The sequence below is a fragment of the Camellia sinensis genome, chromosome 4 (genome assembly GCF_055761805.1).
Source record: "Camellia sinensis isolate YWXY chromosome 4, ASM5576180v1, whole genome shotgun sequence".
Lineage (NCBI taxonomy): Eukaryota > Viridiplantae > Streptophyta > Magnoliopsida > Ericales > Theaceae > Camellia > Camellia sinensis.
This window is the reverse complement of record NC_138964.1, coordinates 59,804,408-59,876,496: the sequence shown is the minus strand read 5'-3', so window position 1 is coordinate 59,876,496 and position 72,089 is coordinate 59,804,408. Positions and strand designations below refer to the sequence as shown.

Below are 72,089 nucleotides of genomic sequence, written 5' to 3'. Positions count from 1 at the left end.
TATATATTATGGGTTTATTTTGAGGGCGTTACGCTTGAACACATTAGTCGGCCTCGGCCAATTCACAACGGCTTCAATTTTACTAGGATCGACCGAAATACCCTCTTCATCAATCACATAGCCCAAAAATGAAATAGTGGAAAGCCAAAACTCACACCTGTTAAACTTAGCATACAATTTCCGATCTCTCAAAGTTTGTAAGGTAAGTCTCAAATGATCCTCATGCTCAGCTTTACTCTTAGAGTAGATCAATATATCATCAATGAAGACAACCACACATTCATCTAGATATGGCTTAAAGACTCTGTTCATCAAATCCATAAATACTGCAGAGGCATTGGTCACTCCAAAAGGCATTACTAAAAATTCGTAGTGGCCATACCTCGTCCGAAAAGCGGTCTTCTCAACATCCTCGGCTTTAACCTTAAGCTGATGGTAACCCGACCTAAGGTCAATTTTGGAAAAGACTCGTGCTCCTTGCAACTGATCAAACAAATCATCTATCCTCGGTAACGGGTACTTATTCTTAATGGTTACCTTGTTTAGTTCCCGGTAATCAATACAAAGATAGAGTGTACCATCCTTCTTCTTAACAAACAAGACGGGTGCTCCCCAAGGTGAAATGTTCAGCCTAACAAAACCCTTATCTAGCAACTCTTGTAGTTGGAGTTTCAATTCCTTAAGCTCGGCAGGGGCCATCCTATAGGGTGTTTTAGAGATAGGCTGGGTTCCCGACATGACGTCAACAGACCCCTCTATCAACTAAGTGACCAGGCAAATCATTAGGAAAGACGTCGGGGAATTTATTAACAACCGGAACATCCGCTAACTCAACACTTCCATTCAGATTACTTAGTACACTACACAAATAACCTTGACACCCTTTTTGGATCAACTTATAGGCTTTCATGGATGAGATTAAGTAAGGTGGGGATACCACTCCTTTACCCTGAAATGTAACCTCGGCTAAGTTTGGGGGTTTTAACGTGACACTTTTAGAAGCACAATTTATGGATGCGTGGTTTGCCACTAACCAATCCATCCCCAATATAACATCAAAATGGGTTATGTCCAATGGCATTAAATCAACTAACAATTCAACATTCCTAATCACAACAACACAAGCTCTATAGATGGATGCAACAATCATAGATCTCCCAGATGGAGTAGACACAGATAACACATAATTAAGGGGTTCTAGTTTCCTATTAATCTTCTCAGCAAACTTAGTAGAAACGAATGAATGCGTAGAACCCGAATCAATCAATACATATGCATCTTGAGAGAAAATTAGGAGTGTACCTGACACCACATCTCAGCATTTTGAGTGTCCCCTGGTACTAGTGCAAAAACTATGCCCTGCCTCATCTGTCCTTTCCCGACGTTACCTTTCTGTACGGAACCCGAGGTGTTCTCATCTTTCTTACTATCATCGGCCTTTGTCTTAGGATAGTCTCTCACAAAATGACCTATTTCACCACATTCATAAAAAGCTCTAGACGCCCGACAACAGACCCCGAAATGCGGCTTCCCACAACTCGAACATGTCGACATGGTACCACCCTCTTGCCTTGGGTTGCTTGAACCACCAACACTCGCTTTCTTCTTGGTACCGAACTGTGCTCGACGATTGTCATAGCCCTGTCTCTTTCTCTGGCTTTCTCCTGAACTCTGGTATCTGTTCAAGTTAGCTTCGTCCAGGATGGCTTTGTCCAATACTCCGGTGTAAGTCGGCATGTTGAGCATGTTAACTCGGTCTTGTATCGGTCCACGAAGCCCACTTTCAAACTTTCTAGCCTTCATATATTCATCGTTAACCATGTGGGGTGCGTACCTCGCCAACTCGGTAAAGGCACGGTCGTACTCAGCTACTGTTCTACTGCCTTACGTCAAAGTCTGAAATTCGGTAGTCTTGCGATCTCAAACACTTAGGGGAAAATGCTTGTTGTAGAACAACTCCAAAAATTGGGTCCAGGTCAAGTCTGGATTGCCTTCTCGAACCATCATCCACTATCTGCGAGTGTAGTCATCTAATGTAAAGGCTGCCAATGACACCTTCTGAGCGTCGGTGCTGGGGAAGATCTCGAACAGCTTTTCCATTTCCAAAACCCACGCTTCGGCTTTTATTGGCTTTATACCCCCTTGGAATCTCGGTGGCTTCATTTTCTTGAACTCTCTGATCAAAGCTATCGTGCCGTCTCCATATACAGCTGGCTGTGGGAGCACTTGTGGTACTGGAGGAGGTGGAGGTGGAACTATATTTCGGCCGTTTGTCTGTTCGGCCTGAGTCGAAGTAGCACTAGCGTACTGCTGTCTTGTTTGCCTCAACTCGCGGGCCAAACCTTCAACTAACCTTTCCAGTCTGTCTAATCTGTCCTCGAACTGATCTCGGCCAACTGGAGGTCTACCTCTCCTCATGATGCTATGAGTATGCAAAGTGTGACTTTTAAACAAAATAAGCAAATAAAAACATAGACAAGTAACAATTAAGCATGCCGAGACAATGTACACCTTGTTCAAATAGCAAGCAATATGATGCAATCCTAACATCCTTCTAAGGGAAATCCTATGCTCTTTAGGACCCAAAGTGTGTGATTAACGTATACTAAGGAACTTGTGCTCTGATACCATTCTGTCACGACCCCAACCCGCCCCTAGTAGGATGGTGCCATGATGGCCAGTAATCCGAGATTACCCAAGGACTCTTTCAAAGATTCACACACAACAGAGTATACATAGGGGGCTTACAAATGCGGAAGAAATAAATTAAAGTACAAGTGGTCCATAAGAGCCGTGCATAGATCAAATGAAATGGCATACATCTTAACATAGGTTACAACTTGGATACAAATAAAGTAAAATACATATTACATCTTGATTAAAAGGCTTCTCAAGCCGACGTGTGCAAAATACAAGTATTACAAGTCGAGAAGCATAATCTTCAAGATTACTGACATAAAAACTAGTCAAGCCGACATAACAGGAATCCAAAACAAGCTTGTAAAACACATCCCGGCGTCACCGCCGTCCTGCTCATCACCTACATATATATAGAGAGGGTGAGCTTGGATACTCAGTGAATGGTACAAGTAATAAAGGTTTGCATGAATAATAGCCGAGGTCATTCAAAACAATACATAACAAACTTTACAAATCAAGGGATGAACCACGTTCATCTAGCAAATCTTCAAGCTCCAAAGGATGCTTACTGGCATCAACATATTACAAAATGATGACATACCAAACAACAAACCCACGCGGTAAACCGTCAATGGCAAAACAAGGAAATAATCGACCCGGAATCGATTAAATGAACCCACCCGCACAAGGCCATCAGTGGTAAGGGAGATATCTCAAACAAGAGTGCTACAAAAGTTTAGAGTCCTCTAGCACAAAAGGACCTATGTTACAAAGGCTTAAAGTCCTCTAACACGAAAAGGACTTGTACTGTGAAAGTTTAGAGTCCTCCAGCACAAGAGACTTTCCAAGAATGTCATCCAAAACAAAGCTAATAATTGGTACACAAAATAGGGATAATCATTCATGCTTGACAAATACTTTTATCAAAACAAAGCAAAGCAAGCTTTATCAAAACGTTATAACATTGCTTTATTAAAAATATCACTCGCATAGTTCTTCGGGTGTAGGCTCAAGGCAAAGATCAAGGACCTACAATCACATGGAAAATACTACTGAAGGAACTTCAAGTAGACAAGAAGAGATGCTCAAAGATGGATGTGAAATGCATTCTCAAAACAAGCTTTACATGAATGCAATGATCCCGGCACTCTTCAAAACTAAGTCGAACCACAACAAACACTGTTTCTCATCACGGGAAAACATGTTGCGCACTAACCAGGTCTTGGCTGAGGTCCCACACCTTCTCGCTGAGGTGTGGTCTCGACGGCCTCATTCAAAAGCGAAGTCGGGAAAATCTGGGTTTCCCTTTGAAGAACATGAAGAAGACGAAAAACATGTATGCTTAAATCATAACTTGTTATTACAAAATCTGAGATTTCATTCTATGAGTTTGAAAACATGGACCTGGGTACCTATACCTGAAGATCTTAAGAAAACAAACACAAAAACATGGTTCTTGATACAAACTCTCGGATCAAAACAAGACTTTTCTTCAATAACACGTGAACACCATTTTCTCTTTCTAAAACCAACTTTAAATCAATGCACGGCATGCAGAACAGATTCGATCATGCAATGCAGCTAGATGATCAATAAGAACAACAAGAGTAGATTAAAATTCTAACCTCAAAACTCGAATCTAATGGCTCAAACTCCAACGATCAAGCTTGGAAGTCTACTCTCTCACTCAAAACTTCTCCTCCTCACCCTAGAGCTTCTCTCTCTAAAAGACAAGATTTGATACAAAATGATATGTTTTCACGGCAGTCGCTGATTTAACCCTTTGCTGGGACACGTGACATCGGCTGATTGGCTCTACTCAAAAAGGTGACTGACTGACAAGACAAGACCATGACAAAGTGTGTTCAACAAGCCAGACGGCAAGAGTACTCCGGCAAGTGATGATCTCGGCTAAGGGCAACGCTTCGGCAAGTAGGGTAACAATGACATCGGCTTGGAAGGACAACACTTGACTAAGCTGTGGCACACCTTGGCCTAGATGTGCCACACCTCGGTCTAGGTCATACCAATCCAGGAACAAGATCAGTTAGGTGCGAGGACAACATCTCGGCCTAGATAATACACATCTCGGCCTTGGTGCTGCACACCTCGGCCTTGGTGCTGCACACCTCGGCCTAGATAGTGACATCTCGGCCAATATGCCAGGGCGAAGTTGGAGGTCAACCAAAGTGATTCCAAGATAATCCTAAGTGCAAAAAGGGTTCAAAGGTGACTAGGCTTAAGATGACCTTGGCAACACACCAGGCAAGAACAAAGTATGCAAGCAACACTCAAGCAAAGCAAGGCAAGATTTGCAAATGCAACACAACAAAACAAGATCATACATAAATGTATGCAAGTATGACTAAGTTGAAGTGAGGGTTGTTACATTAACCTTAGTGCCTTCTTTAATTTTGGAGAGCTCGTCGCGGGCTACGTTATGTACGGTGGAGATCAGATTTTAACACTGTTGATTTCAGAGTTTTTCATCTTTTCTTCTCAAGGTCTTAAGGTAGGATATTTTTTGAGTTACGTATATGATTTTTAGCATATCTTGTTCTTTTCACTATGATTTCTAGTGTGTGTTTGGTTTTTAGATGTTGAATCAAGAAAAAAAAATTCTAGAGAAATGGTTTCTTTCTCATGATTTGGTCCAATTAAGATAAATTATTTTGGGTATACTATGAACCATTTGGGGATGTATGCTTGTAGTTATTTTGAAAATGAAGGTGAAAATGAAGGAAAAACTCTCTTTTGATCAAACCCCAGGTGTTTTGGGAAATTTGGGAAAAAGTGAAATTGATGTAATATTTATGAGATTGATGATAAATCTCTTGAGAAATTGAAGAAAACTTTCTACGTTGTTATATTGTTGAGGCACTCATGAAAGGAAATGATAATTTTGGTTGAACAATTATGGAAATATGGGATGTGCATGTTGGCATTTTGGAAAATTGAATAATGGGTGTTGATTGTAAATATGTGGTAATCTCATATGTCACATGGATTTGTACCATGTTATGATTTTGAGAATTATTGAATCATGAAAGTTTTACTTGAACAACTGTGAGAACGTTGGCAATATTGTATAAAGAATATATTTATATGTAGTCAATTCTCATTTGATTCATTTGCATTATCTTGAATTTTGTTCACTTACGATCTTGACTCGAAAATAAATTATGTGCTTGAGAAAACAATTGTTGTTAATGAAAACATTTCAGGGTAAATACGTTTGGTAAGTTCGGTTAGGGGTGTAGCTAAGAAATTAAGTTGGCCTGAGTGTCCTTGGTGTAAGATCAGAAACACGCGTGTGTGGGTGCCTAAGCTGTCCGGTTAGTAACCGATAAGGTAGGATTTTGGTAGTGCTTGATACACCTACTTGCAGACACTAGCTCTGGGAAATTACCTGAGTCTTATTTACTATCCCATTGTTTAAATCTTGGCTTTCATGAAGATAATGAACCTTGAATGAAATATTGCTAGATTCCAAAAGAAATGGAAAACTTTGACATTCGATCATGACATGCCATTGTGTTCCTATAACTATGAGATTGCTCAAAACATATATGCTTTATTAAGATATCTCTACTGGGTTCTGTGTTCACCCCTAGTGGAATTGTGCAGGAAATGATGCAGTGATCCCACCTAGTTGAAGGTGTGGAATGTGTTGAGAGCAAGAGACTCTCCCTTTTTGTATGATGTTAACGCAAGCCAAGGGCTTAATATGTTTGGGTTTGATAACCTTTTTGTAAAGAGTAGATCAAATTGAATTTTGCCCTTATTATTATTGTTGTGATGTCGTGAAATTCTATTTAAATTGGTGAAAACAAATTATATTATATGTTGATTTCGACTTCGTAAGGCTCGTTTGGAATATTTATTTATTTATTTAGTTTTAGTTATAGAAATTCTTGGGTCTTGAGTAATAAATGAGACATAAATTTAATTTTTGGGATCCATTTGATTAGCCCATACTTAATCATTTAGGTTCATATTTAATTATGTGAATGGTGGGGATCATTTTAAGTCTTTTAAAATTGATTTATACTTTAATCTTAGTTCGAGATTTATTTTAAATTATTAAACTCCATTCATTTTTTGACCCAATTGATTGAATCATGATCCATTTGTGATCAGGTATTATTGTTGTTGTTGCTATTATTATTATTATTATTATTATTATTATTATTTATTTTATAATCTTGAGAGAATTACAAATATTTATGGTGTGTATTATCAAACGCAATATATTTTGTGGTGATAAAATATTATATCATTGTTGTCATTTATATTATAAAATATTATAATAATTTTAAAATGTATTTTTTTTATTGATATATATATATATGTATAGATGTGTATCTATAGATAGAAATGTATTGATTTAAAAAAAGAAGAAAAAAAGAAAAGTGGAGCAGCCACGTGGAGGGGGAGCTTCCCCTTCCCTTTTATTTGATTATTTTTGTTCTTGGCAGAGAGCATCTCTCTCTCTCCCTCTTTCTACTCCCTCATTTCTCTCATCTTTCTCTAAACACCACCACAAACCCTTAATTATTTTCTTGATCTAGCAAGATTCATTGAGTTTTTGACCATAGTTCTTAAGGTCAAATTGAAGAACACATCAAGGATTTCATTTTGATTGGTGGAAATCGAATTTCGGCAACGTTGAATTTTGGGGTTGTCATTCATTTTCTCTCCTAAGCTTTGAGGTAGGGATTTTCTAAACATTGTGTATGTGCTTTAGCTTTATTATGTGTTATTTTGATAAGAGATTAAGGTTTTTATTAAAAACATATTTAATGTACAAAAAAGGGGAAGATTCTCAAATATATATATATATATATATTTTTGTTTTAAGCTTTTAACTTGTTAAATGTGGTTGTTATGGGATTCAAGAATTTGATAAATTTATTTTTAAAATAAGAAATCCCCAAATTTTGATAAAACCCTAGGAACTTGAAATGTCAAAAATTTAGATGTTTGGCTAAACTTACAAGAAATTTATAAGTGTTGAAAGTATGTGTTTATTGAGCAAATGAGAATGTGAAAGTGGATGTTCAAAGGAAGTGAGATTGATAAGAATGTTGTTGAGAATATTGGAAATTATTGAGATTCCTTTTAGAAATTGTTTAATTTAAAAGTATTGAACTCTTGAGAAGGATGAAAAATATATATCATGTTGTGGTATTGAAAAATGTTGAAAGAAACCTACGTTATTTATTTATTTATTTATTTATTTATTTGCATTATGAAAATTCTTGGTGAATTCTTGAGTTTGAATAAAATGGATAATTGACGAAATTTTTGGAAGAATATTATAATTCTTGATTGAGTTGGAAAAGAAGAGATTGAATATGTGATTGTTACCCCTATGTTGAAATGATTGAAAACATGAGATGATGAGTCATATTTGTCTCTTAAAATTTATATTTTGTATAGAGATAATTGTTTGGGCAACCATGGAGAGTTGTATTGATTATTGTAGAAGTTGCATTTGAAATAGGTAAGTTGAAATATTTGCAAATTCATGCATGACATTGAACATTGCATAATTGCATGATTTAATTCTTGCATTGGATTTGAGAAATTGATTTCTTTTTAAATTGATTCATTGATAATATTTGAAATGTGTTGAGTTATGGGGTAAATACGTTTGGTAAGTCCGGATAGGGGGTGCAGATTGGAATTGATTAAGTTGGCCTAAGTGTCCGGGTTGAAAGACCAAAAACACGCGCGGAGGAGGTGCCACGTCCCTTCTGGTTAGTCACCGGTAAAGTGGGGTTTTGGTAGCGCTAGTTATGCCTATTTGCAGACACCAGCCTAGGGATTACCAGTGTCATATTTACCGCCCCTTGTTCCATGAAATGGATGATTGAATTGGTTATGCTTTTAAACAAATGCATGGCATGAGGATTTCGAAATGAGAAAACCTATGATTTTTCGCATTGGTATCTCATATGCATTGCACCTCATGATATTGTTAAACTGCGTGTACTTTATTTAGATTATCTCTGCTGGGCTTTATGCTCATCCTTTAGTGGAAATCATTTTTCTGGTGATTGTGGTGTGCCTCCGCCAAAGTGAAGGCGTGGAGGATCTTTTGGAGCATAAGGCTCAATTATTTATTTGTTTTGTTTTCTTTGCAAGCCAAGGACTATTTATGTATGGGTTTGAAAGCCATTTTGTTGTAATTGGGCAAAGCCTTGGAACTTGTAGCCGTTAAGGCATAAATTGTATTTTGTTGCTTTAATTTGTTATTATCACATGCTATAAACTCATATCTTGAAGATGATGAATGTATGAATGCATGTGATTTCTTTTATGATTCTTACTAGAAAGTCATGAATAGAAAAGAAGGGTGTTTTTAGTCCATACATTAATGAATGTAGTATTTATTATTCTCTCTCTCATTTTGATGATGGAATAATTGAGAATTATTGGATTTAACGAATGTATATATTTTTGGGGCGTTACACTTTTTGTGTAGCCAGGCTTTCTTGAAACTTGTAGCCTCAAGGCATTTACTTTATTGTTCATTTCTTTACTTCCATATTGTTACACATGCTATGGGTTCATCTTTTTAGGAGGGTGAATATGTTTTGCATGTGAACACTTCTTTTGAATACTTCTTCCCTGAAATGAAATACTAATCCAAGGAGTTGGGTTGATCAAGGTAGGATTGTATGTTGGGCATGTCTATTTCATCTAATTTATTGTTATAATTTTGGGGGCGTTACATTCTGGTGATTTGCAAGAGAGACAGAGATGGAGATAAAGATAAAAAAAGAGGGGCGTGGTTGTAATGATGAAGATCTAGTGGTTGTGGGGGGAAAGAGATGAGGGAGAATGATGTAAGGAGAGAGAGGAGAGAGAGAGACGCCTTCATCAGGGTAGAGTGAATGAGAAGGTGCCAAAGAGCATTTGGTGTTCCTAAGAGTTCTCTCTCAAAAAGAAGTTTTTAACTTGTCTAGTTGGGCTAGAATATAAATATTTAATTTAATTTTTTTTTAAATGTCATAAAAGACCAAAAAAAAAAAAAATACAAAGACAAAGACAACAAAAAAATAACTCAAAAAATTGTATCCCAACACCACCTAAAAAATAGGAGGGAAAGTTGGTTGGAATTTTACCAAACTTACTTTGTAACATTAGATCATTATTGCTATAATTTGACAATTTATTACTGAAGATTGCCAAATTATAGCTTTGACAATGCTATAATAGCAATTACCATTAGAGATACTTTAAGGGGATAAAGTGCTCTAACCCCAAACTACAAGCGGTAAAAAGAATTTAACCCTTGTTTCTAACAAATCTTATGACTCTTCATATTAAATGAAAGCAGTAAAATTTACATAAAATATTCCATAAACATTTTGGAATATTTTATAAAAAATAATACTTAATTAACTATAACTAATTGGATAAATTACACTAACTTCCTCTGAGATTTAGCATAATTACAAGGACCTCTCTTGTAGTTTTAATAATAACACTAACATCCCTTTTGAAATTATTATAAAGATTTCCTTTTCTGTTAACTTTGTTCTAAACAGTGTCAAAAATATCATTAAATGATTAAAATACCCCACTTCATCTTTCTCACTATATTAATCCAACTACTCCAACGTTGCCTCATCTAACCCACCAAATCCTAGAAAAACAGAAATTGGTGATCCACTATCCAAGGCTATTGTTAGCTTCCATCTCCAAGTGAGCTTACATTTAAATTTAAGGAATTATTATACATTCATAAAATATATATATATATATATATATATATATTTTAATCACTAATATTTATAAAATTTATCATTTATTTACAATTACTTTTCAAAATCACTCTTGAAATGAAATTTCTCCAAAATTTAAAGGTTAGCATAACTAAACTTTTATATCCCACCGTGAAAGGCTATTGAAAAAAAATTCTCACAAGATTTAGAGATATAGTTAGCATAACTGAACTTTTAAATCATATTAGATTTTTTGTTTTTATCTCATTTTGTTTTTGTTTTTGATTTTTTTTTTAATTTTGTAATTTTATATTTAAAGGTCACAGTATTATGCTATCACAACCAACATTTCCGGTACAAAACAATTCAAAACATATAAATATATATACACACTATATAGGGAAAGTGAATGATAACACTTTTTGTTTTGTTTAATTTTCATAATCAGTTTCCTCAAAAAAAAAATTATGAAAAAACTAAAAATAAAAAAAAAAGGCTCATCATTTTCACATGATTTTTTTTTTCTTTTTTTGGGTGTAGAATTAATTTTTAAATAACCAACATTCTTAATACAAGACAATTCAAAACATATACATATATGTACACACACTATACAGGGATGGTGTGAATCATAACACTCTTTGTTTGGTTTAGTTAACATAATCAATTTTCTAAAAAAGTTACCAAAAAATTAAAAATTAATTTGGTGTAAAAACAATACTCATCATTTTCACATTTTATTTTTTTTGGGGTGCATAATTAATTTTTGGCAAATACAATGTGTATCATATGTACCTTATAACTAAAAAGAAAAATAACATAATTTTAATTTTATGAGTTATAAATAAAAAAGAAAAAGAAAAAGAAAAAGAAAAAGAAAAAATGTCATGACTAAATACAACATGAGATATAACTAAAGAACTCATGAGTCATAACTATAAAAAAAAAAAAATAGTCATAATTAAAGAAGAAAATGACATAATTATGAGTGCATATGATACACTATTTTTAAATAGATGTATATTAGAATTTTCCTTAATTTTTAAGTATTTAGAAATATTCTTTTGGTGTTTATTCTTGTTAAATTAATTTTATTTTTCAAAAAAAATTCAAAAAATAGGTTTTTAAAATGAAACTTAAGAAATTCATTTTATTTAATAATAATAATAATAAAAAACAGCATTTGGCTGATATTTATCTATTGTAATGATGGTAATATTTAGCTGAGGGTAGTGTTTTACAAGCTTGTTGGGTCTTTGGATATAGACAACCGAGGGTATTATTGGCATTTAATGTGTTAAAACATGTGACATCAACATATTTTGACAAGAGTGCTAGCAGAGGGCTAACATTTTATTTTTTATTTTATTGTTTTTTGCCCACAACACCCCTAAGGCAGGACTCTTAGAATCCACTTTTACAAACCAAACTGGGAGAAGTTAGCCGATTTATCTAAATCGTCGAACTTCTTCTTAGTAGTAGAGAATTCGAACCCTGATCAGTAAAGAGATGAGCAAACTCCCTTACCAATTAGAATGGCAAAAAAAAGAAAGGGCTACCATTAGCCTAGCAGTGGGTCAAAATGTATAATAATTTAAGAGTGGTTATTGTTATTATTAAAACCACATAGGAGGTCTCTGTAAATGTAATTTATCCTAACTAAATTTGATAGAATTCAATAATAATCTTAATAGTAAAAAAAGATTTATTGATAGTTTTTTTCTAAAAAACAAACCTTTTTTAGGCTCCGTTTGTTTAGAAAGAAATGGACAATGAAAAATGAAAATAGTAGAAAGTGAAGTGAAGGAAAGGAAAAAGAAATGAAAATTTATTTTCTTGCATGTATTTGAATAAATGAAAAATTTTGCAAGAAAAATGATGGAATAAAAAATATATATAATTACTATATAACAAGGAATTGTGGAGATAAGTATAGACAAAAAGGGAAACAAAATTAATTTTGTCAAGATTTGTGTGAAAAATAAATTTTTGCTGTATATTTTGCAAGAAATTGTTAGCCTAACTAACAAGCTAATTTGAGTGGATTTAGTGATGCTGCTGCGCTACCCGCGCAACAGCAATTGTTGTGCGTCAAAATGGGCTTATTTTGGGGTCCATTTGGATAATCCGAGCCGTTCATATTTTAAAATACATCAATTAGAACATGCTTGCAAAAAATCAAGTTAATCGGATATCGTTTATCCATTCATCCACTCACATTTGTATCTACAAAAAATAAATAATAATTGTAATTTAAAGTATTAAAATGAATACAAATGTGAGTAGATGAATAGGTAAACGATATTCGATTAACTTGATTTTTTGTAGGCATATTCTATTTGATATATTCTAAAATGTGAACGGTTCGGATTATTTAAATGGACCCCAAAATGAGCCCATTTTGGCGCACAACAATTGCTGCTGTGCGGGTTGCGCGGCAGCATAATTTTTTTTTTCTTTCACTTTCCTATATTATCTATCTAAGAGAAAAAAATATTTTTTACTAACCAATAGAACCATATAAGAAAGTGTAGGCATATTTTTTAAGTTCATTAAAGAAATATGAACAAAGGAGGTTTAATTTCACATTTCAAGTTGTTCATGTATATATCAAACTGAAATGCTCGTCTACACAGATGATTCACTCATCTAGATTTTAGATAGATTGAAAATACAAGTTGAAATAGACTGGCCTTGATATAAGCCCATTGAATTTCGTCACGTTGATTACTATGATAGTCCCACATATGTGGATGCAATCCTGAATTATGATACAACAAACTAATTACAAGGTTGAAATAATCGTGATAATTGGGTTGTTTACTTTGCTGATGCTGGAAGTGAAAGCTTATTTTCTGGGGTGGTGTTGCTGAATTGGGTTGTAGCTCCCTTCACTGTTAATGTTTTCAGCTACTAGTATGGCATTTGGTGGTGCTTAGGTCTGCTAAATGGGGCTCAGGGTGATGAAATGGTGCTCAGGTTTGATGCTGATTGCTGCTGTTTGCTGCTATTGGTGTTGCTCTCAGGTCTGCTGAAAGGAGTTCTCAGGATTGCTGTGTTGTTGTTTGATTTTCAGGGGAGTTAAATATGGAGTTGTTGCTGTCAACAATGGTCTTGTACTAATATGCTAATTGTTGAACTGATATTTTGTGTTTGTGATGATGGTGAATTTGTGTTTTGTGAGGATTTGGGAGTTGGTGGTTAAGCATGCTTGCTGCTATTCAGCTCGGAGGTGTAGTAGTGGTGAAGTTGGGTTTTGTGAGGTTGACTCTTTTGGTGTTGTATTTTGTTTTCTATTCTTGGTTTGTCTGAGGTGTTTTCTGGTTGGCTCCTCACCAACTTTGATGGTGTGCTAGTAAATGATTGGGCGGTCTTATCGGTGCCAACCTGGTTGAGATTGATTTGGCTTGCTATGATACTTTTTGCACTTATCCTCTTTTCCTTTATTGTTGTATTTGTCTTTCTTTTCATCAATAAAGTTTTTTTTTTCTTTGCTGATCAAAAAAAAAAAAAATCCCAGATATATGGAAGCAATCTTGAATTATGCTCAAAAGAACTAATTATGAGATTGGAATAAATCACCCTAGTTATGAAGATTTATGGTGCTCGTTACGAATCATATTGGTATTTAGTTATGAGATTTTGTATGAAGATGTATGGTCATAGCTATGAATCATGTTGATGCTAAGTTACGAGATTATGCAGTAGTCAAATTTTAGGGTGGGGTTGGTTCTCAACTTTTTTGTTGCTACAAGTGTTTTGGGTTTTTTTTCTTTTTCTCTTGGCAGTTGGCTTCTGGCCAACTGTTCCATTCTCCCTATTTGTAATGTTTTACTAACATTAATAAAATATTACTTTGTTTGCCGATCAAAATTATTATTATTGTGAGTGTGGTAACGAGGGAGAGAAAAAGAGAGGAACTGAAAGTTGGTGTTATTGTATTATGTTTCAGTGTAATTACAAGAGAGCAAGCTCCCTCTCTTTATAGAGAGGAGAGGGAGACAATTAGCATTGGATGCCTGGAATTTACAGCTACACATGGAGCCTTTACAGATGCAAGGTTGCCTTTACAGATGCAAAGCTATAGCTATACATAGTGGGGGATATATTATATGTATATTATATGTTAACAGCCCCCCGCAAACTCAAGGAGGGTAGGCATCGACCAAGTTGAGTTTGGAAACAAGATCACGAAAGCGCCCAGGAGAATGAGCCTTGGTGAAGATATCAGCAGGTTGATCGGCAGAAGCAATTGGGAGAAGATGAACAGTACCACGTGTAACATGTTGTCGAATGAAATGGCAATCAATCTCAATATGCTTGGTGCGATCATGGAAAACATCATTGTGAGCAATCTGAATAGCACTCTGATTGTCACAATAAAGAGCGGTGGCGCCAGAAGAGGAAATACCCATATCAGTGAGGAGCCAGCGAAGCCAGAGAAGTTCCTGAGTAGTATCGGCAAGAGCTCGGTATTCAGCTTCGGTGCTAGAACGGGCAGTGAGGGATTGTTTTTTGCTACGCCAAGTAAGAAGAGAATCCCCTAAGAAGAAACAGAAGCCCGTGGTGGAGCGTCGATCCGTAGGATCCCCAGCCCAATCAGCATCAGAGAAGGCACGCAGTTCCAGAGATGAGGAAGCAGAGTAGTGAAGGCCATGGAACAGGGTGCCTTTGATGTACCGAAGGATGTGAAGGAGAGCAGTATAGTGGGGAGTGCGAGGAGCCGACATGAACTGACTAACAATGTGAACAGCATAGGCAATGTCAGGACGAGTTACTGTGAGATAGACAAGACTGCCGACGAGCTGACGATAGAGAGTAGCATCAGGGAGGAGAGCCCCGTCGAGAGGAGTGAGACGAATCTGAGGATCAACTGGAGTAGATGTAGTTTTGCAATCAGTAAGACCAGCACGAGCCAGAAGATCGGATGCATATTTGGCCTGAGATAAGTAAGAGCCAGTAGGATCATGAGAGACTTCAAGGCCTAAAAAGTAGTTGAGAGTACCAAGGTCCTTCATCTCAAACTGTCGGTGGAGAAAGCGTTTGAGGTGGAGAATACCAGCTGCATCATTACCAGTGATAATCATATCATCCACATACAGAAGGAGAAGAGTGGTACCATGAGGAGTAGTCCGGATAAAAAGAGCAGAGTCATAGGAGCTGGAGGTGAACCCAAAGTCATGAATGGTAGAGCTGAACTTAGCAAACCAGGCACGGGGTGCTTGCTTGAGGCCATAGAGGGCACGCTGTAGTTTGCAAACCTTATGAGGGGGAAAAGTAGACCCAGGGGGAGGTTGCATGTAGACCTCCTCAAGAAGATTACCATTGAGGAAGGCATTTTTGACATCCATTTGAAAAAGCTCCCAGTGGCGAGCAGCAGCAACAGCCAGTAAACTGCGAACAGAGGTAAGCCGAGCAACAGGAGCGAAGGTTTCCTCATAATCAATCCCATATTCCTGGTTGAAACCCTTGGCAACAAGACGAGCTTTGTAGCGTTCAATCGAGCCATCAGAATGAGTCTTGATTTTGTAAACCCATTTGCAACCAATCGCAGTTTTGCCAGGAGGAAGGTCAACAAGATCCCAAGTATGAGTTTTGTCCAAAGCCTGAAGTTCATCAGTCATAGCTTGCTGCCAAAGAGGATTAGTACAAGCCTCACGATAGGAGGTAGGTTCATAAGTAGAAAAGGCAGCAGACCCAACAATATAATCACGAAGGTGGATAGGAGGTTGAGTTACCCGGTGTGGTCGACCCGTAGGAGGATCGGTGGGAGGAAGAACCAGTGGAGAAGGAGGTGGTGCAGGGAGAGGTGGACCTTCAGGGAGAGCAGTGTGGTGGAGAGCAGGAGTAAGCAAGGGCGTCTCAATGACGGAGGGACCTGTATCAAAATCATCAGAGAAGAGATCGATGGAAGGATTAGTAAACAGTACATTAGTGGAAAGTGCAGGTAAGTGAAACGAGGATAGGGAGGAAAACATTTGGTGCTCCCAAAAAACTACATGGCGGGAGATACGAAGACGTTTAGAGAGAGGGTCCCAACAGCGAAAGCCTTTATGTTCAATTCCATACCCAAGAAAGCAACAAAGACGAGAACGCGGTTCAAGCTTGGTGCGTTCATGAGATTGAAGGAGAACAAAGCAGGCAGAGCCAAAAACCCGAAGATTAGCATAGGGAGGGGGAGTGCCATGCAGACGTTCAAATGGAGTTTGATTATGGATGACAGGGGAAGGAGCACAATTGATAGTGTAGACAGCAGTGAGGGCAGCTTCCCCCCAAAAGTTTTCAGGGCAGGAAGAAGAAAGAAGGAGAGCGCGAGTAGTGTCAAGAATATGCCTATGTTTCCGTTCAGCACGGCCATTTTGCTGGGACGTGCCAGCACAGGAACGATGAGGCAGTGTACCATGACTCTGAAGAAAAGAAAGGAAATCTGAATCCCGATATTCCATAGCATTGTCGGAGCGAAAAAGTTTGATGGTTTTAGAAAATTGGGTGTGGATCATTTGGGCAAATCGATAATAAAGAGTTTTGAGGTCAGACCGAGTTTTCATGAGAAAAATCCAGGTAAACCGTGAAAAATCATCAATGAAAACAACAAAATAACGAGATCCCCCCATAGTAGTGGTAGGGGAAGGGCCCCAAATATCCGAATGTATAAGATCAAAAGGTGCACAGGAAACAGAAGTACTTTTATTGAATGATAAAGCAGGTTGTTTGGCAAGTTGACAGGGTATACAATCGAAAGTATCTGGAATTACATGACCCAATTGTCCACTAGAAACCAAAGACTTTAAGCGAGTAATAGAAATATGTCCTAAGCGACAATGCCAAAGCTGAAAAGGAGATAATGAGGAAGCAGAGGCAGGAGCAGCAATCTGAGGAGAGGCAGGAACATGAAGGTGAATGAGCTCATAGAGACGTCCATGCTTACGGCCGATCCCAATAGTCTGCCTCGTCTGAGGGTCCTGCACCAAACAATGAGTAGCAGAAAAGGTGACAGTTAGACCAAGTTCACATAATTGACCAATAGAGATAAGGTTTAAAGTGAGAGCAGGGATATGATAAACTTGAGGTAAAGTTAAGGAAGATGTGGAAACAGTACCAAGATGACGGACAGTCATGAGAGAACCATCAGCAGTTTGAATTGAGGGAATATGAGGAGAGGAAGAGATAGAAGAAAATATAGTTGAACAGGAGGTCATATGATTACAACAGGCAGAATCAAAATACCAAGAAGAGTTACCTGGAATTACAGACAAAGCAGTAGGAGGAGGTGTACCAGAAGGGGAGAGAAGGTGTTTGAACATGGCCTCGACATCTGTTGGAGAAAAGAGAGGGGTAGACGGAGCCGGAGACTCAGAAAAACCCTCGGCGGCAGCAGCAGCAGTGGCAGTGTGAGGAAACTGATTCCCAGGATGAGATTGGTTTCTGGAGCGATGAAAGCTCCCCCGAGAAGAACCACCGCGAGAAGAGTGGTTGTTGGAGGATGAGCGGGATGGATGGCGAAGACAATCCTGTTGCAGATGACCAGGACTAAGTTTGTTGCAATATCGGCAGGTTCTGACTGGGCAATTGACCAGGAGATGTGTGGAAGGAAGGCCCCGATTCTGACAGTAGAGACAGGCAGTGGTCCGCTGGGGGAATGATGGTTGGTACGGGGGAGTGGCAAGAACAGAGTCCACATGATGAGGTTGGAGAGTACCAAGACGAGTCTCTTCTGATAGCAACTCAGAAATAGCTTGTTCCAGAGTGGGCAAGGGATGGCGATGAAGAAGAGAGGCACGTACAGGCTCAAAAGATGAAGTGAGAGCCATAAGAAAGTGCACCAACCTTTGCTGATTACGATAAGCAGTAAATAAAACAGCATCTTCTTGGTGAGGCCAAGGTGGTTCAGAAAGAGCAAGCTGGTCCCAAACGGAGTACATTTGAGAGAGGAAGTCATTGATGGACTGACTAGATTCTTGGCGCATCCGATGAAGTTGGCTCTGAAGTTGATATTGATGAGCAAGACCCGTAGTCTGGTAGCGCTCTTTCAAAAAATCCCAGATATCTTTGGCAGGAGTGGTGACAGAGTCAAGCTGAAAGCGGCCAAACTGAAGACTGATAGAGGTAACAGACGTATTCCGAAACCAGGTAATGATTTGGTAATTCTTACTGTCCCATTCCTCAAGGCGATCTTCATATGTAGGAGTAGCAGGGGAAATAGTGGTTTCAGCAGTGTCTTTGACCGGTTGGGTGATGTCCCCGGTGATAATTCGCCAGAGCTTCTTTCCTTTGAGGAAGGAAGACATGGCTTGGGCCCATAGAACATAGTTGGAACCATCCAAAATAACGGAAATAGGATGGGAGGCATCAGGACGATCCATAATAATAGCTGAGGAGGTCTAAATGGATAGGGAGAGACCTGTAGGAGCAAAATTAGGTAAAACAGAGTGTACCAGTGAGTCCGGAAGGTCGAAAATAGCTAGGAAAGGTGGGCTGTGCAAGGATGATGTCAGCAGGGTGGAAAATGAGGTCAGCGGCGCACGTTAGCAGGAAGGGCGTGCGGCGCACGGTAGCAGAGGGGACTGGCAGCGTATGTTAGCAGAATGGCGCACGCGGGTGCACAATAGCGGAACGGCGCACACGCGGCTCACGGTAGTCGAACGGCGCACGCTGGTGCACGGTAGCAGGTACGGCGCACGACAGGGCAGGATGGAAGGCGCGTGGCAGCGCGTGTGAGAGTGGCAACGGAAGCAGAGACGCGCCGAGAGAAGAAGCGGCGCGTGAGAGCGCGTGAAGGCTTGTTTGGTGATGGGCTTGGTGCCGTTGGGATCGTAGGGAAATTCCGAGCTGTTTGGTATAGTCCACTGTGTACGGAACTAAGACCTAAAATTGAGGGATGCCAGAATTGTGTTTCTAAGCTCTGATACCATGTGAGTGTGGTAACGAGGGAGAGAAAAAGAGAGGAACTGAAAGTTGGTGTTATTGTATTATGTTTCAGTGTAATTACAAGAGAGCAAGCTCCCTCTCTTTATAGAGAGGAGAGGGAGACAATTAGCATTGGATGCCTGGAATTTACAGCTACACATGGAGCCTTTACAGATGCAAGGTTGCCTTTACAGATGCAAAGCTATAGCTATACATAGTGGGGGATATATTATATGTATATTATATGTTAACAATTATTATTATTTTTTTTTTTTTGTGAACTTGGTTATGAGACTGTTTTGATATTTTTTATTAGGACTCAAATTAAATTTAGCTATAAGATTTGTAGTGCATGGTTATGAAATGAAATGGATTATGAAGTTTTGTGATATTTTATAGCAAATCAAAATAGTTTTAGTTATGAGAATTTTGTAGTGTTTTTGTTATAAATTAATTTGATTTTGTTATGATTTAAATTGGCGAAACTTATGAACTATAGTAGCTCAAATTTTAGATACATAAAAATGAAAAAAAGAAAAGAAAAGAAAGAAATGAAAAGAGAAGAAAGAAAAAACAAGCTAGCCAATCATCAATCATTTCAAATCTCGTTTGGCTGTTTGGAATTAAGCGAAATTATCTTTCCCTGGGTGGCAGACTTACCTTGCTAAATGCATCTCTCTTCCCATCGACCATATGTCGCTCTTCAAGCTTCCTTCATCTACTTGTCATGATTTGGAAAAGATTCAAAGGAAATTTTTGTGGGGGTATCAATGGTGAGAAAAACAAGCTCCACTTAACAAAATGGAGCATAGTTTCTAAAAGCAAGAAACTTGGCGGTTTGGGTATCCAATCCCTGAAATTGAAGAATGGCACTCTTTTGGCAAAATGGTGGTGGAGGTTTGGTACTAAAAAACATGTTCTTTGGAGGCGAGTGTTGGTTAAAAAATATGAGTTGAAGCCTAATGCTTGGCTCCCATCATATCACCAAGGCTCAAATCCTTCCAGCCTATGGAAATCCATTGTCAACATTGGAAGCCGAAGTGATATGTTCAGCTCTGTTCTCATCAACAACCTCCTTCTCAAGCTTGGTTTTGGTGTGGACATCATCTTTTGGAAGGATCCTTGGGTCAGTTCCTCTCCCTTATATTGTGTTTAATTCATGGATTTGGAAAAGAAAATGGAAAATGTGTGTGAAATTAGATGAAATGTAGGTGTATGTTATTTACATTTTACCTATCTTTTCCTTTTTCCTTTCCAAATCCATTCTGAAATCTATGAACCAAACACAGCCTTAATGTTTGTTTTCCCCGTTTGTCCTTTCTTTCACTTTAGAAAGATATGTTTGTGGCCGAAATCTTCACTCTCTCTTCAAATGGTCATCTCACATTCCGTAGACAACTTCGTGATTAGGAATATGAAAATCTCCTTGAGCTTCGCCATTTGATTAGCATCCTTATCCCCAATCCCAATTGGAATGATTCTATTCAATGGAGGATTGATAAATAGGGCATCTTATCAGTAAAGTCATTTTGCTTCCATTTTTAAGACTCTTTGGGTAGTAACTCAGATTCTTGCAAGCACCTTTGGAGAAGTGTAGCTCCACCGAAAGTTAAAGTCTTTTGCTGGCTTATGCTGAAAGGGAAAATTGCTACCAAGGATGTTCTGATCAATAGAAACATCCTTCTGGTCAACTCAAATGTTTCTTGTCCCTTTTGTAACCATGAACCTAAATCATCAAACCATCTTCTTCTTCACTGTTATCTATCCTTCATTGGTGGGGAACTTCTTGGATCTGTCGGGACTCTCTCACATTCCTATCCTATTGGTGGTTTAACTAAGTTCAAAAGCCTCAAAAAAATCATTTAGGAAGCTCTCTTCCCCTGTGTCCACTGGAATCTCTGGCTTCGGAGGAACAATTTCATCTTCAACCAGCAGCAAACCTGTTGGGATGATTTGGTTGATATCATCAAGTTTCAATTAGTGTCTTGGGTCAAATTTAATTTAGGTTTTGATGGGTTCTCTGTAAAAGACTTCTTGTTCCAGATTGAAACAATTTGTCAAATCAAAGGCAAGAGGAAACCTTCTCTTCCAGTGTCGTTCTTACCTTTTTGGCTCATTTTCTTTTATGTTAGTGCTTAACATTGTTTGGGTTTGTTTTCTATGTGCTAATACCTGGTTGGGATATGTTCCAAACCTAAGAGGCTGCTTTCTCCTTCTATCTTTTTATTGATCTATTTTTTTTGTACTCCTTGTACTCTTTATTCATCAATAAATTTCTTTCTTTTCCAATCAAAAAGAAATGTGTCGCCATTAAACCCTACATTTGTTAGAGGTTAGTTTGGTAATTTAATTATGTCACTATAGTATATAAGAATTTTAGAAACCAAGTTTTCTTTGTCTCTAAAAGTATAAGTCTTGTTGCAAATAACATTTAGAAACCATTTTTAGTTGTCGTGAGAACAATTGCTAAAAAATTGTCCCGAAAAATAAAAAAAATGAGTTTTTAGGCACAAAATTTTAAAAAATGTCGCTAATATGGACAAAATAACATGGTCCCAAAAAGCTTTATTTTTTGAGACAAAACTTTTGGTTCCAAAAAGTGAGTAATACATTACTAAATATCCAATTTTGTGGGCAAAAATAAAATAATGACACTTTTGGCGACAAAAATATTTTGTCCCTAAAAAGTAATTTTATTCTTAAATTTTTGTCTTTAAAATCTTAATTTATTATAGTGTGTATTAGTAATAATATTTATGATCATGGAATGAGTAAAATCTCATTAATGGTTTTAGATTTATTTGGATTCTCTTTCCCTTTATGTCCACAAATCATCATACAAACAACATGAATTTTATTGATTCAGAACAATTGTTTTAAATTTACTCATAATATATTTGTGTGGTGTAGATTGAATTGGTATAGTGTGAAATTTAAGTATAAAAAAATGACCATAAATTGATATTTTTTAATAAAAATGAGACAAAATTTATGAAGTTGTAATATTATTGTACAAACAAATACAAACATAAACATGAAAACAAAGACGAAGACAAAAACAAAGACAGGGACAGAGACAGAGGCAGATCATTTCTGTTGGTAGGAGTGGGGTGCAAACCACTGTTGGTGATTTACAATGAGAGGCTTAAAACTGAAGCAAACTGAAATTCAATTCACTTAAATAGAATTCTGAAAAACTAAACAGAGAGCACTCTTCTTCTTCTTCTTTTCTCCCACACTTGAACTCTCATAATACAATAGCTATATATAGATAAAACTAACAATGTGAATGCATTAAATTCAACTACGGCTGAGGCAACAAATTTCAAACGACAAACTTGATTTGCAGCTGCTATTTTTGACAATGTTGATTTGCAGCTACTATTTTTGAAAGTCTTGATTTGTAGCCTCCATTTGACTCTTAGGCCGGTGGAAACAAGATTACTTCACAACATCCCCCCTTAATCTTGATTCTCCATGCTGCTTCATCCTGAGCATTATCTTTATTCTGTTGAACAGATCATTTTTCAATGGTTTCGTGAAAATATCTGCAAGCTGAACTTGAGATTTGCAAGGAAATAATTCCACCTCTTTATTTTTCACATGCTCTCGGATGAAATGATAGCGGGTGTCAATATGCTTACTTCTTTCATGATAAACTGGGTTCTTTGCCAATGCAATTGCTGATCGATTATCAACATAGATCTCAGTGGGTTTTTCTTGTGGAAATCCCAAATGCTTCAGCATGTTCCGTAACCATATTGCATGGCACACAGCTGAGTTGGCTGCAACATACTCAGCTTCGCAAGTCGATAATGTCACAATGGCTTGCTTCTTGGACGACCATGTGAAAGCTGTATCTCCCATAAAGAAAGTAAACCCCGTAGTACTTTTCCGTTCATCCAAGTCACGTCCCCAGTCGCTATTTGAGTAGCCAACAAGATTGAAATTATCAATTGATTTATAGAATAAACCATCATCGACTGTACCTTTGATGTAGCGAAGAATCCTCTTTGCTGTATAAAGGTGTGACTGATCTGGTGTTTCCATATATCTGCTAATCAGTCATATTCCATAGAGTATGTCTAGCCTGGTGCAAGTAAGATAGCGAAGACTTCCAACTAGGCTCTTGAAATAAGTTGGATCCACATCACCTGCCTTCATACCTTTTCTGAGCTCCACTCCACTGTCTACAAGAGTGTTCACTGGATTGCAATTCTCCATTCCGTATCTTTTGAGAATTTCCTTGGCATAGTCACTTTGGGAAATAAAAATTCCATCTTTTCTTTGTGCCACTTCAATGCCGAGAAAATGAGCCATCAATCCAATATCTGTCATTTCAAATTCTTGGACCATGCTTCTTTTAAAGTTTTTGAACATGGCTGGATTGTTTCTGGTGAAGATTAGATCATCAACATAAAGACAATCAAGCAACATGCTTCCATCAGCTTCCTTCTTCAAATATAGTGTGTGCTCATATGGACATTTTTCAAAACCATTGTCATGAAAATACTGATCAATTCTAGTATTCCATGCACGCGGAGCTTGCTTCAATCCATAAAGTGTTTTTTTTTCGATTTGTACACTTTGTCTTCATGCCCATTCTGAACATACCCCGAAGGTTGTTCAATATAGATTTCTTCTTCAAGGAAACCATTAAGAAATGCAGATTTCACATCAAGTTAATAAATCTGCCACTTGTGCTAGGCAACCAAAGAAAGCATTAGCCTGATAGTCTCCAATCGGGAAACTAGAGCAAACAACTCTCCATAGTCAATTCCAGCTCGCTGCTTGTAACCTTTTGCTACTAACCTTGCATTATAGCGTTGCACTTTGCCTTGTGCATTCCTCTTTGTCTTGTATACCCATTTCACTCTAATGGGTTTGTGCCCCTCTGGTAGACTGGCAAGCTTCTATGTGTCATTTTTCTCAATGGCATGAATTTCTTCATCCATTGCTTTCTTACATTTATCTTCTTGGATTGCTTCTGAGAATGTAAGTGGATCACTATCTGCGAGTAGGCAGAACAAATTCAGATCTGCTTCTTCTGTAGCTTCATATATCTCCTGCAAATTTCTCATTAGTCTTGGTTGTTTGAAAAAACTATCATCTGATGATGCTGATGATGATGATGATGATGATGATGATGCAGCACTTCTGTGAGAAACTGGAGATCTAGGTGCAGGAATTCTATGTGGAGGAGTTTGTGGCTTATCTTGAACTTCTCTTGTGATTTCAACTGGAGCTTTTGATGTTTCATCCTCAAGAATGAGTTCTGCATCTTTGACAACTTCATCTTGATTCCAATTCCAAGCTTCTTCTTCTTCAAATATCACATCTCTACTCATGATCACCTTTCTGGTAATGGGATTATACAACTTGTATCCCATTGTTCTATCTCCATATCCGACAAGGATATATTTTTCTCCCTTATCATCGAGCTTGGTTCTTCTTGCTTTTGGAATCTTGGTGTACGCAACACACCCAAATATTCTGAGATGGTTGACCCTTGGCTTATGTGAACTCCAAGCTTCTTTTGGAGTCATAGAATGAAGGCTCCTGGTTGTGTATTTGTTCAACAAATACACAGCACATGATACGGCTTCAACTCAAAATTGCTTGGGCAGTCCCTTTCCTTTCAACATGCTCCTTGCCATATCTAAGATTGTGCAATTCTTCCTTTCAGCAACACCATTCAGCTATGGTGTATAGGATGGTGTTGTTTGATGCTTGATTCCATGCTCTTTGCAAAACTTCTCGAAAGCATCTGATGTATATTCTCCACCTTGATCTAATCACAATGTCTTGATGTAGTAGTCGCTTTGTTTCTTTACAAAAGTTTTGAATTCTTTGAAGATACTGAACACCTCCGATTTTCTTTTAAGAAAACACACCCATGTCTTCCGGCTATAGTCATCAATGAAGGTGAGAAAATATCTATTCTGTCCATTTGACATCGGTTTCAATGGACCACACACATCAGTGTGCACTAGCTCCAGCGGCTTTGTTGCTCTCCACTTCATTTCTTTGGCAAAGCTAGTTCTGTGATGTTTGCCAAGAATGCAGCTTTCACAGACTTCATTAGTATGAGCAATATAAGGGAGCCCTTTCACCATATTCTTGCTTGACAACAGCTTCAAGCTTCCAAAGTTGAGATGTCCAAACCTCAAATGCCATAGCCAGTCTTTGTCTTTGATGATGGCACTTAAACACTTCGCATCATCATGTTGAATGTTCAATCCAAACATCCGATTCTTGGACATTCTCACCCGAGCGATCAAATTACCATGATTGTCTTTGATGGTAAGATGACAATCTTTCATGCTGATGTCGTATCCTTTCTCTAGGAGTTATCCCATACTCAAAATGTTGTTCTTCATGGTAGAAACATAATAAACATTGGAGATGTAATCATGATCTCCATTCTTGAGCTTGATTAGAATATTACCACTTCCTTTCACTGGGGTCTTTGAAGAATCACCAAATGAGACTTGTGGTTGTACAATCTCGTCAAGCTCAACGAACAGCTCTCTTTTACCACACATGTGATTACTGGCTCCCGAATCTAGATACCAAACATTGTTTTGGTTTTCAGTGTCTCCATGGTGAGCAAACAGGACTATAGGTCCAACTTTGTTTGTTTCCTCCTCGGCAAAATTTGCTTACTCTCCGGCTTCTATTGTTACTCTACTTCGGCATTCATTACTGTAATGCCCGAACTTGTGGCACTGGTAGCACTGAACATTGCTTTTGTCAAATCTTGGTCGGTTGTTGTAACCACCTCCTCTACCTCTTGCTCTTCCTCTTGGAGTAAAATGTGGTCGATTTCTTCCTTCTCTGGTTGGACCTCTTCTACCTCTTCCTCGAAAAATAGAACTTCGGTTATTGCTCGGCTTCTTTGTGATGTTCCCCTTTGCTCGTTTCTGTCATCTCTGAAAGACAGCTTTGATTGAAAAGCTTGCTCTAGAGAACTTGAGGGAGTCTTCTTGTTGATCCTTTGTTCATGGATCTCAAGTGTGCCCATCAACTCATCAATGGTCATGGCACTGAGATCCTTGGACTCTTCTATTGCTACAACCACGTACTCAAACTTTGGACTGAGTGATCGGAGAATCTTCTCTATCACTTGAAGAGATTCCATCTTCTCTCCATATCTTCTCATTTGATTAACAATGGTCAATATTCTGTTGAAGTACTCAGAAATTGACTCATTCTCATTCATGTGCAGCATCTCGAATTCGCCACGTAACACCTGGAGTCGAACTCTGATCGTCTTCTCAATTCCACGGTGTGAATTGCGAAGAATACTCCATGCCTCTTCAGAGGTTGTTGCTACTGAAATCTTCTCAAAACATGACTCATCAATGCCTTGATAGAGTAGATACAAGGCCTTTTTATCTTTCCTCCTTGAATCTTTTAACGCTGTCTTCTGAGTATCATTTAAATTTCCTTTAACTTCGAGAGTAGCTGGCTCGTCATATCCACTAACTCCTATAAATCTTGTGAGGCTAGTAGAACTTGCATTTGAATACTCTAATTTTCATAATTCTCCTTGCTGAGTTTTGGAAACTAGGGCTGAAAGAAGTTGTTTGTGTTGGCCATTGGTTGTCTTTAAAACTCTGAAAATTTTGGGAATGGAATTTGCAAATTTTGACTGTACAGATGTGTCCAGCATACTCCAAATAGTTGGAAAGCATTATTGGATCATCAGAAACAGACTTCGAATGGCTTAGATCGAGCCAAAACAAGTTGAACAGTTTAGATCTACGACTGCACCTTAGCCGCGACACACTGGATTAATCCTCAGTGCGCTGATGTCAGCGGCTCAGTCAACGGCTCAGGTCAACGATGGCTCAGCTCAGGCTCAGCTCGATCAACGGCTCAGGTCAACTGAGGCTCGGCTCGGTCAGCGGCTCAGGTCAACGGCGGCTCGGCTCGGCTCGGCTCGGAGTGACGTCAGCAATGACATTGGCGATGACATTAGAACTTTGATCCGGATCTGGGCTAATGGATCGGATCGTGCGCTTAGGGTCGGACTTTGCAATCCGAGCGAAGAAGACGCGTTTCGGCGCGTGTGCGCGTTTCAGCGCGTGGCAACGGCGTCAAGTGGCGCGTGTGGCGCGTGCAGGCTCTGTAAGGCTCGGTTTTCGACGTTCTTTTTTTCAATGTAATCGTTTCAATGAGAGCTACAAACTGGTGTGATCAAAAATGAATTTCAACAACTTCGATTTCTGGGCAAGTTTTGAAACGACGCTATGTTTTTGCAATTTTGCAGAATGTCTGCAAATTTAAGCTACCTTCAGCTCTGATACTACTGTTAGTGAGAGTGTGGTGCAAACCACTGTTAGTGATTTACAATGAGAGGCTTAAAACTGAACCAAACTGAAATTCAATTCACTCAAATATAATTCTGAAAAACTAAACAAAGAGCACTCTTCTTCTTCTTTTCTTCCACACTTGAACCCTCATAATACAATAGCTATATATAGATAAAACTAACAATGTGAACGCATTAAATTCTACTACGGCTGAGACAACAAATTTCAAACGACAAACTTGATTTGAAGCTGCTATTTTTGACAATTTTGATTTGCAGCTGCTATTTTTGAAAGTCTTGATTTGCAGCCTCCATTTGACTCTTAAGCCGGTGGAAACAAGATTACTTCACAACAATTTCATTTATTTATTTGACAGCATAGATAGATTCCTTGGTATCCAATGATTCCATGGTTTCATCTTCACATTTACACAGACCTACAAGTGAAAGGAATTGAAGCACCAAAAAAAAAAAAAAGAAAAAAAGCATTGACATGACATCTAAACAAAAAGAATAACGTTAATCCTTACACACGATTTGAGCAATAAAAGAAATTAATCTTTATACACATTAAAAACATACATAGCCTATTGGTGTGATGTTCCAGAACAAAAGCCAGCTTTTCTTCTCAAAAATTCCATTCCAAAGATGCATTTCATGCTCCCACTTAATTTTTAGAGAATCCATGACTTTGATGCTGCACAGCCATCAAGCACAATCATCAACATTGTATTAGAATTAAGAATAACATAAAATGATATGTGTTCAAATTTGGACTGCACGATTTGCATGTGTGTATCCATGTATATATGAATGTGGGTTAAGGATGTTTTATTTTTAAATTTATTTGTTTTTTTCCCTTAAAACACTCATAATTCTATGAAAATCTTAAAATGTAGTAATTTCAAAATATCATTTAATAGATTTAGATATTTTAAAATAGAGAGACAAAAAAATTTGAAATAAGAGAATTCCATGTATATGATCGTGTGTCCATGTTTATGTTTTCAAGAACGATTGAAATAATTCACTATGGTTGCCATAGCCGGCACCATTACTACGCCACTCTATCCACCACCACAACAACCACCACCACTACTTCTCTACCTCCACTAAACCACCCATCCACCATCATTGCCACTACTATCTACCACCATTGCCATTGGTATCATACTAGCCGCCACCTCCACCATCTCATCACCATAATATAAAAATAAAAAATAATATATTTTAAATTTCATCATGGGCATATCAACACAATTTATTCTAATTTAACATTTAAATTTTTATCAAATAAAATTTCAGCTCAAAAGGTCATAATTCAATTTTCAACTTTAAATTATTAATTTTATTAAAAAAAACCTAAGTGCATACCTTTTTCATAAGGGTAAACTTTTTTTTGGACATATAATTAATATCGTTAAATACCCAACTACATGAGTTATAAATTTACTTTACGTTTGAAATTAGTCTACCTTGCGTTGAGATTTTCCAATTATGATCACCATTAACAGCCCAAAAGAAGTATCCACAAAGCTTAAGGACCTGAGCAAATTTTATCTTGACCGTTGTTGATCTGGCATCATCGTACCCAATCCATGATGTTCCCGCCACAGAATACGTAGACACCGTGACACCACATACACCACTGTGGCATTATTTGCCCTATTGAACGCCTCCACCTCAGAGTAAGTTAAGACACCGTCTGCTCCCGGGCCCACGGCAACAGCTGGAGCTCCTACACCGTGTGATCTAGGGTCCTTGAGCTGCCACGTCCTCCCATACAATGGCAGGCCCATGATCAACTTGCTTGGAGGGAGCCCAGCTTTGATCCATGACCGAAGCCCATAACTCGTGCTTATATTACTGTTTGGATCAAACAACGCAGCTTGGGCCCCCGTTGCTAAAGTGTCCCATGACCCGTGGTAGTCGTAGCACATCACATTGATCCAGTCCAAGTTCTTTTTAACCGAACCCACCGGGTACGAGCGTTGGACGTCGGAGAGGAAGAAGTCCACGGAGAAGTAGACGGCGGCGGTGAGCAAGAGAGGAGTCCGGCCCTTTGCCTTAGCCTCCTGATGGACCTTAGCCCGCCATTCGTGGAGTAATTGGCCTAAATTTTCCATATCTTTTGGGTTTTGAGGAAATTCCCAATCAAGATCAACACCATCAAAACCAAACTTTCTTGCTACTTCAATGGATGACTCAATGAAACTCCTCCTTGAGTGACCAGTTGATGCCATGTTGGAAAAGATAACCGGGCCTTCGCCACCTCCGCCGACTGAAAAAATTGTCTTCACCGGTGGATTCTTCGCGTGGAGCGTAGACGTGAAATTCAAGAGCATTGAAGGTGTTGAGTCTGAGATATCAAACTTGAAAGTGGCATTGTTAGGTGAAAGAAAAGCATAGTAGATGTGAGTGAACAACGTAGTATCGATGGCGGACGGAGGAAAATTCAAGGCCCATGAAGGCCAGTAGCCCCCTTTGACTGCCTGAGATGGTGAGGTTGAGGCCATGGCACAACTACAAGTGATAGTCAATATAACAAAAACACAGAGGTAGGAATTGTAGTAATCTTTGAGGCCTGCCATTGTTTTTTTGTGGGTAGCCAATATTGCAATACTCACACTATGATCTTCTGATACATATATAGGAGTTACAGTAATGGTATGAATCAAGAATTCAGACGGAAAAAAATATGAAGAAAAAAAAATGTGTGATCCAAATTTATTCCCAAGTATGCATCACACATTCTTGGAGTTGTTAAACCTTCATTCAATAAGACGTGCTAGCATTGTTTTATAGGGAGTTTTGGGGGGTTTTGTTTAGCTATTGCTCATGAGGATAAGATTCTAAAGAGTTAAATAGAGGGTAAATTTGGAAGTTGACAATGAGAAAAAGTTGGCTTGACAGTATTGATGGGTTAGGTTGCAGTGTTTTCCATTTTTTTCTAGAAAGCTGTCGGCTAGTGTTATCAAATGAAATTCAAAAGGCTGACATATTAATTTGGTAAGGTTTATAATTTATAAAAAAATATTAAATATGTTTATATTTATTTTGGCACTACAACAAATAAGAGTTTTAGAGATAAAATTTTGGGATACTTAAAAATTTTGGAGTACTTACGTGTAAATCTTAATAAGTGGACTTATTGTTCAATAAGTTCTATGAAAAAAAAATGTCATAAAAAAAGTCACTAATTGTAAGTTTTAGCGACAATTTATAAAAAATTATGACAAAAAAAGTCACTAATTGTCAATTTTTAGCGACATGTGTACAAAATTGTCACAAAAAAATTATTTTTAGCGATAATTTTACCAAGACTTATTTTCAATAGAGCTTGATGGAAATTAAGTTTAATTATTAAAACCTATTGGTAGTTTACTCCAAAATTTTTAGTCTCTAAAAGTGAAAATTTTGTTACAAAAGACATTTAAAGATCAATTTCTATTGTCGTAAGGATAGTCGCTAAAAGGTTGTCCCGAAAAGCCAAAAATCAGGCTTTTAGTGACAAAATTTTGAAAATGCCACTAATAAATAAACTTTTAGCGACAAAATAATTTGGTCTCAAATGGTTTATTCTTTGAGACAAAAAATTTGGTCCCAAAAGGATAACAATTTATCACTAATGTTCAATTTTCGTTATTAAAAATATAATAACAACACTTTTTGCAACAAAAATATTTGGTCCCTAAAAAATAATTTTGTCTCTAAATTTTAGTCTCTAAAACCTTAATTTTTTGTAGTGTGGGTACAACTTAAAATTTTAAAAAAAAAAATCATTGAAAATAAGTGAAAGGGGCCAACTCATGGGAAGTGGTTGTGAACGGTTAGAAATGGTAATCAAAGATAATTGTTAGTTGCTAGAGGTGAAAGGCATAGATGGAGACCGTCTGCTTAAGGTTGTTTCCAACAAAAGGTGGTCGACAAAAGTGGTTATTGTCGTAGGATGTAATTGGCGGTCGTAGGAGGTTGCTAACGGAGGAGATCATTAACGATGGTAACCAGTTATAGTGATGAGCAGTGGGTGGTAGATAGAAATGATGAAAAAGAAATACTAATAAATTCATACAAGTGAAACTAACTTTTTTATATTTTAAAAAAATTAGTAAATTTATATAATTTTTTTAAAAAAGGGAAACCAAACAAGTTTTTCTTTACAGATTTCATAAAATTTGAAAATATAAATATAAATGTTACTAAATAAATTCTAAATTAATTAGAAAAATATATAAAATATGAAATTCATTTTTAAAAATGACCCATGAATTATTAAATTAAATTTAAATCAACTATTTCACTTACAAAAAAAATTTCACAATATATTTTCGGGTACATATCTTTTTCCTGTATATAATGCATGAATTGATAGATCAGAAACCATTTGGCTGGCCACTATGACTTGGTACTAGGTAGTGCTCCCACCAATATAAATGTGATCATGATTTTTAGGGTGCATTCATCTCCCATTTGTATTTGTATTTGTATTTGTATATATATACTAGTCCAATTATTGTGCCCATTTTTTTTTTTTTTTTTTTGATCAGCAAAAAAGATACTTCATTGATGTAAAGACTAGTACAAGGTACGAAAGAAATTGCACCAATAAAGAAAAGAGGAGTGCAGGAGCATCACAATGAGGTAAATGATCCCAACTAGGTTGGCACCAAAAAACCCATCCTATCATTTGCTAGCACCCCAAAGACAAGGGGATGATCAGAGGAGCTTCAGTTGGTCATCAAGAATTGAAAATTTCTCATTTACAATTTGCAGATGACACTATTATTTTTTGTGAAGCCAAATGGGAGGAAATTATAATGCTTAAAAGAATCTTGAGGTGTTTTGAAGTCATGTCAGGCCTCAAGATTAATTTTCATAAAAGTGTAGTTTGTGGCATTGGAGTAGAAGAGGAGCTAGTCAAGGAGTTTGCTAAAACACTAAATTGCCTCAACCAGAGTCTACCTCTGTCATATCTTGGTTTACCTTTAGGGGCCAATCCAAGGAGAAGAAGTACTTGGCAACCGGTGGTGGAGAAGTTTAAAAAGAAGTTAGCATCTTGGAAAAGGAGATTTTTGTCCTTTGCCGGCAGATTGACCCTAGTTAAGTCTGTTTTGTCAAGTCTTCCATAGTATTTTCTATCCAATTACTGTGCCCATGATACAAGAAATTTGTATAATTCTTGTCCAATGAAGTATTAAGATGATAACAATACAAAATTATTTTAAAATATAACTATTAAATCCATGTGTGAATAAAAACAAAAATATAACGATCGTATTTAATCATAGAGTGAAGAGATTTTAAATCTTGTGGATAAATTCATAGATAATGAAAATTGCTATAAAAATAAAAATAAAAAACTGAATGAAAGTTGAATCTTTCAATATATTTTTTTTTCGTGTGCTGAATAAAAATTTAAGATCTTCAAATAACTTCACTGGCTAATTTTATTGGTCTCGTTTGGAAAATAAAAGATTTTAACCAAAATCCAACTGAGTTCAAGTTTAAAACCTTCAAATATGTTTGGTTGTCTACAAGGAGCACTAACATTAATAATAACGCAAAGAGTAATGATATAACAAATAAAAAAATGATACAGAATTTATATCATAGAAAATGAATAGGGTTATATTAGAACAAAATAACATGGCAATGTTTTTCATTTAAATAATAAAATTACCACATTTATATTGCAGTTTTTTTCTTTTTTTTTGGTACAAAATTTTTCAATAGATGGAATTTTTCTAATACGAAAGTCTACTTATTGGATTTTTAATTTTTTTAAATTATATCATCTCTCTATTTTTTTTATATATTTTTAAAAATAAATAAATAAAATTTACTTTTAACTTACTTTTCCAAAATAGGCCAAAGGAAGTGAAGTATAATGATGCCCTATAGCATCTAGGCAACAGAAAGAGTTGGTTTAGACAATATAGGAGTTTCAAATTTTCAAAAAAGAAGGGCAAAAAAGTAATTACATTTATAACTTCACATGGCATATTACGGTTGAGGGTTTAGATAGGTTAATTGTACAAAACATCCTCACCTCTAATGTATTCAAAGCTCAAACCAATGAGATTTGGGATCCTGCGGTCTCTTTGGGCACATCAGGTCTCTTTTTGATAATATAAATTATTTTTATTATAAAATTCGTCAAGTAAATTATCTATATAAAAAATTAAGTTGACTGAATATTTGTAACCCCATATCTAAAGCACATTTGTTTTTATAAAAATTAACGATTAACAAAACTTTCATAATTTTTTAAAAACAATTAGGCCTAATCATAGTGTCATGAATATCCGAATAATAACTTGATTTTTTTTACATCAATAATGTTTTTGACGAACCTTACAATATAAATGATTCAAATCATCAAAAAATACTTAGAATGACTTCCCAAAAAGGAACGCAACAAGCTGCTGAGCTTTCAAGGCACAACACTCCCAAGTCCCAAACACTGAGGACATTATTGGCAAAAATGACAAAATAAAAATCACTAATGAACGGTGATTTCACTGTCCAAAAGGCTTCAATTGCCTTATATTATAATAGATATATATAGTGTACATCAGATACAGTAATTACTGAGATATAATATATATATATATATACGATCGTCTGAATATCATCGTAATCATAATTAAAAGTAAATGAAATTTAAAAAGGTTGAAGACATTCTCTAAAGAAACTATAAAATATTTTGTATAGTAAGTTCTTAATTAGTTCGCATAATTGTCCTATATTTTATGTTTACCCATGTCCATCATTTATTGATCAGTCAAAAACATGCTTTATAATTTCCTGTGCAAATTAACTAGAATTGCAAATCTAAAAAAAAAAAAAAAAATGTACTAGAATTGGCTGCTTTGGCCATGGTGGGTCTATGGTGAGACTATTTTTAATCTAAGCCGTTCATCTTTTAAGATTAATTATATAGATTTTTAGTCTGCAAATCGAATTGGAGGGTATTGTTGGCCTATAGTGGGCCTTGCTTCGGGCTATGTAATGATCCATTTTTTTTTTTAAATAGTCAGCGCATAATTTAATTGAGCAAATTTTTGAATTTGATTGCCGTGTAAATTTTGTGTGAAAACAGTTCGGTTTTGTATTTTTTAAAAATAGTTCCCGATCTCAGAAAATTATGAAATTTTTATATGTTGTTTCCATATGAGTCTAGCATATTGGATAAAAATTTCAGAATTTAATGATACGTATTTATTTTATGAAAATTCACGGACGGATTGGTGTTCAGTTTAATTTATAGCAGAATTTAAAATTGAGTTTTGAGTGTTCGGACCATGATTTGAGATAAATCAGTTGGGGATTTATTTTAAATTATTAAACTCCATTCATTTTGGACCCAATTGATTAAATTGTGACCCGTTAGTAACCATGTAATAGTGTTATGGTTTTATTATTATTATTTGATTACCAGAAAAGAGTTGTGAATATTTATGGTGTGTATCATTAAAGATGTGGAAATATATTTTTAATTGATATATACATATATATATAGGTGTATATATATATGGTTAGATATTTGCTTAGTTAAAACCAAAAAAAAAAAAAAAAAATCTATAAATAGTAACCAAATAGATATTTTGTTCAACTTTTGAGAATTCTTGGAGTTCTTGCCTTGAGGAAACAAGAGAAAAGAGGTTCCAAGTTGGTTTTTCTTGGATTTGATCTAGTGTAAGTCATTTTTGACCGCTAGGGCTTTGGATCAAAATGTAGAGGGTAGAAAAGGCGTCGTTTGGCTCCAAAAAAAATTAATTTTTGTTGCCGAAAAATTTGAAAGCTTCTTGGCTCGAGGTAGGAATTTTTCCTACACTTCTTTATGCACTTTTACTTGCTTATATGGAGCTTAGAGTTGTATATAATTTAATTAGAATTTTTGAAAAATTTGTGATTTATTTGCTTAAAAAAGAAATTTTGAGAAAAATAAAGAGTTGATATCCAAATTACGAAAGTATAGACTTGGAATATGTTTGTAAGGTTATGAAAGAGATATACTTTAAATTTGAACATAAACGAATTTTGATTTGATTGGTTTTGAAATTTTTACCGGTTTGTGACCAAAAGAGTATTTTTAAAGAAAACAAAGGAATTATGTTTAACTTTTAGGACTTTTGATCGAAATAATATGTCATAGTTGAATAATGCTTGGAGAATGAGTTTGGAAAGAAAACGATGCTTTCTTGGGCATTAACGGTATTATTTTGTTTAATGTATCTGTTGGAATAAAATCGACACGGTTAAAAATGGACCTTAAGAGGTTGCCGGAAGTGATTGTGATATAAAAATTAGTGTAGTTGTTCATATTTGGTGAGATGTGGAATAGATCGTATTTATCAGAATTTTTGGAATTTAATTGTTTAAATATCTGTTTTGGGCTATCGGTGAAGGATATCCATGATTGTTGTAGAAATGCATGAGACTTAGGTAAATCGAACCACATTTCTTCATTTGTTGCATTGAACATTGCATTACATTCATTTCATTGGAAATGTATCTGTTTTTGAGAAATATTTGGAAATGTATCTGTTTGCGAAAAGATGAATACTTGGTAAATCTGGGTAGGGGGTGTAGAACCACGCGATTAGGTGTCGAGCCTTCCAGTTTGCTAGTAAAAATGACAGTGGTAGTGCATTAAGGCCTCCTTGCAGACACTCACCTAGAGATTCATAAGGCCCGTATTCATATAACAGATATGGTTTAAAAATAGAAATGGTTTTATATTTGCTGTTGCATCTCAGCATTACATGCTTTAAAACAGAGAGATAAATTGTTTTATCATGAGCATGGCATGGGCATACTCCTCTTTAGTCTTGTCATTGTTCAGATGTTGTGTAGTATCTCTCTACTGGGTTGTGGCTCACCCTATAAGGGAAACCATTTTCAGGTACAGGTACTATGCCTCTGCCAAGGCATTGACTTGTGAGGACTTGCAACTGAGGCTTCATTTTTGTTTTATTGTTATTTGTTGAATGTAAGCCCAGTACTGTATTTGTGTTGAATTGAAACTCCATTTTGTGTAGCCAAGAATGTTCTTAGATAAATTTGTAACTCTGTAAGGTACTTATTATCTGTTTGGTTTCCATTTCATATTTGATGTAAAATGCATGTTTGGGATTGGAACTAGGGCATTGAGATGTGAACAACATGTATTTAGCATTTGGGATTTAATGGAAATGGGTGTATGGATTAGTTATCAATATATATATATATATATATATATATGTGTGTGTTTGTCTATCAGGTAAGTTTTGTTGCATAAATAGATATACCCTGTCCAATTTTTGGGGCGTTACAAAAACTGAAAAAAAAAATGTCAAGCGGGCTTTATGAAGTCGAAATGAAGAAGTAATATAATTTGTTTTCACCAATTTAAACAAAAATAAGTCCCCAAAATTAAATTTATACCTCATTTATTACTTAAGACTTAAGAATAATTAAAATTCAAAAAAAAAAAAAACAAAATTGCCAAGCTGGCTTTACGAAGTCGAAATGAAGAAATAATATAATTTGTTTTCACCAATTTAAACAGAATGGCCCACGATACCACAACTATAATAATAGTAAGGACAAAATTTCATTTGATTCAACTCGCTACAATAAAATTCCATTTTCAACATGCGATATCAAGTTAAAAATGCAATTTGAAAAGGTTGATTAGTTTTCCAAATTGTTTAATAAGTGGGTCGATTTTTTTAATTGTTTTATTTTTAGAATATTAAAAAAAAAAAAAAAAAAAAACTCCCTGTTTGGCTGAGGGTAGTGTTTTAAAGTCTTACATTAGTATATTTTGACAAGAGTGCTAACAGATGGCTATAACATTAGCCTAACATTAGGTCAAAATGTATAATAATTTCAAAAGTGAGGGTGGTTATTGTTATTATTAAAATTACATAGGAGGTCCTTGTAATTATGCTAAATCTCCAGGGAAGTAAGTGTAATTTATCCTAATTGGATAGAACTCAATAAAAATCTTAATAGTATAAAAAGATTTATTGATAATTTTTCTAAAAAATAAACCTTTGTTACGCTATGTTTGTTTAGAAAGAAATGGACAATAGAAAATGAAAACAATAGAAAGTGAAGTGAAAGAAAGTAAAAAGAAATGAAAATATATTTTCTTGCATGTATTTGAATAAATGAAAAATTTTGCAAGAAAAAATAATGGGAAAAAAAATATAATTACTATATAATAAGGAGTTGTGGAGATAAGTATGGACAAAAAGGAAAACAAAATAAATTTCGTCAAGATTTGTGAGGAAAATAAATTTTTCTATATATTTTGCAAGAAATTGTTAGTCAAACTAATAAGCTAATTTAAATTGTACAGAAAAGTTTTGTTTTCATTATTTTTTAAAACTCTCAATCTAAACAAACACATAAATATTTTTATTTTTTCATTTTCTATATTATCTATCTAATCAAACAGAGTCTTAATGAATCAAATCAAACAGAGTCTTAATGAATCAATAAATTATATTAATATAGAAAAAAAAGCAAGTACATCATAGCAAATCTGCCTTAACCAACTAAATTAGCAAAAAAGAATTACAAAATCTTGTGCATACACTCCATCAAAGATCAAAGTAAGACCATCTCTAATCATTGATTAAATTTTTCATTTAATTTGATTATTAATTTCAGTAAAAAGTTTGATTTGATATAAACAATTCCAATGTTTCTATTAAATTTTCATCAAAATCCTCTTAAAAATTACATTCTGGTCTCAAATTTCACTTTTCATCAAATTTGATGAAAAACATTATCTACAATGTTTCATCTTTTAAAATTTTTATCAAATTCAAATTTAATAAATGATTTTATTTGATGAGTTCTCAATTTAATGAAAAAAAAAATGATTTTTCATTGATTTGATAAGCATTTGATGAAAGGATTGTAAATGATTTTTAAATATTTTTTTTATCAAATTTAAATTTAATAAAAAAATATGAAAGATTGAAGATGCTCTAAAAAGTTGGCAAGACATCAACCAAATCAAAAGAAAAGAAAAGAAAAAAAAAAAAACAACAACAACAAAAACAAAAACAAAAAAAACAAAACAAAACAAAACAAAAAATTTCCCAAAAAGTCTACCTCACAACAGCACCACAAACCAAACTGCGTTTCAACCTGACGTACACTAAAAATTAACTCCTATTCATGATCAGAACTACGATTTTGATTTAGAGAGAGCCAAACAAAGGCACCGTTTGAAGAGACTTTTTTTTTTTTTTTGGGGTAAAAAAAGTTAAAAAGTTAAAAAGTTAAAAAATAAAAATAAAAATATCATATTTTATATATCAATCAATTACTTTTTTTCCTTATAACTATTCAATAATTTTAAAAAAAAATATGTATATATATACATATTCTAAATGCACTAATTTTTTCATTTCGTAAAAAAAATCAAAAAAATTACTAAAAAAACCAAGTTTCCAAATTAACCCTAACAGAAAAATATTTTTACTAACTAATAGAATTGTCCAACAAAGTATAGGCATATTTTTTAAGTTCATTAAAGAAATATGAACAAAGAATGTTTAATTTCACATTTCAAGTTATTCATGTGTATATCAAAGTGAAACTCAATGTTTGTCTACACAGATGATTCTCTCATCTAAATTTTGGATGGATTGAAAATACAAGTTGAAATGGATTGGCCTTGATATAACCCGGTTGAATTTTATCACGTTGATTACTATGATAATCTCACATATGCGGATGCAATCTTGAATTATGAAACAACAAACTAATTACAAGATTGAAATGAATCGTGATAATCCCAGATATATGGAAGCAATCTTGAATTATGCTCAAAAGAACTAATTACGAGGTTGGAATAGACTACCCTATGAAAATTTGTGGTGCTCCTTTTGAAGCATGTTGGTATTTAGCTATGAGATTTTATATGAAGATTTATGGTCATAGTTATGAATCATGTTGATGCTTAGTTATGAGGTTATGTAGTCAAATTTTGGGGCGGGGATGGTTCTCAGTTTTTTTGTTGCTGCAAGTGTTTTGGGTTTTTTTTTTCTTTTTCTCTTGTCAGTTGGCTTCTGGCCAACTATTTCGTTCTCCCTATTTGTAATGTTTTATTCGCATTAATAAATATTACTTTGTTTGACGATTAATTTATTTATTTATTATTTTGTGAACTTGGTTATAAAACTGTTGTGATATTTTTTATTAGGACTCAAATTAAATTTAGCTATAAGATTTGTAGTGCATGGTTATGAAATGAAATGGATTATGAAGTTTTGTGATATTTTATAATAAATCAAAATAGTTTTAGTTATGAGAATTTTGTAGTATTTTCGTTATAAATTAATTTGGTTTTGTTATGATTTAAGTTGGCGAAACTTATGAACTATAGTGGCTCAAATTTTAGATAAATAAAAATCAAAAAAAAAAAAAAGGAGAGAGAAGAAAGAAAAAAACAAGCTAAGACATCCAATTGAATACCTTAGCAGTATGCATGGCAGCCAATCATCAATCGTTTCAAATCTGCTGTTTGGAAGCAAAAATATCTTGGACTTACCTCAATAATGCATCTCTCGCTAATCTTCCCATCAACTCTATGTCGCTCTTCAAGCTTCCTTTATCTATTTGTCATGATTTGGAAAAGATTCAAAGGAAATTTTTGTAGGGTATCAATGGTGAGAAAAACAAGCTCCGCTTAACAAAATAGAGCATAGTTTCTAAAAGCAAGAAACTTGGCGGTTTGGGTATCTAATCCCTGAAGTTGAAGAATGCTACCCTCCTTGCAAAATGGTGGTGGAGGTTCGGTACTAAAAAACATGTTCTTTGGAGGCGAGTGTTGGTTGAAAAATATGGGTTGAAGCCTAATGCTTGGCTCCCGCCATATCACCAAGGCTCAAATCCTTCCAGCCTATCCATTGTCAACATTGGAAGCCGAAGTGATATGTTCAGCTCTGTTCTCATCAACAACCTCTTTCTCGAGCTTGGTTCTAGTGTGGACATCATCTTTTGGAAGGATCCTTGGGTCAGTTCCTCTCCCTTATGGTGTGTTTGGCTCATGCACTTGGAAAGGGATTTGGAAAGAGAAAAGGAAAAGGTGTGTAAAATTAGATAAAATGTAGATATATTTTATTTACATTTCACCTATCTTTTTCCTTTTTCTTTCCAAATTCCTCTTGAAATCCATGAACCGAACACAACCTTAATGTTTGTTTTCCCCGTTTGTTCACTTTCTCACTTTAGAAAAATATGTTTGTGGCCGAAATCTTCACTCTCTCTTCAAATGGTCATCTCACATTCCGTAGACAACTTCGTGATTAGGAATATGAAAATCTCCTTGAGCTTCTCCATTTGATTAGCATCCTTGTCCCCAATCCCAATCGGGATGACTCTATTCAATGGAGGATTGATAAACAGGGCATCTTATTAGTCAAGTCGTTTTGCTCCCATTTTGAAGACTCTTTGGGTAGTAACTCAGATTCTTGCAAGCACCTTTGGAGAAGTGTAGCTCCACCAAAAGTTGAAGTCTTTTGCTAGCATATGCTGAAAGGGAAAATTGCTACCAAGGATGTTTTGATCAATAGAAACATCCTTCTGGTCAACTCAAATGTTTCTTGTCCCTTTTGTAACCATGAACCTAAATCATCAAACCATCTTCTTCTTCACTGTCATCTATCCTTCATTGGTGGGGAACTTCTTGGATCTGTCGGGACTCTCTTACATTCCTCTCCTATTGGTGGTTTAACTCTAAGTTCAAAAGCCTCAAAAACATGATTTGGGGAGCTCTTTTCCCCTGTATCTACTGGAATCTCTGGCTTCCGAGGAACAATTTCATCTTCAACCACTAGCAAACCCGTTGGGATGATTTGGTTGATATCATCAAGTTTCAATTCGTTCTTGGGTCAAATTTAATTTAGGTTTTGATGGGTTCTCTGTAAAAGACTTATTGTTCTAGATTGAAACAATTTGTCACATCAAAGGCAAGAGGAAACCTTCTCTTCCAGTGTAGTTCTTACCTTTTCGACTCCTTTTTTTTTTTTTTTTTAGTGCTTAGCATTGTTTGGGTTTGTTTTCTATGTGCTAATACCTAGTTGGGATATGTTCCAAACCTAAGAGGCTGCTTTCTCCTTCTACCTTTTTATTGATCTATTTTGTTTGAACTCCTTGTACTCTTTATTCATCGATAGATTTATTTCTTTTTACCAATCAAAAAAGAAATGTGTCGTCACTGTTGCTTAAACCCTACATTTGTTAGAGGTTAGTTTGGTTATTTAATTATGTCACTACAGCATACAAGAGTTTTAGAGACCAAGTTTTCTTTGCCTCTAAAAGTATAAGTTTTGTTGCAAATAACATTCAGAAACCATTTTTAGTTGTCGGGAAGACAATCGCTAAAAGATCATATTGAAAAGTCAAAAAATGAGTTTTTAGGCACAAAATTTAAAAAAATGTCGCTAATAAAGACAAAATAACATGGTCCAAAAAGCTTTATTTTTTGAGACAAAACTTTTGGTCCCAAAAGGTTAGTAATTCATCACTAAATATCCATTTTTGTCGGTAAAAATAAAATAATGACACTTTTGGAATATTTTGTCCTTAAAAAGTAATTTTATTCTTAAATTTTTGTCTTTAAAATCTTAATTTATTATAGTGTGTACTAGTAGTAATATTTATGATCGTCGAATGAGTAAAATCTCATTAATGGTTTTAGATTTATTTGGATTCTCTTTCCCTTTATCTCCACAAACCATCATACAAATAACAAGAACTTTATTGATTCGGAACAATCGTTTTAAATTTTACTCATAATATATTTGTGTGGTGAAGATTGAATTGGTATAGTGTGAAATTTAAGTATAAAAAAATAACCATAAATTGATATTTTTTAATAAAAATGAGATAAAATTTATAAAGTGGTAATATTACTGTACAAACAATCACAAACTTAAACATGAAGACAAAGACAGGGACAGATCATTTCATTTATTTATTTGACAGCATAGAGAGATTCCTTGTTATCCCATGATTCCATGGTTTCATCTTCACATTTACACACACCTACAAGTGAAAGGACTTGAAGCACCAACTAAAATAATAAAAAGAAAAAAAAAGAAGAGGACATTGACACACTACAAATAACACGGAACTTTTTGCGACGGTATAGGAACCGTCGCAAAAAGTGGTCTTTTGCGAGGGCACTTTCAAGCCGTCTCAAAAAAATGATCTTTTGCGACGGTGGTGACCCCGTCGCTAATGAACATATCACAAAAAAACATAAACATTTGCGACGCCTGACATACCGTCACAAAAAAAAATTGAGACCGGAAAATTTACTGTCGCAAAAGTTTTGTTAAAACAACGCGTTTAACTGTTAGGATTCATCATTTGCGACGGTTTAAGTACACCGTCGCAAAAAGTAATGAAATTTTTTCTATCCCGCTCATTTTAGCCTATTTGCAATCATGTGTTTCCCCAAAATCCCCAAACCGTTCTGAACCACCCAAAATCCCTAAAATCTTTAAAACCAAAATCCCCAAAACCATTTTGAAGCAAAATCCCCAAAGCCCTTGAGCCAAAATTCAACGACGGACGACGACCGCTAGCAACGACGGTGACGGACAGCGAAAAGGGTTCGTTGACTGAGCCCTTTGCTGGTAGGTGGGTTTTGAAGAATTTGAGAACCCTCTGAAGAAAGAGGGATCAACTTTATCAGTCAACGAAGAAAAGGGTTTACTGAACCCTCTATGAGGTGAATATATCCATTCAGAAAATCCGATTCTTGCATGCTTTTTGTGTATAAAATGTAATGTGTGCATGGAGAAGGAGGTGGGATTGTCGGCTTGATATATTACAGAAGCCCATAACGATTTTTACTTTCGCCAGATTGTGAGTAATCTTCTTAAAATGTACGATGATGAGGAAGACCAACAAAATTCTGAGAGGTCGGATAATACTGATGAAATCGGATCAGATCCGAGCATGCTCTTGTTCTCGCCTCAGAGAGTGCACACCGGTTGGCGCGCCGTCGTGGTGCCATGGCAAGATCAGAGCCTGTCGCTGGAGTTCTTTGGTGTTCCTTTACGACCAACTCCCACCACTGCTAGAAGAGTAAAGCAGTGCTCTGATATTTATCTTGGGAGGTCAATCCGCTTCCGTCCTCTATCTCATATCCACGAATTAACCCTCCCTCTGTCACTACCTATCAATTTTCTGTCTATCGGTAATGTGTCACAGTTAGACCTGAGAAGTATTGATATGGCATTTCATTCTGGTATTCTGCGTGCTCTGTGTCATCTGACACTGTCGACTACTGGTATGGAAATTCCTTCTGAAATTCTGAAGCTGCGTCATCTGAGACACTTATATGTTTATCCGTCTCATATCCATCCCATGAAACCATATTTCCCATCACATAAACATGCCATGACACCATATTTCCCATCACATAAACATGCCATGAAAAATAATAGTGAACCTTATTATTTTCTAGATATGATAGGTCCTATATTTATACATATGGTTCGTTTGAATCCACTTAGGAGGTAAAAAGAAAGGGGGGTAAATATTGATGTATCATTTTCTTAGTCATCAAACCAAGACATACTCTCCTCTCTGAGGATGAACTGTCTAGCGCAAAATCTGACTCCATTTTCATTTGGCAGACTTAGCTCTAACAGCATTACACTCTGGTAGGGGCCTCCCCATCAACCATGACTCAGTTGTACCAAATTTGCAGTCATGTGTGCAGAAATTGTTTCTTTAGTTGATTATAAACGTACCAAATTGCCTTAAAATAGCAAGAACATATGAAGAGGTGAGTCCTCTGCTTCTTTATTTTATATTGAAGGAAAATAATGGTTTCATCAAGTCGTAGTTTATGGTTTCATGCTCATATTGAAGGTAAAAAACTCACTACACCTTGTATCTTCCCACTGATATCTATTAGTGTCAAATCAACAAAAGATGAATGCTTGAAGCTCAACGTTTTATGGAGGCCTCTTTTGATCACCTCAAGTCATTTTTTACTCATTGATACTTGCAGGACTCATAGAGTAACTGTAACGAATACATATTCACTGGCTGGAATAGTAACTGCCATTTTCTTTTGTTAAAAAAAAGGTCTCACATTTGTATTTGACTTGTTTTCGTTCTAATAATTTTGTACTTGCTGTGAAGCAGTGTCACATATTCGCAGCTTGATGGAACAGTTGAACCAGAAAAGCGTTTTGATATTGTAAAGGCTTTCAATTCAGACCCTACTATTGCTGTACTACTGCTCACTACACATGGTAAGATTTTATTATATACAGCATACAGTCTTGGGTTAGGAATTTCACTAACCTATAAATTCTCCTTCCATCCTTCATTTGCTGGGCCATTCTAAAAAATCCTCTCCTCTAACCTCTATTCAAATAGGAACTCTCTCTCTCTCACTCAACATATTATCTAGCAGCAAAATGGTGTTACCAACTTATGGGAGTAGACATAGGAAAAATTAATAAAAATTTGGACAGAAATATCAAATTGAAATTAGATTTAAAGTGTAGGGATTGATTTGTTCAAATTAAAACTATGGAGATGAAAGTGAATTTTGAGTCAAACTATAAGGGTGAAAAGTGTAACTGACCCATATTTATTTTTCTGTTCTATATTTTGGGGGGCTTTGTTTCATTGTGGTCATAATGAATGACTAGTGGCGGGTGCACATGCTATGTCTGCACGGTACACGTGTGCAACTTTATATCTAGTTTCTTGGATGGTTGGCTGAAGCTAAGGTTGTTGCTGAAAAATTGCATTCATGATTGCATTCATGTTGGCTGAAGCTAGGCTATGTTAGGTTCATTTGGTGAAGGCTAGGCTATGTTAGGTTCAATTAATAATGTATAAAATAAAGAGTAATGTTGAATATTGGGTAACATGGATCAGGTATTTTTTATTGGATAAAATCACATAGTAATAAACTATTCAAACTTCAATGCATGAGTATCATCAATGGTTCAATTTACGATATAATCCAACTTGGTAAATACAATGTTTAAAATGAGGAAAGAGGACAAAAAGTTATTGGGCCAAAGGCCAAAATAACTTATTCCCACATCATGAAATGCCAATACTAGCTTGGTAGTAGTAGCAGGTGACACCATCCCTCTCTCATTTTGGTCAACACATGATAACATCTCCAGTGAAAGGATTTCATGTGTTTTGATGTAAAAATTGTGCAAGAGGAACAAGTTCTGCCAGCAATTATACACATGCTGCAAACTAATCCTCAGCATACATGATACACATGTTGTGTTCTATAAGTTGGTTCACTCATTTTGAAGTATTCATGTGAAGCATAAATTTGATTTCAGGGCCTTGTTTCTACTACCAAGGTTTCAATGATTATGTCATATACTTGTCCATGATATTGGAACTCTTTCTTCTATCATAAAATTATGATTTTTGTGAATCATTTTTTTTGCTACTCATTTTCTGCAGCCTCTGTATTAGCATGGTTCACTTCAAATGTAAATAACTTTTTGTTAAGACAACCATTATTTTGCAGGATTCTCGTGTCAGAAATTTGCCAAATGAAAAGTTTTCTGATGATGATATTCCCAGTGCACCTCTATTTTGTGGTTCTTCCAGGGAAATCAAGGAAGATGCTGAACAACTTCCAACTTCTAGAGCACAATACAAACCTTATGTACCATATTCACATGATTTTTTGGCTAAAAATGGCCCAGATGCTTCTGATAGCATTTCTCCTCGGGTTAAACCAGAGGATAATACTGAAAAAAAGATTCCTGACCAGCATGTGAGGTTTGTAAAATGTTTTACTGTACTTTTGCAGAAACCTTGTGTAATAATGCTTGTGAGATATGCCATGTTTGTATGCTTTCACTACCACATCTATTTATCTTCTATTTATATATATATGCAGTATCATATAAAGCGCACAACTCGGTGTGATTTATGTCACACATTTTTTGATACCCAAATTGCCCATATATAACTGCTCAAGTTTCTTATTTCAAAATTTAATTTAATTTTTTTTTATATTTTTATTCTCCATCTACATTCGAATTTCCTTTTCCATTTGACGGTTACAATTGTCTTATATTTCTACACACACATTGCATGTGCTCAACTTCTAGTTGCTGTAATTTGGATGAAGATGTTATGTTTGTTTCACAGGAGTGCTTCTGGTATAGAAAGTGGTGCACCCTCAGGTTTAGTCGCTGCATGCCTTCTAACTTTTCATGCCAGGTGTTTCTTGCTGACTGTAGATGGAGATAAGCTTAAATATGTTAGCCTTTTGCATATGCATTGTTTATTATTTTGATTTTCAGCTGTACTTATATGCTCTATTAATCAAATTCAGCACTCAAGGGCCGTGGCACGCTGTGATTGCGTATGACGGTTGTGTTCGGTTGTGCCTTCATGCTTGGGCAAAGCAATGCATGGAAGCTCCCATGTTTTTGGAAAATGAATGTGCTCTGTTGCGAGACACATTTAGGTGACTTTTTCTATTGTGCCGTCATTTGTATTGGGCCTTCTGTTGCATTTTTCTACTGGAAATATACTTGTTAAAGCACTACTTAAAAAAAAAAGAGAGAGCATCACGATGATGTTAATCTGAAGTTCTTACTCGAAGAGAACTGCTGTTTGAAGTAATTGATGAACCTGTCAGAACCAAAAGCTAAATAATTATATTAAGCTACAAGGAGAAAGCAAAAATGGACAATATTTGTGGAATATATTTTGAAGTTACCAAGATTGCAACACTTATGGGGAAAAAATTGTGCTCAATGAGATCTGCTGGAGTATAAAACATTTTCTATTTGCCTTGCCTCAATTATATCCTAAATAGGGTATGTTTGCTTGTTAGCAAATGTTGTGTTATAGAAAATATTTTTTTTACTTTAAATCCAAAGGCGTAAATTCTTTGAACTAATGTTACAGACTAGTTAAATTCATCAAAACTTATCAATGCTCATTAAAGTTCCAATTTCATGTGAACATGTTTCAGCAGTGAAATACTAAAATATAATGTTTTCTTTGTTAGTGTATGTGCTTTTTGATCTTGAAAATAAATGAGTGTATGATTGCAACACGTCATTAATTATTTTTATTTTGTTATTTTCAGATATTTTCTGAGTAGCAGTTTGCTTCTTGTGGAATGCGGGCATGTAAAGATTATGACCAACTTTTGTTTTTGTAACCCACAGAAGAATCATGGCGAAAACTTTTGGTTTTGATTTACGTTATTTAGATTTGTGAACAACATTCTGTATGTATTATGCGACATTATGTAGTGGGATAATTTTTATTGTTATGAATTTTTATTTATGTATTATTATGAATGAAACAACATTATGAATTTTCATTATGTGCCAATTTTTGTTTATGTATGTATTTATATTATTATGTAATTATCGGTTTTTTTTTTAGTTATTTTTCATTTAATACAGGTTATTTTCATATTTTTAATAATTTTAATACAGTTTTTTTTTTTTTTTTTTTGAGACGGCATCACACACACCATGTCAAAAAGAAAATAGAACCAGGGTTTTTTGCGACGGCAGTAATGCTGTCGCAAAAGATAGGGGAATTGGTTAAAAAGGAAGACCTTTAGCGACGGTATTATTGCCGTTGCCAATAGTCCTTTAGCGACGGCATTAGGTGCTGTCTCAAATAACCCTTTAGCGGCGGTATTTTTGCCGTCGCAAATAAGCCTTTTAGCGATGGCAACACATTGCCGTCTCAAAAAAACACAGATTTTCACGTGTTATTTGCGACAGAATTTTTCCATCGCAAAAAGGCATTTTGCCGTCTAAAAAAAAAGGCGACGGCGTTATGCCGTCGCTAAAACTCTTTTGCAACCCCCTTTGTTGCGACCCCCACTTGCCGTCGCAAAAAGCCACTTACCGTCACAAAAAACCTTTTGAGATGGCGTTTTGGGTATTTGCGACGGCATTTTACCGTCGCAAAAAAGTAATTTTTTTGTAGTGACATGACATCTAAATAGAAAGAATAACGTTAATCCTTACATATAAGATTTGTGCAGTAAAAGAATTTAATCTTTATACACATTAAGAAACATACATAATCTATTGGTGTGATGTTCCAGAACAAAAGCCCGCTTTTCTTCTAAAAAATTCCATTCTAAAGATGCATTTCATTCTCCCACTTAATTTTTTAGAGAATCCATTACTTTGATGCTGCACAACCATCAAGCACAATCATCAATATTGTATTAGAATGAAGAATAACATAAAATGATGCGTTTAAATTTGAACTACACAATTTGCATGTGTGCATCCATGTATATATGAATGTGGGCTAAGGATCTTTTATTTTTAAATTTATTTATTCTTTTGCCTTAAAACACTCATAATAACTATATGAAAATCTTAAAATGTAATAATTTCAAAATATCATTTAATAGATTTAGATATTTTAAAATAGAGAGACAAAAAATTTTGAAATAAGAGAATTCCATGTATATGATTGTGTCCATGTTTATGTTTTTAAGAACGATTGAAATAATTCATATAGGTTTATGTATATTTATACACATGGAAGAATTCTTGAATATAATAGATTAAATGCAATGGTGACTCATATAAGATATTTTAAAATATATTTTCAAATAAAATGTGTGAATTAAATTTATTTTTTAGTGTAGGTCATATAACAACGATGTTTGAATTTACACAATATATTTTATTTTTGAGATATTTTTTTAGTTTGGCCACGTTCAAATAGGAATATGATCTACACATTTGAAATAATATTTTTTTAATTTTTTATTTATTATTTTTTATTTTTAATACATACAAGGTGTTTGTAACCCTATTTATTACTTAAATCTAAATATATTAAATAAAAATCAATTAATTCTATTTGATAATCATAACATACAGCTTAAAACTTTAAATGACTTTTAAAATATAAGCTAAAAGTTCAAAATGAAAAAAAAAAAAAAAAAATTTAAATAACATGATTATTAGTTAATGTCGATATGCACTGATATAATCTCACCATTCCTACCATACTACTATTACTACACTCTAACCTATTTCTACCCTTGTTATGCCCACCATCACGCCTCTGGCACAACTACTATCATTACCACCTCTATTCCATCACCTCCACTACCATTGCCATTGTCGCCACAAATGCTATCGTTATTTCAAAACCTCCACAACCTTTTACTTCCGGCCACCATCACTATGGTTGCCATAGCCACCACCATTACTACACTACTCTTTCCACCACCACAATAACCACCACCACCACTTCTCTACCTCCACTAAACCACCCCTCCACCATCATTCCCACCACTATCTACCATCATTGCCATTGGCATCCTACACCATCTCATCACCATAATATATTTTTAATTTCATCATGTGCATATCAAACAATTTATTCTAATTTAACATTTAAATTTTTATCCAATAAATTTTCAACTTAAAAGGTCATAATTCAATTTTCAACTTTGAATTATTAATTTTATTAAAAAAAAACCTAAGTGCATACCTTTTCCATAAGGGTAAATTTTTTCTTTTAGACAAATAATTAATATGGTTAAATACCTAACTATATGAGTTATAAATTTACTTTATGTTTGAAATTACTCTACCTTATGTTGAGATTTTCCAATTATGATCACCATTGACGGCCCAAAAGAAGTATCCACGAAGCCCAAGGACCTCAGCAAATTTTATCTTGACTGTTGTTGATTTGGTATCATTGTACCCAATCCATGATGTTCCTGCCACAGAATACGTAGATACCGTGACATCGTCATACACCACTGTGGCATTATTCGCCCTATTGAACACCTCCACCTCGGAGTAAGTTAAGACACCGTCTGATCCAGGGCCCATGGCAACAGCTGGAGCTCCTACATCGTGTGATCTAGGGTCCTTGAGCCACCACGTCCTCCCATACAATGGCAGGCCCATGATCAACTTGCTTGGAGGGAGCCCAGCTTTGATCCATGACCGAAGCCCATAACTCGTGCTTATATTACTGTTTGGATCGAACAATGCAGCTTGGGCCCCCGTTGCTGAAGTGTCCCATGACCCGTGGTAGTCGTAGCACATCACATTGATCCAGTCCAAGTTCTTTTTAACTGCACCCACTGGGTACGAGCGTTGGACGTCGGAGAGGAAGAAGTCCGCAGAGAAGTAAACGGCGGCGGTGAGCAAGAGAGGGGTTCGGCCCATTGCCTTAGCCTCCTTATGCACCTTAGCACGCCATTCGTGGAGTAATTGGCCCAAATTTTCCATATCTTTTGGGCTTTGAGGAAATTCCCAATCAAGATCTACACCATCAAAACCAAACTTTCTTGTTACTTCAATGGATGACTCAATGAAACTCCTCCTTGAGTGACCAGTTGATGCCATGTTGGAAAAGATAACCGGGCCTTCGCCACCTCCGCCGACTGAAAATATTGTCTTCACCGGTGGATTCTTCGCGTGGAGTGCAGACGTGAAATTCAAGAGCATTGAAGCTATTGAGTCTGAAATATCAAACTTAAAAGTGGCATTGTTAGGTAAAAGAAAAGCATAGTAGATGTGAGTGAACAACGTAGTATCGATGGCGGATGGAGGAAAATCCGAGGCACATGAAGGTTTGTAGCCCCCTTTGACGACCTGAGATGGTGAGGTTGAGGCCATGGCACAACTACAAGTGATAGTCAACATGACAAAAACACTGAGGTAGGAATTGTAGTAATCTTTGAGGCATTGTTTTTTGGTGGGTAGCCAATATTGCAATACTCATACTATGATCTTCGGATACATATATAAGAGTTACAGTAATGGTATGTGAAAATTCTAAGTGATTCATAATTAGATCAAGATTAAAATATTTCAATTCCCAATTATTCAAAACACACAATCTAAATCATCAAGCACTTACGAAAGTGATTTAGATTGTTGTTTTCGGAATAAACAGTAAATCGACACAAACAATTTTTACGTGGAAAAACCACAATTGAAAAACCTTCAATTGTAATAAAAAATCACGGGTGAAACGCCACTAATCAATCCACTACTGAAGAAAGAAAGATTACAAAGATAACACACAAATTACCCAACTCAGTCAATTTGTCTCCAAACCTTCTGTAACTCTTTCACCAAGCCTTCGTCTCGGAACTGACTAATCTGACGTTGAATCCACAACTTCACTTGTCGAATCAACGACTACGTACAGAATCAAACTCCTTTGAAACTCCACGTTTAGATCTTCGGAATCCATCGAAGAGAACTCTCTTGGATATAAAGCAACAAACTCCTTGATGTATGAATCTTAGATCACAAGTTTAGAACTCTCTCAAAACATCAGGAAAAACTCACCAAAAACCTTAGAGGAAAACCTCAAACAAAACCCTAAAATCCTTAAACAAGATCTAGGAAAAGTAATCCTAAAATTGAACCAACACGCGAATATATAGAACCAGAAATCGTGCGGTCCGCTCGAGCGTGGGAATTCCCGCTCGAGCGGAGACTTCATATTCCGTGATTCATACAGGGTTCACGCTCGAGCGTAGAATCACCACATCCTGTATTTTTTGCAGGCGTAACAGAGATGCTGTGAGAGTGTGTAGACGCGCCCGCGTGGGGCCCTCGCCACAGTTCGGACTCAATTTGTTGTCACGGTTCTTAATCTGAACCAAAGAGTCCAAATCTGGCAAATCGTTTTTGAGAAAACAGATTTTTAGAAAAGAAGTACCAAACATGGACTGCTTTGCCAGATATAGAGTCGCCACCTAAATATTTTTAAATGGGGAAATTTAGGAAACCCTGACTCGGTGCCAAAGGCCACGTGTCTGTCATCACCAAAGTTGCCTCGGCTCGGGAACTTGGGTACGATTGGGGAAGGTCAGCTATGAGCACCCCCTCTCTCCCGGTCTGAAGACCGGCCTCTACTAACCGTGATATCTAGTTTTGAAAACGTTATGTGTTCTTATTCCGGTTATTAGCCTAGAATTACTATGTTATGCGCGCAGCAAACAAGTATAGACTAGATTGCCTAATTTGGAAACAAGCATTGCATATCCGTTTGTCTTGAAAAACACTTTAGAATTTGCTACTCGCAAGTAGGCTAAAATACGGATTTCAACGAGTTTTTCCAACTCAGGCAATCTAACCTTCACCCACAGGCATTCAAACAGTTTATAACACATAAGCATCTAGCCACATGGTAAGCATGCCGTCATGATGGCATTCACACGCATGTGATATGCTAAAGCATAAATACTTACATCGTACTCCGTGCCAAAACAACAAACTAGTTAGCAAACATGCGCGATCCTAGTTCATGTCAGATTGCCTAATCCAACACATATAGGATGCAATCAAAGTAGGCTCGGCTAACCTAAGCATGGCATGTGAAATGCGATCAATCGATGCACGTATTCAATTTGGAATTGAAGTGCAAATGCAGTTAGCGTGATGTACCGAGCCTGATGCATGCAATACAAATGCATACATGCACGCATGCATAGCATAAGGTATGCTAATTTTAAAAATGCCCTAGTCTACCATCATAAGCAGGTAAATGAAAGGGAAAAAAGAAGTGGGGATTGGAAGACATGCACACACACGCACCCACACTTATTACAGATTTGCCCTCGCCCGAAGGGACCAAATAAATAATACAAATTAATTAACTACGCAAGCTAATTAAATATTAAAAATTGCCTAATCAGTTAACAAACTAATTTAAACTAGGAAAAGCAGTAAACCGCCTCGGGAGGAGAGCCAGATGCAGCGCATGCTCGGGTCCTGCTCGGAAGTGCACGGCCATGCATAGTCTGCCTCTGTTTTCCCTTCTCTGCCTCTCTGAAGACTGCCAAAGTCTCAAGGATGCTTCTCTGGATATTGGGAATCACCACCGGCTGAGTAGAATTACCACCGGCAGTGAGTTGTGGTCACCGGCACAAAATGAATCCATCGGCTGGTGATTTGCTGCCGGTCGGCAATGTATACTGCTGGTCGGCAAAGAATGCCTGCAGAACCTGCAACTCACAGCAGCAGAGGACAGAACTTGCATGGCAATACAATTCAAGCAATGTATGCACCAATCATGTCCCTTATTATGTTTGTGACTCAAAAAGGCATGTGTCTCAATTCTCGGACCACCAATCACGCATTTCCATGCATGATGGCCCAAAGAATCAAGTGTGCAACTTTCATGTCAAATGAAATGCAAACCAAACAAACAAACCCAGGGCCCAATTCCTATCACCAAGTCAAGGAACAAGGCATGCATGCGAGATGCAATGCAACCTAGGCATGCAAGCTAAGGATGCAACATGGCATGGCAAGACACTTATGCGAGCATACAAGCAAACATGAGGCAATGCAAACTGATGAAAAGGTGGTCTTATACATGATTTAGGCAACTCTAAATAGGCCCAAAACAGTGGCCAAAAACCAAGGAATTAGGATCAAACATACATACACACATGCAAGTAAGTTGGACCAACACTTAGGCATTAAATAAGCAACTCTAAGGCACACTTGAAAAGGGATATCATGGACAATTAGCATGCAACATAAGCTCTAAAAATCATGTTAAAACATGGTGCCAAACCAAGCAACAAGGCAAGCTAAACATGCAACAATGGTCCAAGCATTCAAGGCTCACCAAAGAGGCAATGGACTACACTTAGTAGAACCACACATGGCAGGACTTAGGCAACCAAAAACAGAGTTTTAACACATGAAATTAAGCCCAAAAGACCAACTAGATAGCATCTAGATGGTTTGAATTTAAAGGCATGCATAAATGCTAAAACATGGAGCATGCGAGGCAAGCTCCCAAAGCTTCAAAGAGGCATCCAAGGCAAACATATGAGCATGCCAAAGGGACTGAAATAACATGTAGGGTGGTTCCAAACCACCGAAATGATGCAAGCAACACATACTACACATTCACATACTTGAAGCATACAAGCTCGAATACAAAGGAGCTATACTACGCATGCCAAGATCGACCCAAACAACTATGGACAGACCTAAAACATGGCAAAATGAGCACAAAACCTTCACAAGGCTAAGCCTAAAACATGCTAGAACAAAGGCTAACAACCTAAGGCATATTAAGGCAATAACAAGGCATTACATGGTAGGTATGCTAAGTATGCATGGTGTACCAAAACCAACACACAACAAGGTTATATCATGGCATAATAAGCATGGAAAACAGCCAAGACATGATCAATACACACTCTAACATGATGCTCCCTGAAGAGGCCAAAAGGGTCCCTTTCAAGGACAACAAGGAGAGGGGGTGGCCCTCCCCTTTTGGAGACTTCAAGGCATCATCTTCGCCACTGAAATCCCTCAAGATTTCAGTAGTGAAGAGGCCCAAACACCAAAGTCTCGAAACTTGCACAAAATAGCACAAAAAGGAGCCTTACAAGGCTTAGGAGGGGTCAAACAAACCCAAACCACAAAACACTCTTAATAAACAATCAAGAGGGCTAAAAAATAGAACTTTTTTGTCTTATACAATAAGCACAAAAACAGCTCTAAGATAGGTAGAAAAGCAATGCAAAAATGGGAAATAAAAGGGAAGTTTCTTACCCTTGAAGACCCCTTCAACAATGGTGCTCCAACAGCCCTCCTTGGCTTGAATCTAGCTCCGAAACACCAAAACCAGCCCCTTAGAACCTCAGTAGCCAAAGGAAGGTGAAACACTAGGTGTTTGTGTGCAATAGTAAGAACAAGTGCACCTAGAACACTCAAGAGAGGGAAAGAGAGATAGAATATGTATCAAACCCTAACCCTAAAACCAGAGCTCTCCTCTGTGTTTTCTATCTCTAAAATGTCTAACCAACCAACCCTAAGCAAGGGAGAGAAGGGCTCCTCTTATAGAGCTTCTTGTCTTGTAAAGCTTACAAGACAAGCTTCTAAAGAGGGAGATCCCTCCATACACGTGTATGGAGGGGAGCCAAATGCAAGACAGCTGTGATAAAATATCTGCAAAAGCAGATGCACAGTAGTCGGCCGGCCAAAGATGCCATTTTGGCAAAAGGGAGTGCCGACCGGCAATATACATTGCCGGTGGCAGCAAAAACCAGCCGATGGCCTCTGGCCATGGCCGGTGGTGTGTGGGGATGCCTCACAAGGCATTCCCTGCCCTTCCAAGGCTAAACACAAGTGTTTAGTGCAAAACCAGACACTAAACAGTCGAGTTCGAAGATCCTGAGGCAAGGCGCGTAGCCGAGACCTCCGGGAACTCCAAACGAACACAAACATTGATGATCACCGGGTGTTCAGACGGTGACGTCCAAGTCTTGAGGACGGTCAAAAATGGAGTGTCTACAGTTGCCTCTCTTTGACAGAACTCAAAAGTCATAACAATGACGGGAGTGAATGTCAAAGCCCAGAGACGACCCATTTTTGACAAGGCCGAAGACTTAGACAAACATGCAAGACAAACAAGATATGCGCCCGAAGGCAGGGGCAAAATGCAAGACAATGCACGAAGCCGAGCATAACTTATGATCATGCAAAGAAAGCTGTAATGAAGCATACATGCGACAACTTTAAGCTAGCATACACCAAACTACACTACAATGTAGAAAGGATGTAAGAGAATTATGCAATTCTCGATACTTCTCACTCGGAGGCTACAATACCTGTGCGGCTCGTCTGGTTGCACTAGCCTTAAATGAACCGTACATACAATATCGTGCCTGCAAAGAAAACAAACTTAACAGGTACAATATTGTTAGCAACATGCATAACAATGCAAAATGGATGCAAGACAATGCAGGTCGCAAGGAATGTAAGACGATGCAAATAAGGCACGCATGCTAATGCAAATGAGGCACACGTGCCAATGAAAATGAGGCACACGTGCTGATGAGAATGAGGCACACGTGCCGATGCGAATGAGGCACACGTGCCGATGGGAATGAGGCACACGTGCCGATGGGAATAAGGCACACGTGCCGATGAGAATGAGGCACACGTGCCAATGCAAATGAGGCACACGTGCCGATGAGAATGAGGCACACGTGCCAATGGGAGTGAGGCACACGTGCCAATGCAATGAGGCACACGTGCCGATGAGAATGAGGCACACGTGCCGATGAGAATGAGGCACACGTGCCAATGAAAATGAGGCACACGTGCCGACGCAAATGAGGCACACGTGCCGATGCAAATGAGGCACACGTGCCGATGCAAAAGGATACAAATGAGACACGCATGTCTCATAAGATGCAAAATGATACAAATGAGACACGCATGCCTCATAAGATGCAAAATGATGCAGGTGCGACACGCATGCCTCATAAGATGCAAAATGATACAAATGAGACACGCATGCCTCATAAGATGCAAAATGATGCAGGTGCGACACGCATGCCACACGGAATGTAAAATGATGCCAAGTGTGACATGCATGCCACACGGAATGTAAAATGATGCCAAGTGTGACACGCATGCCACACGGAATGTAAAATGATGCGAATGGACTTAAATGCGTAACAACGCACGTGTTTCAGAATGCATGACAATGCATGGCAAGGGAATGCACGATAACGCGAACGATGCGCGAGGCGACGTATGTATTGAAATACATGACAATGCTTGTAATAAAAATGCAATGACAATGCATGAGAGATGTGCATGACAATGCAAGGGATGCGTGTTACAACGCATGTAGTATGTGCATAACAATGCAATTGTGAGGCGCATGATAGCGCGATGTAATGCGCCGAAATAGTGCGATGAACGCGTGCAACGCACACGGGGTAACTTTTAGATCTTGTAAAAGGCAAAAAGGATACCAAAGGATACAACATTGTATGAGTTGGAGTGCTACGCACAGAAGACGCGGTCCGAGGTCAAAACGGAGGCCGGTTGAGCGTCGGAGATACACTTTCTTGCACTTTCTTGAGCTATGAAGACCAAAAACTACTCATATGGCCTAAACAAGGTTGTGGGAACACCACCGGCCAGGAGGAGAAGCCACCGGCTGAAAAATGATTTCATCGGCACAATATTCTGCCGGTCGGCACAAAATGTTGCCGACCGGCAAAAAGTTCCTGAGTCGGGGCAAATTCGACATTTCACCATGGGTGTTTTAAAATAGGGTTTCTAAACCCTATTTCTCACTTCCTCTTCCGCCGAAATTCCACACCCTCTCTCTCTAGAGTGTTTTCCTCTCCTCTTTTCTCCGTTTCTTCGCGTTCTACGCCCGTTTCGTCGTCGGATTCTCGATTTTCTTCGCGTTTCGGACATTTTCAACCGAACAAATCTTTGTTTCGGTACCTCTTTTGCCGTTCCCACCTTTTCGGGATTTGTTCCCCTCGCTTTCCTCTTGATTTCCGTACCCTTTTCACATCCCGGCCTTTTCGGCCATTTTCGACCTTCTCGGGGGTTGACTTTTCGGTTGACTTTCCATATTCTAGCCCGGTTTTCCTTCCTCCGACTATTTTCTCATCATTCTTGACATGGCGGACAACATTCCACGCGGCGGGACTCCCCCGGATCACGAGATGGATCCCGGGGTCGAGCTCCTACCTTTGAGCGAGCGCCCGTTCAACCCAGCGACCTACCGGCCGGCGATTCATGTTCTGCCCCCTGACGGACTTCGCCAGTTTCGGAGCTTCGAGAGGCACGTGCCACCCGAGCTATTACTGCGTGAGCCTACCTCCCACCTGTCCTTCGGCGCTTCCGAGGTAACTCTCTTTTCTTTGCTTTACTTTCTGCAATGTAGGACACAAAACTGTCGTAGCTAGTTATGCTCTTTAACTACTTAAATCTGATATGCTGTATACCGTAGTTGATTGTAAACATACGTACAACTGATATCTGCTTGAGACTGACACATGCACACACACTGCCTGAATCACCCGAACACACGGCGCTCACTGTATTTCACTGCATACCCAATATTTACTTGAGTCTAAAAATATGCACACATGCTATACTGTACTGAACCACCCGAACACGCTGACGCATCACACGTTGTAGTTCACTATAAGCACACCGGCACCCGGTATTTGCTTGAATCTGTCAAACTTGCACACATGCTACATCTGCTCTGAACCACTCAAACACGCTGACGCATCACACGTTGTAGTTCACTGTAAGCACACCGGCACCCGGTATTTGCTTGAATCTGTCAAACTTGCACGCATGCTACATCTGCCCTGAACCACCCGAACACGTTGACGCATCATACGTTGTAGTTCACTGTAGGCACACCGGCACCCGGTATTTGTTTAAATCTGTCAAACTTGCACGCATGCTACATCCGCCTTGAACCACCCGAACACGTTGACGCATCATACGTTGTAGTTCACTGTAGGCACACCGGCACCCGGTATTTGTTTAAATCTGTTAAACTTGCACGCATGCTACATCTGCTCTGAACCACTCAAACACGCTGACGCATCACACGTTGTAGTTCACTGTAAGCACACCGGCACCCGATATTTGCTTGAATCTGTCAAACTTGCACACATGCTACATCTGCTCCGAACCACCCAAACACGCTGACGCATCACACGCTGTAGTTCACTATAAGCACACCAGCACCCGGTATTTGCTTGAATCTGTCAAACTTGCACGCATGCTACATCAGCCCTGAACCACCCGAACACGTTGACGCATCATACGTTGTAGTTCACTGTAGGCACACCGGCACCCGGTATTTGTTTAAATCTGTTAAACTTGCACGCATGCTACATATGTATGCTTCTTAGAACTGCATTTTGAATGTTGCCTTGCAATCGTTATTTTCTGTTTACAAGGGGATTCCCATACCATCCATGGGTATGGGAACACCGGCGCTCGGGAGTGGTATGCCGAGCTTCCTGATGCGGTCCGTCGCATAGTGGACCAGGCGGGCTTCGGCGCTTTCTGCAGAGGACTCTCCAGGCTCACTACATGCAGACCTCTCCTCGCCGCTCTGGTGGAGAGGTGGTGGGACACCACCGATTCATTCCATTTGTCTGCGACGGGAGACATGACGATGACTCCCTATGATTTCTCGATGCTCACAGGCATCGGGGTAGGGGGTGATCCGATCCCCTTTGATACTGACATGGACGAGTGGACTGCCGCTCAGATCTATCTGCTCGGTGAGGTGCCACCTCTTGCTCGTCCAGGCTTTGTCCGGTATTCCTGGTTCGAGGTGCAGTTCAGGATCCAGCCCACCCTTGTTGATGCAGCCCCGATGACTCCAGAGGCCGTGGAGAGGTATGCACGCGGCTTCCTCATGTTCTTGTTTGGGACGACCATTTTTGCCGACCGGGCAAACACCGTGCCTCTCTGCCTGCTCAACGCACTGGTGGACGTCAGAGACATCTTGCATTATGATTGGGGTGGCGCCGCCCTGGCCACACTCTACGGGTATATGAGCTCGGCTTCCCGTGGCAGCGGACAGTTGCTCGGGGGCTACTGGCGTGCTTGGGAGGTACGTTTCTGTTCCGCTTTTCATTTATGCTTTTCTATATTTTCTGTACTCTGTACACTGCACACACTGTAGTCTGCTTTATACTTGCTGTATACTGTACACACGGCACACACATACTCTGCTTTGCACTGACTGTACACTGCTCACACTGCACACTCTGCACAATACACTGCACAACACACGGCTCTGCCATTTCTGCTTTATTCTGTATTTTGCTTTATCTGATAAATGCACTGGTATTTACCTTGCAGTTGTGGGTTTATGCCTACTTTCCTAGGCTCGCTCCCGTACTGCAGACGGAGACTCCTCTGGTCATCCCTTTTTCGCGTCGTTTTGACGGGAGATGCACCCGGAGGCCGCGAGAGACATTTGGCTTTTTTCACCGCTACTTCGACACCATCACCCCTGCCGAGGTATGTTTTACTTGCAGTTCATTTAAGCTTCACCTTTCCACTGCATATTTCAATAGCGATAGATAACAAAATGTATGTCACTTTCAGATCACGTGGCAGCCTTGGGCGCCGTTGCCGGCGCCGTTGCCGGCGCCGTTGCCGGCGACGATGCGGGACCGATTTGCCGGTGCTGAGGAGACCTCGCGTTTCTGGATCTTACTGGAGGGCCCGGTCTGTCGGGCTTGGTACCTGGGTGAGCGTTTCCTACGCCAGACCCTAGGGTTACCAGAGCAGATAGTCCCGGTTCACCCTCCTGAGGATATGAGGGAGACCGAGAGGCTCACTACCGAGCAGATGGCCGATTATACTATCGGCTGGGAGGCGACCTGCTTCAGAGGCATCGACGACTACAGAGAGCACGTGCAGACGTACATTATGAGGTCTCTGAGCGGCGGCCGTCGAGCTGAGGGAGCCAGGCCCGTGGCGCCAGCAGCTGGGGCAGGAGCGGGAGCTGGAGCAAGAGCTTCGAGGAGGGCTCGAGTCCGTGGCAGGGGTGGAGTTCAGGGAGGACGGGGGACCGGTTGGCCTGCTCTGCCCGCTTCATTGACTTTCCGAGGGCAGGGTGGGGCGACCTATCAGATCCCCTTCGCCCCTCCGCCGGCTGATCACGAGTTTGTCGGTGTCCCCGACTTACCTCCGGTATGTATTACTGCATTTTTGCACAGTCATTTCATTTCAGTTTATTTGATATTCCACAGAATATTGATGCATCTGATACTTTTGCAGGCTTCTTCTGAGTATACCCGGCAGTCATTGGAGATGAATGCCTCCATGATGGGGATGCTACAGCGGACCTTTGATCTCCTGGCCCTCTACAGCATTCCGGTGTGTTCTTCTGACACTGGCCTCAAACCATTCATACACTGCTTCACATAATCTGATGCACGGCACGACACCTGATACACTGATCTCACAGCATCTGATACACTGCATACACTGCATTCTGCACTGTACTCTACACTGATAAACTACTCACGGCATTCATACATTGTACTCATACACTGCATTCTACATTGATAAACTGCTCACGGCATTCATACATTGTACTCATACACTGCATTCCACACTGATAAACTGCTCACAGCATACTGATGCATTTGTCTTTTATGTACTTTTTCAGCCTCCCTTCCAGATTCCCATGGTAGGAGGTGCTCCAGCTGGACCTTCCGTCCCTGCCCGAGGGAGAGATGAGGAGGGCAGAGTATTCCCCCGCACCAAGGCGGGGCACACTCATGTTGGGAGTAGTTCGCGGGCTCCCGTCCCTGATGATGACGACGATAAGGATGACGAGTCGGAGGCGGAGGCGGAGTCATCGGAGGAGGAGACCGGAGGCGGTACTAGCTCGGGTTCTGACGACGACGCTGATGATGCTCCTGGACCTTCGTCCAGGAAGAGGACTAGAACAGACTGATAGCCCTCGGAGTGCTTGACATGGATACAGATTTTTGTTATTTTTCCTCTTTCTTGTACTTTTCTTTTTTTGTTGGTAGTTAGGATACGCTGTACTGCCGCAGGCAGATTTTTGTTTTCCAAAACTTGTGTACTTAAAAGATTATGAAATGAACAAACTTTTTATCTTAAAAAGTGTTACATCAGTATATCTTTACATTTCATACTTTGCATCGCAACACACCATATTACACCTCAATGTAAATGAAATTGATTGGTTGTCTAAAAATTGAACACTTGCACTGTAATAATCAGATAACTAAACAGCCAACAGCAAAATAACCCAAGCAACCCACTGCCTGATTCTGGACACACAGCCCTTACTCTGCCAGGGGATTAATCTGCATACAGCTCGTAACACAGCATTTGGTTCATTTTGCACATAGCAAATCTCGAACAAACAGCCCAATCTGACAAGACGGACTACGGAGGTGAAACCAGCTGGAGTTGAAACACAATTGAATATAGAGAATGGCACAACATTCTGAGCATAAACGATTAACTTTCGGAAAAGGGGTTTTCTTAACCGGGGTATCGAGCCTACAACTGAACACAGTGGGGAGGACTCAAAAAAAAAGGGTACACGACCTAAACACAACGAGACACGCTCAGAAGAGACCTAAAACAAAGGTTGAGGTAAACAAAACAAAAGACACGACATACAGACGCATCAACGAAGACGGGGGACCTCAAAGCACGAGGAGCCAGTTTCACTGGGTATTGTTTCCCACCCTTTTCTCATTTGTGATTCTCACATCACTCTGGCACTCAAGCTCGGTTTTTCTCTCAAAACCCTATTCTCACTTTTCTCTCAACTTACACCTCTCTATTCTTTATTCTCTCATTTTTCATCCCTCCCCAGGGTGATTAATGAATGAATAGGAAGTTGTGGGTTCACGCCCGATGTCGTTAGCTCACAGCTATTTCTTCTGGTGGGTGGAGTGCCCTCCTGGAAAGTACGTCGATGACGGGGGAAAGACAGAACGCCTGACTCAACTGTGCCCCTAGTTCATCATTTTGACCATCTTTTTTGTTTTGGTTTTCTACTAAAACAGTTTTGATCAAGATGAGAGTCGGATTAACGTACTTGTTCGATTTTTGATTTGAAAACCATGCAAGTCAGGCTGTAAGCACTGAAAATTTTCCTTTTTGGGTCCAAGAAAATGGTCCAGTTTTGGAAAATGGAATAGTTTTCGAGAAAATAGTCAACTTCAGTAAAAATTTTCAAAAACTATTTTTGCAAACGGCTGATGCTCAACGAGCATGGAACTTACTCTTTGAGATGCGTGACCTCGGATCGGAGGCAATGGAAAATTTCCCCTGGCTTGAAGAACGCCGCACGGCAACGAAAAGTTGCCCCTGGTTTGAATGGCGGCTCATGATGACTCGTGGCAACGGAAAGTTGCCCCTTGTTTGGATGGTGCCGTAGCAGTCCGCAAACAGTCTTCATTGGTGATGGTCGAATTTTTGGGCACAGAGATGACGAAGACGGTCACAACAAATATATGGACACAGTCGCCTTGGAGGCGTCGGCGACTGGACTTTGGGATGGAATCGGAACCATTGCATGGACTGAGACGCTATGAAAGCGTTGGGGGCTAGACTTCAGAATGAAGTTGCCTACGTATCCCAAACATGGGAATCAAGCCTTATGTAGTTCCGGTCAAGGTACACTCGGGTATTTTTAACCTTCACTTTTCAGGCTCTAACTTTTGCCAAGGTGCCTGATGCGGGTTTTCGACCTTGCGAGCTTCTTTTTATTTTCTCATTTTTGTTCATTTCTTTTTCTTTTCTTTTCCGCATTTTTCTTTGCTTTCTTTTTTTGTATTTTTTTTGCTCTTTTTTTTTTTTTTGTATTTTTCTCTTGCTCTAACTTTTGCCTGGGTCGCCCTTCCGGGTTTTCGGCCCAGCGAGCCTCTCAAAGGGTAAAAGTGTAACAAGTCCATGCCAAATGGTTTTTGAAGTTGAAGCCTCTCTGTGTCTAGGAGAACGGTTGTTGCAATGATTTGTAGGAGACTCCGTCATGGCTGCTCCACGAGCTCCTTCAGGTGAGATCTACTCTTTTGATTCGACTTCGGTGCCTCTTGCCCGAGGGCTGCTTCTAATCTGGCCATACAGACCTTACATGACGTTTGACTGTTGAACGTTCCGGATGAGTTCGTGGTTCGAAACGGACAAGTTGAATCTTGAGGCTGAGAGCGATCCTAGGTTGCACGATCTCAAGAGCGGTTCCACACAGGTCTTCACAAGGCCGTGTAAAACATTTGTTTTTGAAAGTTTTTAAGAAAGCGACGAATCGCTCATACCGAAGATAGTGTGGAACCAATCTGGATCAAGCCAGGGTCCTTCTCAGTACTCACGCCGACAAGCATGGTTTCATTCATTAAAAGGCTTAGCATGCTTCTCTTTCTCTTAAGATGATCAAAATTTTGCAAAACCCGAGGAATTCTTTCCTCTTTGTTTTTATCACCGCAGTGTTCAAAAGGGGTTTTTGAAAAACTTAGGTTAATGCAATGACCTTGGCGCGCAGGAGAGCAGGCGAGATGTACTGTCAGCCCATTCAAATCCTCTGGTACTTATACTGAAAGCAAGCACGAAAGTGAGATAGCAACAGCTGTTTCATTCAGATTTGTTGGTGTAACTGGCCCCTCGGCAGAAACAGACTAAAAACAAAAACGGGTAATTACAAGACAAAACGGTGTTCGAGGCAACAACCCCGGAATCACCTGGTATTCTATACAAAGGGGACTGACTCGATAAAACAAGACAGACCCTTAAGCAAAAAGACTGACTCAAGACAAAGAGACAGACTCAAAACAAAAGACTGACTTGATACCCAAGCCAGAATTTACAAAACTCGGGTTCACCGATGCTCAAAAATGCGTGCCAGACGCCACATCCAAAATATACCGAATGTCACCCGCAGGTGGTTCACTTTACATACTTGCAGTATCTGTGTCCTCAAAATCCAGTAACTGGGTGGTAACGGACTTGGCTGAAGTGGGCGGGAGGATAACCTCGTTGTCAATCAAATCTTGCACCTCATGACGGAGGCGAAAGCAATTGTCGGTAGCATGGCCTGTCTGCTGGTGGTACACGCAGTACTGAGCAGCATCATGCGTAGCGGGGAGATTCTTCGGGAGAGGACGAGGCTCCAAGGGTTTAAGGTGCCCCTTCTCGGCAAGGATCTGAAGTGCCTTGGACAGAGGCATGTAGAGAGCATGAATGGTCCTGCACCCTCGGGGTAGGTACTTTGGGGTCTGAGCGCTCTTACTAGCCGCACAAGTGAAAGGGTCGGCAGGCGCCACCTTAGCTTTCTGATCTTTCCCAGGTGCAGGGGCGGGAATAGGAGAAACTGTTCTGGCATGACGGGGCCCATCCCGATTTTCTGACTGACTTGAACTCCCCTCAGGTGGAGTGGGAAAAGCATCTTCCACAGTTTTTGCCACAACTGCGGTTATCTGTTGCTTGTTCATCCCCCCGGCTTTCAAAGCCTCGACTGCCCACAGCAGTTGTTCAATGGGATCGGCATCTGCCTTTGCTTTGTCTTTTCCTCTGGCCTCAGCCTGATCGAGGGTCTGGGTTGGTGTTGATAAGTCATTACCATAGCTGGAGGCCATCTCCGGTTGGTTAAGTTCAATCACAATTCGCCCCAACAGCGGGGGCTCCTGGGGTACAAAACTCTCGGCATATGGTGCGGGTGGAGGTGAAGCTGACATTCCGTAGGCGAGATCTGCCACAGACCTCTGGAGATCACCTATCATCCCCATTAGTTCAAAGGTGGTGGGTTCACGAGCCTGATACAACTGGGGAGCCCAGACCGGGTGCACAACAGGCGACCTGGGTGGATGTGGCATATCAATGTTGGTCTCACTTTGCAGAGTGATCCCTTGATCTAATGCAGTTGTCATAACCACGAACTCTTCTGAATTCTGCGTCGTCATAAGTCCCGCCTCAGCAAAGGGGAACACTGGCTATTCTGTATCAACTCTCCGACCCTCTGAACCCCTGAATGGAAAAACAAACAGCATTTCAGCCCAAACAGATCAAACATGGGCGTAGCCGAACAACTGCACTCTACTACTGATCACTGTTCCCCAGAAATCACTGTCCCCAAAAACTGAGCCTGATACCTGCAGATAACTGATTTCTCGACAACACTGATACTGGTGCTCTCAGGTCCAATACTCAAACTTGCAAACTGATATGTACTTTCCTGTAGAGATACATTCTAAAAGCACATAGCAAGTAAAGAGAGCCAAAATACCCCTATGTTGGGGTAGGGTTTCCCTGTCCTATTTTGTCAGGAGCTAGGGTTTCACTACGCACACAGCAGTTTCAAACAACCTATAAACGGGTAAGCAACCTGTCCTAGCTTGGAATGGTCACTATGGATCCGAATATGTACTAGGTCGAATGGTCAAAAAGGGTGCCCCGGTAAAACCAGGGTTTGTGTTCCCATGCTGTCAGAGCCCATAACCAGTTAGCCTTATGGTCATGCCTTGACAAGACAAGCCTCCAGCAAGCCGTTCAGGAATGGCAGATGGCAAACACGGTGTCCTAGGCGCACCAATGCACAGGCAATGCAAAGAGACACATAAATGAAATCAAAACAGGATATCACGAGTTCGAGTCAAGCTCTCTAAATCCCCAGCAGAGTCGCCAGAAACTGTAGACGCGCCCGCGTGGGGCCCTCGCCACAGTTCGGACTCGATTTGTTGTCACGGTTCTTAATCTGAACCAAAGAGTCCAAATCTGGAAAATCGTTTTTGAGAAAACAGATTTTTAGAAAAGAAGTACCAAACATGGACTGCTTTGCCAGATACAGATTCGCCACCTAAATATTTTAAAATGGGGGAATTTAGGAAACCCTGACTCGGTGCCAAAGGCCACGTGTCCGTCATCACCAAAGTTGCCTCGGCTCGGGAACTTGGGTACGATTGGGGAAGGTCAGCTATGAGCACCCCCTCTCGCCCGGTCTGAAGACCGGCCTCTACTAACCGTGATATCTAGTTTTGAAAACGTTATGTGTTCTTATTCCGGTTATTAGCCTAGAATTACTATGTTATGCGCGCAGCAAACAAGTATAGACTAGATTGCCTAATTTGGAAATAAGCATTGCATATCCGTTTGTCTTGAAAAACACTTTAGAATTTGCTACTCGCAAGTAGGCTAAAATACGGATTTCAACGAGTTTTTCCAACTCAGGCAATCTAACCTTCACCCACAGGCATTCAAACAGTTTATAACACATAAGCATCTAGCCACATGGTAAGCATGCTGTCATGATGGCATTCACACGCATGTGATATGCTAAAGCATAAATACTTACATCGTACTCCGTGCCAAAACAACAAACTAGTTAGCAAACATGCGCGATGCTAGTTCATGTCAGATTGCCTAATGCAACACATACAGGATGCAATCAAAGTAGGCTCGGCTAACCTAAGCATGGCATGTGAAATGCGATCAATCGATGCACGTATTCAATTTGGAATTGAAGTGCAAATGCAGTTAGCGTGATGTACCGAGCCTGATGCATGCAATACAAATGCATACATGCACGCATGCATAGCATAAGGTATGCTAATTTTAAAAATGCCCTAGTCTACCATCATAAGCAGGTAAATAAAAGGGAAGAAAGAAGTGGGGATTGGAAGACATGCACACACACGCACCCACACTTATTACAGATTTGCCCTCGCCCGGAGGGACCAAATAAATAATACAAATTAATTAACTACGCAAGCTAATTAAATATTAAAAATTGTCTAATCAGTTAACAAACTAATTTAAACTAGAAAAAGCAGTAAACCGCCTCGGGAGGAGAGCCAGATGCAGCGCATGCTCGGGTCCTGCTCGGAAGTGCACGGCCATGCATAGTCTGCCTCTGTTTTCCCTTCTCTGCCTCTCTGAAGACTGCCAAAGTCTCAAGGATGCTTCTCTGGATATTGGGAATCACCACCGGCTGAGTAGAATTACCACCGGCAGTGAGTTGTGGTCACCGGCACAAAATGAATCCATCGGCTGGTGATTTACTGCCGGTCGGCAATGTATACTGCCGGTTGGCAAAGAATGCCTACAGAACCTGCAACTCACAGCAGCAGAGGACAGAACTTGCATAGCAATACAATTTAAGCAATGTATACACCAATCATGTCCCTTATCATGTTTGTGACTCAAAAGGGCATGTGTCTCGATTCTCGGACCACCAATCACGCATTTCCATGCATGATGGCCCAAAGAATCAAGTGTGCAACTTTCATATCAAATGAAATGCAAACCAAACAAACAAACCCAGGGCCCAAATCCTATCACCAAGTCAAGGAACAAGGCATGCATACGAGATAAAATGCAACCTAGGCATGCAAGCTAAGGATGCAACATGGCATGGCAAGACACTTATGCGAGCATACAAGCAAACATGAGGCAATGCAAACTGATGAAAAGGTGGTCTTATACATGATTTAGGCAACTCTAAATAGGCCCAAAACAGTGGCCAAAAACTAAGGAATTGGGATCAAACATACAAACACACATGCAAGTAAGTTGGACCAACACTTAGGCATTAAATAAGCAACTCTAAGGCACACTTGAAAAGGGATATCATGGACAATTAGCATGCAACATAAGCTCTGAAAATCATGTTAAAACATGGTGCCAAACCAAGCAACATGGCAAGCTAAACATGCAACAATGGTCCAAGCATTCAAGGCTCACCAAAGAGGCAATGGACTACACTTAGTAGAACCACACATGGCAGGACTTAGGCAACCAAAAACAGAGTTTTAACACATGAAACTAAGCCCAAAAGACCAACTAGATAGCTTCTAGATGGTTTGAATTTTAAGGCATGCATAAATGCTAAAACATGAAGCATGCGAGGCAAGCTCCCAAAGCTTCAAAGAGGCATCTAAGGCAAACATATGAGCATGCCAAAGGGACTGAAATAACATGTAGGGTGGTTCCAAACCACCGAAATGATGCAAGCAACACATACTACACATTCACATACTTGAAGCATACAAGCTCGAATACAAAGGAGCTATACTACGCATGCCAAGATCGACCCAAACAACTATGGACAGACCTAAAACATGGCAAAATGAGCACAAAACCTTCACAAGGCTAAGCCTAAAACATGCTAGAACAAAGGCTAACAACCTAAGGCATATTAAGGCAATAACAAGGCATTACATGGTAGGTATGCTAAGTATGCATGGTGTACCAAAACCAACACACAACAAGGTTATATCATGGCATAATAAGCATGGAAAACAGCCAAGACATGATCAATACACACTCTAACATGATGCTCCCTGAAGAGGCCAAAAGGGTCCCTTTCAAGGACAACAAGGAGAGGGGGTGGCCCTCCCCTTTTGGAGACTTCAAGGCATCATCTTCGCCACTGAAATCCCTCAAGATTTCAGTAGTGAAGAGGCCCAAACACCAAAGTCTCGAAACTTGCACAAAATAGCACAAAAAGGAGCCTTACAAGGCTTAGGAGGGGTCAAACAAACCCAAACCACAAAACACTCTTAATAAACAATCAAGAGGGCTAAAAAATAGAACTTTTTTGTCTTATACAATAAGCACAAAAACAGCTCTAAGATAGGTAGAAAAGCAATGCAAAAATGGGAAATAAAAGGGAAGTTTCTTACCCTTGAAGACCCCTTCAACAATGGTGCTCCAACAGCCCTCCTTGGCTTGAATCTAGCTCCAAAACACCAAAACCAGCCCCTTAGAACCTCAGTAGCCAAAGGAAGGTGAAACACTAGGTGTTTGTGTGCAATAGTAAGAATAAGTGCACCTAGAACACTCAAGAGAGGGAAAGAGAGATAGAATATGTATCAAACCCTAACCCTAAAACCAGAGCTCTCCTCTGTGTTTTCTATCTCTAAAATGTCTAACCAACCAACCCTAAGCAAGGGAGAGAAGGGCTCCTCTTATAGAGCTTCTTGTCTTGTAAAGCTTACAAGACAAGCTTCTAAAGAGGGAGATCCCTCCATACACGTGTATGGAGGGGAGCCAAATGCAAGACAGCTGTGATAAAATATCTGCAAAAGCAGATGCACAGTAGTCGGCCGGCCAAAGATGCCATTTTGGCAAAAGGGAGTGCCGACCGGCATTAAATAGTGCCGACCGGCAATATACATTGCCGGTGGCAGCAAAAACCAGCCGGTGGCCTCTGGCCATGGCCGATGGTGTGTGGGGATGCCTCACAAGGCATTCCCTGCCCTTCCAAGGCAAAACACAAGTGTTTGGTGCAAAACCAGACACTAAACAGTCGAGTTCGGAGATCCTGAGGCAAGGCACGTAGCCGAGACCTCCGGGAACTTCAAACGAACACAAACATGGATGATCACCGGGTGTTCAGACGGTGACGTCCAAGTCTTGAGGACGGTCAAAAAATGGGGTGTTTACAGAGTGCAATCCCCACTCGAGCGTCACTTTCCCCGCTCGAGCGGGAAAACAAAAACCTGAAAAAATAGGAAACTTACAAGTTGATTACAACCTTGGTTTTTCCATGGAATTTGACAACAAAGGGTCCTAACAATCTCCCCCTTTGTCAAATCCCGGACAAAACCATTCTAAAACAATGTTTCTATCAAAATCAACAAAACAAAACGAACACCAATAACCATAATCAATCACTGACAAATTGAGATCTATGCTTGTGGACAATCACCCTGAAATAAACACAAACACACAAGCCAACCAAAATAGTAACACTGTATTAACACAATATAAATCCATCCATCAAAAAGAAAAACAACTATCCAAAAAAATATATATATCCAACATATCCAACTGTACCAAATAGCTATCCAACTGTACCGAGGAAAGATATAAACCAAAGTAAAACTACTGTGCCATCAATGTAAACCAAAAACAACTGTACCAACTGTGTACAAAGTGTACCCAAGTGTACCAACATATCCAATTGAAAATCAATACCACTCCCCATTTTTGTCCGGAAGGGATCAAAAATAAGAGAAACAGACCAGAATAACAAAGATCATGGAGTAGGGGGCTGGGACTGGATCTGAAGCAAAGACAAAATCTGAGCCAGCTGTGAAGAAGACTGAGCCACGGACTCCTCAATGCGTTGGGAAGAAGCCTCCAAGGCACTGAACCGGGTATCAGCAGTGGTCTCAAGATCGGTGAGCCTGGCCTCAAAGATATCCATCCTCCCCTCAAGGTTGTCAAACCAGGAAGCAACAAATCTCTCAAAGGACTGAAGCTGACCACGAACTGTACAAACTGGAGGGCGCTGCTCTCCCTCACCAATATCTCTGCCAGCAGCAGCTGCGTCATACTCAGCCTCTTCGGCCATGGCTGCAACATCACTAGTACCTGCACCAGGTCTACCTGAACCAGAAGAAACCCCCCGAATGTGAGACTGACTCTGGGAGACAGTCTTTTTGGTAAAAGGCCAGGAAGGGGAAGTAAACTCATCCTCATCGAAAGCAAGGACCTCAAACTTGGCGAGAAGCCGGTTTATGAGGCATCCATAGGGTAAACCAAGATTGTTGCGCTCAAAAGCAGCAACCATCTTTTGAATGATCAATGTGGCAAGATCTATGGAACGATTTTGAGCAAGGCACTGAAGGACAAACCCTTGGTCCTGGTTGATTTCAGAGCTATGGGTGGTAACAATGATATTGGCACACACAACAAGGTTGAGCAACCTAAATTGTGGGAGAAGCTCATTTTGTTTAATCAAGGAACTGGAGGGCCAAGAACCAGGGAAACCACAAAGGGTGTGGGCAACCTCATCAAAGTCACAAGTGGGGCACACTTGAAAAGGATAGAAGATGGGGAATCTTTCACTAATCCCTAACAGTTCGCGAATAAGGTCGGTGGTAACAGTAATGGATTTAGAGTTAACCCAAGTCTTGAAGGAGGGCCCAATATTGTCAAGACTATCCATGTTACAATAGAATTCACGCACCCAAGATAAGTTTTGAGAACCAGAAAATAACAGAACATTATCCCCACCCAAGGGATCAAACAGTGAACGGATAGGGATAGACTCAAATGTGGAGGGTTGAAGATTACGTTCAAGATGAATGCGGGGTGGATAAGACTCGCAGTACAATTTGGCTTTCTCAACTGAGGGAAAGCGGTCAGTGTTATAGG

General features: G+C 38.6%; 1 protein-coding gene and 2 pseudogenes across 4 annotated transcripts; 1 reads left to right on the top strand and 2 right to left on the bottom strand.

Annotated features, from left to right (window-relative positions):
• Positions 1-28,078: 28,078 nt before the first annotated feature.
• On the bottom strand, positions 28,079-30,424 carry LOC145824666 (class V chitinase CHIT5b-like; annotated as a pseudogene). The gene is made up of 2 exons (XR_014366611.1): positions 29,076-30,424; positions 28,079-28,297 (listed from the first exon to the last, which is right to left on the bottom strand). The product of XR_014366611.1 is annotated as a class V chitinase CHIT5b-like (transcript).
• Positions 30,425-43,093: 12,669 nt separating this feature from the next.
• LOC114282134 (uncharacterized) lies at positions 43,094-47,974 on the top strand. 3 transcript variants are annotated; one of them, XM_082925002.1, is made up of 6 exons: positions 43,094-43,348; positions 44,779-44,888; positions 46,148-46,404; positions 46,780-46,851; positions 46,967-47,101; positions 47,732-47,974. In XM_082925002.1, exons 2-6 carry the CDS (start codon positions 44,886-44,888, stop codon positions 47,841-47,843), a joined length of 579 nt encoding a protein of 192 aa, XP_082781128.1. In that variant the 5' UTR covers positions 43,094-43,348; positions 44,779-44,885; the 3' UTR covers positions 47,844-47,974. The 3 variants fall into 3 exon arrangements, with proteins under 3 accessions (XP_082781128.1, XP_082781126.1, XP_082781127.1); XM_082925000.1 differs by having other exon boundaries at positions 43,094-43,912; positions 44,262-44,888; XM_082925001.1 differs by having other exon boundaries at positions 43,094-44,413.
• Positions 47,975-50,234: 2,260 nt separating this feature from the next.
• On the bottom strand, positions 50,235-70,914 carry LOC114323359 (class V chitinase CHIT5b pseudogene; annotated as a pseudogene).
• Between the last annotated feature and the right edge of the window lie 1,175 nt (positions 70,915-72,089).

Coding starts and splice junctions, on each gene's coding strand:
- LOC114282134 (XM_082925002.1), top strand. Junction 46,405..46,779: donor ATTCCTGACCAGCATGTGAG/GTTTGTAAAATG, acceptor TTTGTTTCACAG/GAGTGCTTCTGGTATAGAAA. Junction 46,852..46,966: donor CTTCTAACTTTTCATGCCAG/GTGTTTCTTGCT, acceptor AATCAAATTCAG/CACTCAAGGGCCGTGGCACG.